Genomic DNA, 70,816 nt, shown 5'->3' with positions numbered 1-70,816 from the left:
CATCAGTGTAATAAACAATACCCTACAATAAGTATTAATTTAGTCAGTCAATATGGGAGCAGGGTCAGTTGTCATTTAAATATTGCATGAATAGATGGGTCTTCAGTCTGCGTTTGAAGACTGCAAGGAACTCTGCTGTCCAGACAGCAAGTGGGAGTTCATTCCACCAGCTTGGAGCCAGGATAGAAAATAGTCTCCATGCTTGTCTTCCATGAGATCTGAAGCATGGTATTTCAAGCCGAGCCGTATTTGAGGTTCGAAGTACTCAAGGTACATATCGAGCTTTGACCATTGACCTAATGTATGATGGTCCTGGTCCATTTTTGGCTTTGTAGGCAAGCATCAAGGTTTTAAATCTGATGCGTGCAGCTACTGGAAGCCAATGAAGGGAGCGCAGCAGTGGAGTAACGTGTGAACTTCAGAAGACTGAAGACCAGTAGTGCTGCTGCATTCTGGACAAGTTGTAGAGTTTTGATGGCTCTTAGAGGAAGACCAGCAAGTAGCGAGTTGCAGTAGTCTAGTTTTGAGATCACAAGAGACTGCACAAGCACCTGGGCAGCTTCCTGTGAGAGAAAGGGCCGAATCCATTGTATGTTACAAAGGAGGACTCTGCAAGACCGCGTTAGATTAGAAACATGAGTTGAGAAGGACAAATGGTTGTCCAAAGTTATGCCCAGGCTACGGGCAGCTTCGGATGGTGATACCAGGGAGTTCTCGAAGGAAACTGTGAGGTCATGGTAAGGGTTGGGAGCACCTGGGATGTACAGAAGCTCGGTTTTACTGGGGTTGAGCTTCAAATCATGTTTATCATGATTGTTACTGACCAACCATGACATGAAAGATTGACATTCACCTCTATTTATTGAGGCAAAACAGAGTTTTCAGTGTTTTCCAAGAAACCCAAGACTATAGCCACATAAGAATAAGCCATATAAGTTTGATTAATGTTTAATGAGGAACAAGCATGGTGAGTTAATATCCAAATCACAGCTCGGCCATACACCCTCTCACGACGTCCCTGATCCTCTCCAGACTCGAAGTAAAGGGTAAGCAGCTAGTCTGTTGCTGTTGGGAGCATGGCTTTACACGCTCTCCTTAGCCCACTGCTCCCCAGCCTGTCTTGCAGCCTTGTGGGCCGTTGTCATTACTGCCGCAGCCCTGCTGCCTTTTGCCCCATTCACTCCTTCCCTGTGCCCTCTTCTGTGCATCCCCCCCACCCAGACACACCTGCTCTGGTGGCCTGGCCATCAACCAGAACAGGCCGCTGGCAGGGTCGTCGTAGCTGCAGTGCCTGCTGTTCGTGGCCGGCCTGGACGCCCTGGGGCTGGCAGCTTTGGGTGCTCACTGGCACAGGCTCACACAGGCACAGTGTGAGTGCTCTAAAAAAGAAAGCTCTTGAAAGCATAGAGAGGAGACATCTTTCCCTTTGAAATTCCTTTCTATAGTCTTGTAATAAGAAAGACAAAATGGGGAATTCAGCCTCTGAATTTCCAGTGTCTCAGTTATGGCAGTGAGTGCCCTGAAAATTCAGGTTTAGTTTTCCAGCGCTGTTAAGAATATATGTTCCACTGAGGCTGACAGAGGCATCCACCTCCTCCAGCTCCCATTCGTGGGTGGAGGGATGGGGGCAGTGGCGGTGTGAATTGTTCATGTATTAATTCACACTATCTGGTTGCATGCCATCTTGTTTTGTGAAAACTCAGCAAACGGCAGCTTGGTTATCAGCAGCAGCTGTCCTGGGCATCCTGGAGCCTCCCTGCAGGAGAGGGGTGGAGCTGCAGATCCAGGGCAGATGGACACAGACCCAGGATCAGCTTTGCAGCGTAGTAGGCAGTGTCTGACTGAGGAGAAAGGGCAAAGGTGCTAGTTCTGGGTATGAGACTGTTATAAGTAGTGCACAAGAACTTATATTTAACTCATATTTTAACTGCGGTACACTGCAGTTACTCCCTGGAATGTTCTTTGGATATATATACATATATCTATATATCAAGCAAAGCGCTTCAGAAGTTCTAGGAGATGAAACCAGTTTATAGATGCAATTTTTACCACCTCCCTCTATATATAATTTCTTGCCCATCATTCATCACAGTCACATATCCAGAAATATCACCTTTGCCCTTTGTTTATATGCAATTTTTACTACCCCACCTATATATAGGGTTTTCTGTTCTGGCAGGGAGTTAAGGAGGGACAAGACTCTGTTGGAGGGCATAATAATGATTTATCAAGAATGACATTCAAGTAGATGCAGTTCCTGGCTGCTTAAACGCTGGTGTTTTAGTTACCTTTTTGTAAAGTGATCACCTGGATTCAAAAAGAGAATAAGGACTGTATGTGTCAAATGAATAATCGTTATGTTTAGACATGATTCTGCTGTTATATTCTGACTCACCAGGAACAGTGAAACACTCATTAAGGTGCACATGTTCTTGAAATTAGAACACTTATCTGTGTATATAAGCTTTTGCTATTACTGTAACATTTCTAAAGCATAGAAAGGGAGCAACAAAAGTTAATAAAAAACAGAGAAAGTAAAAAACACAAGGATACATCATCTTTTCCGCATGCCCCTGCTAACTCAGAACATAGAGTGTGAAATTTGAAAAGCATTTCACATGTTGACTGAGAGTGACTGCCCCCCCCTTTTACTTGGCCATGCTGTGATTGAGTGCTGGAACTGTTGAGTTGGACTGCTTTCCTTCTTAACCACGACACCTCCACAGTCTTCAGGATCCTCAGTGGGGCTCTAATTCAGATCCCAGACAGCAGCAGACAGATGACTTCCTGACCCCCACACCCCCACAGCCACCAGACATGAAATAAAGCAGTTCGGGCTGCAAGGCTAATGAGCTTAAAAGCCCATCCGTCCTGCCGCGTGGAGGTTTGCATGCTCAAAACAAAAAGTACCAGGGTCAGATATGGAGCTCCTGAACCCTGCACAGGCACTCCATCACAGGCCTTGAGCCGGACTTTCCACCTGCCTGCCTTCACATCTGCTTTCTGTTAGCTGCGTGAGCGAAGACTATGCAGGCCCCGCTGTTCCCCGGCTAATCCGCCATCTCAAGGCCTCCGCTGGCCTGAAATGCAGTCTAATGGATGTATTTCCAGGTTTGGCTGCCTCTCCTTCCTGAACAAAAAACCAAGAGGGCATTTTTTTTTTTTTTAAATGAAGGCGACAGACGCAGATATAGACTGCCTGTTGTGAGATACAGCTAATTTCACCAGAAACATGGGAAAAAAAACACATTACATACAGTAGGAAAACGAAGAACGTTTCTTACCTGATTCGGTGCCTGACAAGGTAATACTCTGGCAGAAAGTCACTCTTCCACCATCCCTGTACTTTGACCCAGGAGGTCACAATCCCTGAGGGGCTCCTGTAAGCAGCAGAAGTCATGGGGGGAACTCTGGGTTTCCTGTGCAGGGCGCGCATCCCCTAGTCTCCTCCTGGTCCACGAAATGGAGTGTAAATAGAAGCATTCCCACCTCAGCCGGCCTGCCGTTGTTGTTAAGATAAGCGTCAGCAGGCGATGGCTGTCCTCTGTGACGCTCTGGACAGTGTCTGACTGTTTGGGCATAAATAAGGCTTTGCCAGGGTGGCATGTTGGGAAGATTTCTCCATTCTAAACAGGATCGAAAGTATCTTTTGTAAAATGTAGCTGCCTTCTATCTGGTCCAGCCACCATTGTAAATAAATATTTGTTCTCAATTAGCTAGACAGGACAGGTAGGTCAAGTATAACAGTCAATAAACCAACAAACAGACCCACAAACAAATCTACTGGTTGACATAGGCTTAGGAAACATTAGTGGTTATAGAAAAGGTAGTTTGGTCTTATTGTTAGAGAACAAGTTTCCGTGTCTTTGTAGATATGGTGATTTTGTGTTATTCGTTTGTTTGGTAACAAACATGATAAATTTTTCCCTCAGTAACACCAAAACTGACCCAGACTATCACGATTTGGAAGACATTTAAACACGCACATACAACGCGCTGTCTTTTTTTTTGGGGGGGGGGCACATCCTAAAATCCCAACTCCGACCAGTTTATCCACGGGCTTATGCAGCGACTTTGAATATTTCATGTTCGTGTCAAAGAAGGGCAGAACGAAAATGACCCAAATCTCCGTTTATCCTGTCAGGCCGCCATTGATTTAATCTCGCGAGCTGCAGAACCTTTCCCAGCTCCCGCGGGCGAAAAAACAAAACAAGAAAACAGCGAGGCAGACCGCGAGCCGAGCGCACAATGAGATTCTTCACCCTTCCCACATCTCGAACAGTCGGACTCATCTAATTTGAATGATTTACTCGCACGCATGAAAGCGTGCCTGGTGGAGGAGTATTGATCGGGCAGATTTAGGACCTGCCGCTTGGCTAAATGTTATTCTGTGCCTTTCGGATGCGCGGGTGGGAGGTCTGTCTGTCTCCGATTCCATCGTAAAAATACATTTATCCGCTGAGCTCTAATAGGGTCATGCGGGCGTGAAAACATGTTCTAGTTACTTACTTCAGCGAAGCTGGCAAAACAACTGTATCCGCTATCGTTTGTCTTTAGAAAAAAAAAATGTATGCAGGCAATAAAAGAGGCCCACTGGCACTTTCTGTGCACCTTTTCAGCGCCACGGTGCTTGCGTGTCGGTGCGATGCTCTGTATTGTCCTAGAGATGGAAAACCAAGGGGAAACCGTTTCTTTCGTGACGTAGATGGAGTATGAAAGGCTGGTCTGATCGTGTAAATATCACACGGAGGTCAAAGGATTGCTCGATTTGTCTCTCTCTCTCTCTCTCTCTCTCTCTCTCTCTCTCTCGCCGCCAATCAATACATAATATCTTACAAATTGAATTCGACCTAGATCGACCCAAATGGGCTGGCGCGCCACTCTGATTTGTGGACGACTGCACAGTAAATTCTAAGGATTAGCATTCTCTCTCTCTCTCTCTCTCTCTCTCTCTCTCTCTCTCTCTCTCTCTCTCTCTCTCTCTCTCTCTCTCTCTCTCTCTCTATGCCCAAGAGCCCATAGAGGTTGGTGAACTGGGTGACCCCAGTACCCTCATTCACCAAGCTTTGTCTCAAGTCCCCAACCCAACATAATTTCACTGTGCACTCCATTTCCTCACTGTACTAAAATGTGTTATCTTGGCTGAAACATTTAATGTCTAACTGTAAATGTCTGCTGTAATACTCAATTTAGCATTTGCACCATTACCGGATAAAGCTAGTAATCATTTCAACTAAGCATTTACCCTTGTGTATAGGGTATATGAAAATATTGTTTGAAGAATATATATATATATATATATATATATATATATATATATATATATATATATATATATATATATATATATATATATATATAATGTTTTGTTTTGTTTAATTAAGTCACATTTCCTTTGTGAATCCAGCAATCATCAGCAATCATCAGCAGTCATTCAGTATTCAGTATTGCATTGAGACTAATTTCCTAGCTGGCTATTGAATAAATAGAGTTAGAATAAATAAGAGTGTTCTGTTTACTGTCTTTAATTCATACTAGACTTGTATCACAATCAGTATTCAGAGGAACTCAGTTCAGTCTTTGTTGTGTGAATGAAAAGTGATCATGACATGTTGGAGTACAGTTAAGGGTGTGACTTATCTGCGTGTACACGCAAATATACGTGTACATATATGGCGAATATAAATCTGTGTATATGTGTGTGAATGTGAAACTGGCCTGGCTTCAAGCCCTTCATCAGCCTCTTGGCTGAAATGACAAGGCTGGTGTTTCTGTGAAGCTGTGTGATGAGATGTTTACCAGAAATGACTTCAAAACACACACCTCCGACCATACTGTGAACACGGCTTCAGCCGAAAATCAAAACGCACACTGCTGGCACAGCAGAATCCTGTGGGGAGCTGTTTGCTTTTACAGAAAGCCTGCCGAATGATTCTGCAAATAAAGAACGCTTGCATACAAAAGCTATTTCAAAAATTGACAAAGTTTGAGTTGCTTTGCTGTGGCACACACGGGTTCGGCGCTGTCGCCTGGGACAGTTTCACGTGCAAGGCTCTATAAATGCTCACTGAGGTGAAGGGCAAGTTGATTTGAGGCCGACTAATTGATGTGCCCTGATCATGATGCACATGCTTTCTCTGTGAGGCTGCGACCTAATTGGTCAAACCAACCACCAGTGTCCAGAGACAGTGTCCCTCTCTCTAAGATGCACCTGCCCCTGAAAAAAAATTCCCCTATTGATTGAAGGTCCCACTCTCAGCAGGGCCCTCCAGTTGGAAGTATGAATGGCTCCCCGGGGTTCTGGGGTGATGCTGCTGCCAACAATCAGATAACACAGATAGACATTTGCTTCAGTTAAAGGCTTTTTATGCTAAGTCCTGAAGCTCCAAGGGTCAGTGTCTTGGTCATGGACTCAGCCTAGACTTGATCCACCATCAAAAGTCCTCTTCAAGTCGAGGTTTGATAACTATTACTGTTTGGGAACATCTGCTCTTGGAGAACCATCAGAGTAGGTCAGATAAGGAATAAATGTTGGGAATGATAACGGTCCATTCCTGAAATAATTCGGTCCAGGCCCATGATTAGCAGAAGCTGCCTGTAGTTATGGGCAGCTTGGTGCTTTACATTCTACACTGGAGGAACCAGTGCACACATAACAGTACGTTCTCCTGGGTTCTCCCAGGGGACTGGATGCATGTGCACACCTAGATATTTGGCAGGTGACATTTGGAAGGTGCCAAAGGATTCTGGGAGTGGATTATGGTAAACGTTTGAATCAGTTTAATCTGATTTTGTGTACCATACATCACTATAAAGTATTTATGACAAAAGGGAATATATGATACATTCTTGTTACTCATGTAGCTAAGAACACAGCTCAGATGAACATAGTACACCTGTCACCTGTTCTTGCTATCAGGTTCCTTACATGCTGACTTGGCTCATAACTTCAGGTGCAGATGAGCTGGGACATAGACACTGGGTAAAGTTTGAACCCCATTCCCTCACTTTCTTTTAGACGTAGACACCATGAGGCTGTGTGTGTTTGTTTCAGTGGTATTGGTTGTGATTCTGCTTCCTCTGCCAACCACACACACACACACACACACAAACACAAACGCACACTCACACATACTCGCACACGTACACCTAAACAGAATGAACCTCTATGAATTGTTTGACACTAAACAATTCTTCAGAGGAATTCAAAGTCATAAATGGAGTTTGGAAAGTCATTTTTGTTCAGCCTCAGCACTGCTGAAGAACACGTGTAACTAGCGGTGTCCTTTTGCTCCTAATTGAGTTCACACAAGAACAATTAAAAAGCCCCCACCCCAGTAAGCCTGGCTTCTGTAGCAGTCGTTGCTTGCAGTCTCACTGTTTTGTTGTTGCATTACGAAAATAACGTGACAAGCTTGAAAGCTGACTGATGGGAATCCATGACTTTTTTCATATATAAAACAATCCCAATCGCTGCCCAACCTCTCTCATCTTCTGTTGTAGAAGAAAACAAAATGTAAATGTAACTATTCTTCCCCATAATGGGGAACTTTGCATTGCCAAGAAAGAGATCTTCTAAGAAGACAGTGCCTTCCTAAGCACTTGACCGGCCTCTTGTGCAGCATTTCTGAACGAGCATTTTAAAGTTCACCCTTCTTTGTTTATTTTACATCTACAGCAGCTGCTCTCTCTTGCTCTCTCTGTGCGCGAAATGACGTCAAAAGACAGCGATTCGCAACAGCTCCACCAGGGCTCCTGCTTTCAGTTTGTTACCATAGCAGCAGTCCCCACTTCCTGCCAGTGTGAGGTTTCCTGTGTTCATTCAGATTTTTTTTTTTTTTTGGCCTATGCGTCGCTCAGCTGGGTCTGTGGAAGCTCTGTGTACACTACCATAAAAGGGCTTGGGCGTACTTTGAGCTCAAGAGTCCTGCTTGAATGGATTATAAACCTCTCAGACATACAGTATGTTCTTTTCCTCTCAGGCAAATCAGAATTTGCTGGGGAAAGAAGGTTTTTTTTATTAAAGAAATTACAAAAATGAAGCTTGAAAGTTTGGACACAAAAGGAATTTGATCTGTCAAATGATTTTATTTACCCTTAAATCAAAACAACTCAAATCATCAGAGACAAGCATCTTACATCCGCGCCAGCCTAACACCAGGGTATTATGTTCAGACACAGTCTTTTAAAATTAGATATTCCGTGCATTTGTGGGAGAAAATAATTTGAAATTACATTCCGCAGATCCTTAGATGAGCATTTACCGTTGATGGACATTTGCGTTAAAGGAATTTGCAGCACTAAGAGGAAGCAGATAGTTGGGATTCTTTTCATACCTGCTCTTCATTGGGATCATGCAGAAAGACTAAGGAGAACTCGGTGAGGGTAACATGCACAGATATCAGCATCTTCTATTATAATTGCTGGGTTTTTCTTATGGTGTTTCCTGCCTTACCCTCAGAACTGTCTGCCATTTAAAACTCATTTTAAAGAATCATTATCTTCTGAAGGGACACCTCCATCTCAGCAAAAGAAGCCACCTCTCACACACATTATTCTTCACCTCTGCGGGGGCACATAGGAAAGGAGGGTGTCCACAACTGCACTGGTACCAGTTTAATTTTGTGAAATGACCCTGCTGCGCCGTTAACGCTATAGTGCTTCTCTTTCTCACTCTTTTATCTCTCCTTTCTGATCTCGGCATGAAAGAAGAAGGCACCTCACAGGCTGATGCACTGCAGCGTGTGTGATTTCTCTGGGTTTTCCATTTAACCAAACCTCAGAGACCTGCGTATTCTTGCACGACAGCCACCCGCAGGCTGGTTCTGCAAGCCCACACCCGTTCGCCCTCCCTGCTGTCATCGTAGTGATTACGGATCTGGAGTCATCTGCAGTGACACTCATTTGGCGGGAAGCCCGAGTGTCATCTCCGGCTCGAACCTGGTACCACACCCAGTCACAAATCTTCACACAATAGCAAGTGGTGTCAGTGCAGTGATCTCAGCGCTTTTTGTACATTTCCGAAAAGTGCATTTCATTTACATTTCACGACTCCTACAGTATCCTGTGTCAATAATAGTTGCTTCTAAGTGTTGATCCAGGATCAGTTTTTTTTTTTTTTTTTTTTTTTGTAGTAGCATTCTTGCCATTTAATGGAAAGAGAGTAAGCTTACACCAGAAAGACAATGAACTTCGGCAGCCTCCAACTGGTCCACACACCTGGGCCACAACATGGAGGTTTGCTCGTGGTTTGAGATGCATACAGCAGCAGGTCAGGCTTTGCTGTCATGATCGGTAAAAGAGACACACAGGGGTTGTGAGTGTGTGTAGTGGGGCAGCCATTATTAATATGCTTGTGGCTTTGTGGGCCAGCGGAGCCTGAAGCAAGGGTGGTGTCATCACATGCACTAAAGGTCACCGGCATACGGTTCTGCATCTGCACGACGTTCCTTTTACTAGAGAGACGGAGCACTGGCAGACAGACCACTCATAAGTGTACTCTACAGATGCCTCCGAGATGGCGTTGCCTGCCGATCAGCGAAAAAAAGCTGAGACTTCTTTATTCGTGGTGGGAACTTGCGAGTGGGAGGATGAAACTGCACACTCATACACAGTAAAGCATGCAAGAAAGGCCTTTTGCATATCAGCACCTGTCTCCTGGGGGCCTGTGTGCAGCAGCGCTGCCGTCACGAGACCGGCTGCATACCTCGTCCTTGGCTTGGCAATCTCACGGTCTCCTCCTCCGCTGATGTTGGTAGAAGGGCGTAGAAGTAGGTAGTAATAGGTCTGGACAGCTGGAATAGCAAGAGCATAACCCCAGTGCTGTCATGCAGTCTGGGACCTCACTGACACACAAAATAACTTGAATGAATGAAAGGTTTAGTTGAAACAGCTGTGTAAGTAAGGTCAATGGGATAGATTTACCAGATTAACATGCCTTCAGCTACACATAGGACTGAAAAGCAGGTGAAAAGAGGTGGAAAGCAAAGAGAATGTTCAGGAACGATTCCACTATACTTATGATTTAGCGTGACAGGTCAGGTCTCCTGCACTCTGTGATCCTGTTGCAGTTAGTCATATGATTTTTTTGTAATGAAAGCGCAATATCTTTTGACATAAAAAAGAAAAAGAAAAAAAAAAACAACAACTTTTGAAGTTTCTGTATAACAATACGCAGTGCATTCAATGCCACCACAATGAAGTGGCACTTAAATGCCACGCCGTCCTGTTTCGTTTCCATGGCGCGGCATTCAAAGGGCGCACGTCGCTGAAAGTCACTGTCACATGACCCGCTTCAGTTGTGCCTCGCTCTGCAACCACCGAGGAGGAGGAGGAAGCGGAGGGAGACCCCGCGGACACCATCATCACACGATCGGGTGCCGCTGGCCTCAGGCGCAGTTCTGCGCCTCAGCGCTTAGTTTCGATTTCAGTGCGCGCTTCGCCGCGTCACGCTAGCGTCTTAGCAGCTGAATGTGGAGGCAGTTGCATGCGTCGCAAAACCAGGCCGTCTGTTCTGGGAAACTCTTTTAACCGAAATACTAGCCTTACTGGAAACTTGAAAGATTGTCCCTTTGACCCTGCCTGTTAAGCAGTGGTTACACTCTGTGACAGTGGCGTTAGATACAGTGTGCAATACTTCCGCACGATGTTGTCAGAAGCCACGCCAAAGATGCTAAAACCGGCCTATTAAGAGTCGAGGAGCCAACACTGTTCATCCGAGGCTGTAAAGGAGACCACTAGAAGCTTCAAGAACAGGCACATCTTGAGACAAGGACTGGATGAAGCACCATAGTGATTCAAAATCAGTGCAAAAGCAGGTCTCTTTTTCTTCATAAAACACAAAAACGACGTGCAGTGCATTGCATGACTAGCACAGAAAGCCCCTGTCTGGGCATGACTTTTTTCAATTACCAGGATAGTGAGCTAGTTACATTTGCAAAGGGTTTATGGTAGAGGAATAGTGTCTAGATTTTAACCAGTGCCATTATCAATCCACTGGCCACTGAGCACCTGGGAACAGAAGGAAGCAAACCAAGTGATGAAAGATGATGAGAAGATATGTAGATACATAATGCCAAAGCATTCTGCTAGTGCTTTAGTGCGCACTACTGTTTCAGCTCCCTATTTTCAGACAAAGGACAACTTAAACGTCTGGACGAAATGGCGTGTTGGGATTTCCAGTGAATGCACTGTATGATTGGCGGTGAGCACTTCCACTATGTCCAAATTAAACCTCTAATTATCTCATTTTCTCTGGCGTTGCAGCAACATGAGACCTTGCGCCTTAAATTCCGCATCTCTCCTCTGCATTCGTAGACGTTTGTGCATCCCTGCTCCATGTCATTATTCCCCCAGCATCTTCAATCGGCTGCAAGGCCGGAGGGCGCTCCGCCTGCCAGAGCTGGGCGCTGTCCACACTTCCTTCTCCTGCTGGGCCAGGCTGCGCTCACCCCGATCTGTCAGCACGCCCCCATCCCACACCCCTAACCCCCCTAGTGGACTCCGTCTCGGATCCGGTCCTCCTCGAGCATCCGTATCCTTTCGTCCCATCTGTGCTGCCGTGCGGCCGGACGGGACGGGTCCCGAACGTACGGACGGACACGGTATGGGGACAATGCAGGGATACGTGGTGGATCTGAGCATGCTGGGTATATTTAGCCCAGGATAACAAAATAGCATCGCATTCCACGCACTGTTCAGTGCGACATATAATCTACAGCAGAGCCTCTCTAGCCCACGGGGCCTGGCTTAAGAGCATGGCTCTAGGTGCAACCATCCTCATTAGTAATGACACAGACACAGACCATAAAGATGTTTTCTTTCAATTTATTACCTAAAAAAGAAAATGTCCTATCACAAGTCACACTGAAATGTATTGCTTAAGAAAAAAATATATTTAGATATTTTCTTTTTGTTTTTTACTTGATTATTTCCATTATATTCCACAAAACAAATGGGGCATGGTCATGCCCGTTTCGCCTCTTCCCACTTCAAAAAAAATGCACAAAGAAATACATAATTCACAGTTACCATTTTGGTTTTATAAATTAATACAGTCACACATGTGCTACACCGGTCTATAGCTAGAACATTGTATTTTTGACTCTTGTTATCTTTAATTGTTGGCTACAAGAAAGAACAGGCAACTTAAATGATGTGAACTTCAACAAACTGTATTGTATCCCCCCCCCCCCCGCTTACCACGTTCAAGCTCAGATCAGCTCGCCCATTTCCCCCCGTATTTTTTTCTTCCTCATTTCACATATAGGTGAGGCACGCACAGAGTATATTTAATACATATATGGAAACTAAAAACTGTTTTTGGATGGGGTTGGTTGGGGTGGCTCGGGGCATCTTATGTCCAAATTGGGGCACTTCGTCGCTGTAGCCATTGTCCCCACTACTGCTTTATTCGGTTTGCTGATCATTTTTTGTGTAAATATGTTGCATTTAAGTGTCTTGGTGGTAGGACTGGTTAAGGTTTAATGGTCTTGATTTTACAAATGTATGAAAACACATTAATGAAACCTGAAGCCATTCCTCTTTCTTCCAGGTAGTGCTGAATATATTTGCAAATAAAAAAAAAATTGAATATCAAATATTCTACCAGTGCAGTATGATATCAATGCTAACCAGCCTGCAAGGGTTGGAATTTTTTCCCCCTCACTCACTGAAGGGCTTTTTTTTTTAAGGCACAGAAGCCTTGACATATTAGAGCCTCCACCTTCAAGATCTGCAAAGAGTTGCCCAGATAATCAGAGAAAACTGTGTTCTGACAAAACGAAGAAGGATGAAAAACAACAAAACGGCACCCCGGCCGGCCCCCAGTCCCCGAGTGTGTCAGTGTGAAAGTTAAGGCCACTTGAAAAAAAAGAAGAAAAACAGACAAGGCTCCACTCAGGCAGGTAATCTCATTGCAAACTCAGTGAGTGCAATCATGGTCTTCTTTTCATTTTTTTCTCCTTTTTGAATTCTCAACTCTAGTTTTCAGACAGTAGGGGCAGATGCTGGCCTTCCTCCATCCTGGGATGTGGTGTCAGGGACGAGGCGGTGCTCTGGCGTTCCACTGCACTTCACAGTCCGGGAATGATCCGAGAATACTGCATAACGGCAGCAGGAACTCCCGCCCAAGGTTCTAATTCGCCACTGATATGTAACATCGTTTCTAAATTATCAAATCCCAAGCAGAGCAATTTTTTTTCCTTTGATTTCATGCATTTTTTTTTTCTTTTAAGCACCAGTCTCACCAGTTTTTTTTCCTTACAAAAGAGATGAGTGTAACTCATACATTTGCATGCAAAGGGAAGTCCCACGTAACAGCCCGCCTGGAAGGTCTGATCGGAGCGTTGCCCATCTGCCACGCAGGCACTATGGAGTAGGTGAAGACTGGGTGCAGTCGTCTTTCTTGATCTAACACAGACTGAGGGGCCTAAATAAGGGCAAATCACTCAAAAACAGTTTGCAAAAGGTTCTCTCAAGAGATTACCATTACATAGACAAGACAGGATCTTTAGCACGTGAAAGGATGGGGTCAGAAACCTTCGAGTAGGTATGTAAACTCTAATTGGATGCTTTCCTGATCATCTTGGAGAACTAAATCAATGGCAACCTAACGCGCTGCAAGACTGACTGAGCTCAGTGTACATATTCAAACTGTGTGTACCCATTCTACACAGATACAAGGGAAAATTAAGAAATGGTGTAGAATGTATGTTTACACAGCCAAATGAGTCAAATGACTGATCTCATGGCTTTAAGCAATCCATTCAGCAAATAGTTTTGATTTTTTTTTTTTTTTTTTTTTAAATAAAAAACAGGACAACAAAAGATGATTTTTTTTTTAAATGTATGAAAACTGACTAACTATACAATTCATGCCATGTCTTGTCTTGGTGGGGTTTTTATTAAATCTTTTTCATTTTCAGAATAACACATTTTTAAATTACTACACTGGGCTGTGATGAAGTTTCGAGGTTCCGATTAGGCATTGTATCTTTTTTCTTAGTCATGTTTTGACAATCCACTGAAAATCAAAAAGACGTGCAAATAAAACCTCCACGTCCATAAGATCAAAAACCTGAATGCTATGCGGGTAATGCTACATATTTGTTTCAAAAATAGTAAGTTGATTAATAGCAATAAAAAGCATAAATGAAGAATTTGAGATCTGCTTCATGGCTCTTAACTGTGAATGCCCCACTGTGGGAAGAAAAGACAACCAAAACCCCCCCAAAACCCCAGGGGTGGCAGCGAGACCAGCGCCTGAGTGTGAGTCACACTGTGCTGGCTGCATTTTGCCCTGTGTAGTTTTCCGACCCCCGTGTTCTCCTTGGAAAAAGAGGCGGGAAAGAAACTAACCCCGACACCGTTAAAGTTCGCTGTGTTCCTTTCTTGCGATTACTTCTTGCAAAAGTGAGCACCTGCGCTCTCAATCGTTAATCGGTCCCGTCTGCATCCGGCGTGCCTCAACGCGGTTCAGTCCGTTTTCCATAATCGCAGGCTGACGGGGGGACACGTGGTAAAAGTCAGTTGAACTTCCCTTTGTGAAACGAGTCTGTGGTCAAAGGGAAGCATACGACACTTTGAATTGTCCCCCTACCCCACCCCCACCCTCGGTCGATGCCGGACTCTAGTCTCACACGGTTCCCCTTCCTGTACATGAATCCCGGCTCCCCGGGCCTGTTCTCCACCCTCAATGATGGCACGACTCCGCCCTGCTGCTTCACGCCATAATGAACTCCGACTTCATGTCGGCCTTGACGTCGGGCTTCCACACGGAGTCGTCGAAGTCGAGGTCGAGAGAGCCGTCGCTCGACATGCTGCTGTTACTGTTGCTGCGGGCTGCCTTGCGATTGGGCAGCCAGGGATAGGGAGCTCGCGAGTCCCGCCGCGCCTTCCGCCGCAGACGCTTCTGCTGCATGAGGAGCTGCAGCCGCTCCACCTTGCAGCGCGTGGCGCGGTTCTCCGTCTGCCGCAGCCGGTCTCCTGCGGGAAGAGGAGGAGGAGAGAGAGAGAGAGAGAGAGAGAGAGAGAGAGAGAGAGAGAGAGTCAGTTCCTAACGAACAACTTGGCGGTCTCTGTTGGAGATGGGATGGGAGGGGGGGGGGGGGCGCTACAGAGTGAGATTCATCTCGCGTCTGATCGAGCTCATGGTGACTCAGTGCTTGAGAAAGGGAGTTCAGACACTTCTCCTCCGAGGCTGTGCAGCAAGAACCAAGGCCACGGCCTGGAGGAAAAACACTCAGGCTGGAGTGGCGATGCTGACATTTTTAAAAAGACGAGCTGTGATGCATTTGAGAGAAACTCTGTCTCTCTCTCTCGCCCTCACTCACTCCCTGCAGACACACGCGCTCGCACACACACTCTCCCCCCCCCCCCCACACACACACCGGCTCGCAGTATCTGATATCAACAAGAAGCATCGCGGTGTACAGTTGAGCATCCTTTCCGTTGACCTTATCAGAGAACGGTTTGTTCAACACGTGCAGATGGATATGACCTTGAGTTTTTCAAGGAGAGACCTGAAACCTGTACGTGCATCAGGAGTGCCTGCAAGGCATATACTTGCGCTTGCACACACACACACACACACACACACACACACACACACACACACACACACACACACACACACACACACACACACACACACACACACACACACACACACACACACACACACACACACACACACACACACACACACACACACACACACACACACACACACACACACACGGAACTGGAAAGAATTCCCAGGTAAATATCTATGGCCTATCACTTTCCATCAATGCAGCAATACTAAATGCATTTTAGCTGTTGATGTGCCTACTGAAAGAAAAAAAAAAAAAGTCTCCAGGGTTTTCTCTGCCCTTAGCATCAGACCACACTATTCTGCTCAACCTTAATTTCATTTATAAATATATTCAGGAGGATGGAAGGGAAAAGCAACCGCAATCTATTAGCTCGCTCCATTAGGATCTATCCCAGAATTAAAGAATGAAATAACAGGCTAGAATGTCAATAATCCAAAGCACAGACCATCTTTCATTGGCTGCACTTCTCCAAACACACACACACACACACACACACACACACACACACACACACACACACACACACACACACTAGCTTTTAACATGGATCGATGGCAAATTAAAAAGACCTATCGATTAAACCTTAGCTCTAGCGCGGCAATCCATCTCTTGGCGAGGACATGGCTATTGGCTTTCAATAGAAAATGCAAGCGAATGGAAATTGTAAGCGAAGCAAGCCAGGCTCCAAACAGGGCCCCTCCCCCACCTGGCCTCAGCGCACTGAGCGAGTAATCACACACACACAAACGTAGAGAGACCTCCCCAACGCCCCCCCCCCCCACACCCCACCAAAGCCCCAAAAGCCCCGACCACAAATCCTCCTCCTGCACGCAGTTAGCGGAGTTAGGAATGACCTCTAGGGAGACGCTTGTTGTGGCATCCTACCCGTCCTGCACGCTCTGTGCAGGGTGGGGTCAGATGTGTGTGGCAGCACCCAATCACAATCTCCTTCCCCCTCCCCATATGAGAATGAAAACAGGAGATTGTGTGGGTTCAATTTCCCTTTGCACTTAATTAGCTTTTTTGTTTTGTTTTGTTTTGTTTTCCATTTCATGGGGTGGAGGTACGATTCTGCCGTGGAAAAATGCTTACCCAGAATGACTTGCTAGTGCCTGCGTGACTAACACCCGAGCTCCCGTGCTGGGCTCTCGGGCGAGAGAAGTGACCGTGACCTCTCACTCAGATCCGCTCACTGCTGCCCACGCAGTAGGTTGGTGGGCGGGTGGTGCGGGGTGCCCTGCTCCACCCTGGTCTGCTCTGTAATCTCCCCCCTTCACAATTCCCAGTCAACATTTTATCCATGGTGTGGCACAGAGAGGTGACCCCCTGCCTCGCCCCTGACCCGTCAGGCTTGTCTGACAGTGCTGATTATGGGGCACGACAGCGGGGGCCAATAAAGACTCCCCCCACCCCCCACGCACGAACATTCGCACACACTTTGCATGCAAGCACATGTGCTGCAAGGTGATCCAAAAACAACGAAAAAAAAAAAAAACCCCAGCCAGAAAAGCTCATTAGGAACGCCGAGCACAGCGTGCTACAGCAGAGCTTTGTACCATGCCCACAACAGCATGTACGCTTCCACACCAAGGCAGGCCTTTTCTTTGGGTTTTTAGTTGGGTTTTTTTTTGGTTTTTTGGTTTTTTTTGGAGCACATGCTTGTGTGAATCTGGCGTCCATTCCCGCACGTGGTGGGCGGTGCCTGGCTGGTCCTCCGGAACGTGGAGGTAATCGTCAGCACATGAGAAGGTGGAGCGGGAAAGGGTGGGGCTGCAGTTAAACCCACGCCTCCGCTCGCTCACGCACCCCGGACGAGAAGCACTGCCCTGCCTCTGACGGGAGACGCCCCCCTCTCTGATTATGGCCATGGGGGCAATCATTAGATTGCGACAGGGCTAGCTGAGCACACAGGCTTCCTGCAGCACTGCCTGAGAGAGAGAGAGAGAGAGAGAGAGAGAGAGAGAGAGAGAGAGAGAGAGAGAGAGAGAGAGAGAGAGAGAGAGAGAGAGAGAGAGAGAGAGAGAGAGAGAGAGAGAGAGAGAGAGAGAGAGAGAGAGAGAGAGAGAGAGAGAGAGAGAGAGAGAGAGCCTCGGGGAAAAGGCCGGGCAGGCAGGGTGGGGGCTGGATAGAGAAGCACGGGAGAACAAAGGCGAGCAGTGAATATGTTCTCCTTCCTCGCGGTTCTCTCTCCCTGGCTCTTCTCTTTCGTGCTTTTAAAAGCTCCCCCCACTCCCCTCTCCCCCCCCGCACCCAACCCCAGCGCCTGCTCGGACTCGGGACCCGGATGAGCTCACGAGGGCAGGTCATGAACACGGAGACAGAGCAGGGTCACCGCTTGGGGGAGGGGGGGGTGTCAACTGAAAACAGGACACGCCCCACCCCCACCGCCCTCCGCAACCTTCCCATCCTCCTCCACGGCCTCCGCGCTGCATCGTCTCACGTGAGCTGGGTACTGCAGTGTCCTCAAAAGCACACACTGCACCCAGTGGACAATAAAACCAGCACGGGGGTTGGGGGGGGGGGGGTGGTGGAGTGGAACAGAGGGCAGAACTGCACAGGCTCCCTGCCGTGCAGCTGTTCGGCTGCGCAAGGGCACACGCACACACACACACACACACACACACACACACACACACACACGCACGCACCGCTCCACAGCAGCACCTCAACAGGGGCCTCTGAGGGACATTTAAAAAATAAAAAAGAAGGCAAAATGTGAACAAGCTCAAGGGGCTGGAAAAGATTACACCGAACCCCCCTGGAATGTCGGGGCAGAGGGCGCGTACACACAAAGGCCATGACGAGGCCTGACTAGTGGCAGAATGGCGCCTCGAGAGGGGGCGGGGCAGCCGACTCTGGCTCCCAGCATGCACCTGGGCGAAGAGGCTGATGCATGAGAATGTATCGATCACAGCGCAGAGGCTGGAGGGTTTAGAGAAGAGCCTCCTGCTGACTGCCACATGAGGGAGTACAAACGGACAGGGAGGCGCAGGGCAAGGGGGGGAGGGCGGAGGAGAAGAACACAGAGAGAAGAGAGAGAGAGAAAGAGAGAGAGAGGAGAGAAGGATAGAAAGGGAATGAGCCGGAGATGCACAGAGATTCAGAGAGCGAGCGAGCGAGAGAGAGAGAATGTGACAGAGAGAGACAGAGATTTTCAATCAATCAGTGGAACAGACCCGGCTGCAGACCAGCTGGAGGAGCCTCAGGGTTAGCAGGGAGCTCAGGCCAGCCACTAAACCCCCAGCACACCAGAGGAACAGCTCCAAAGGAACAGCTCCACTCAACCCCCAGCACACTGGAGGAACAGCTCAACTCAACCTCCTCCCACTACTGATCCATTAAAAATCAGCTTTAGTTAAGAGCCGTCTTTGAATTGTTTGTTTTCCTAGAAAAGTTCTTTGATCTTTTTGAGTTTGGATGCAAGCATCCTCATAAAGGGGGTGTGGGGAGTGCTCTGCCTCAGAAAACATGTTTTGCGTACATCTACAGCTATTCATAAAGACCAACTGCTCTGAGAAATATATGGTATAGCTCAGCAGATCAGCAGTCTTCTTGTAAATGTAGACAAGTAGAATATAGGATATAGACACCTTACAAACACAAATTATAAAATACCTTTAGTAAGGAGCAAGACTGATCATGACAAACCTAACTGAGACTACTCTAATGGGAATCCACAGTCTTTCCTGCTACAGACCAATCAAACAATCCTACAGCCCCTGTGTATCGGCGTGCCGGGTACAGGGCACGGCCCAGCTGTGCTCTGGAATCAGAGGCCACTACCGTGATCCAGCTTCTGCGTGTTCTTAGAGAGCTTGGAGGAAGCCGGCCCCGCCCCTGGAGGCCAGCGAGCGGGCTTACCCACAGCCCCGCCGCACAGGACACTCATTGTGCTCGACCATCTGGACCTGTAGCCTGGGGGGCGGCGCGGCCCCTCCGCCCCCGAGCACCTCTCGCGGATGACGCCGTCAGCGACACCACGGGTGCCCCGTGCCTCAAATGGCCGTTATTTTCATGCAGGGAGCACTAAAGGGCCGAACGGAGAGGCGGCCTGGATGCCGAGCTCGGCTACGGCCATGCGGCTGAGAACAGGCAGCTCGCGGGGGAGGATCCTCCCCCACCAGTGACGCGACTGTGCTGGGAAAGATTGACTCAACGGTGCTTAGGTTGGCCAGGCCAGGGCCCTATAGCAACGGGGGTGGGGTGGGGTTGTGACAGTCGAATGGGCTAAAGAGCGACGGGATTGTGACGTTTCTTGGTGCGCCGAAAGTGCTCTGGGCTCTGGGCGCGTTCGCGATCGGGAGGATTAAAGGCACTTCTCCAGGAATTCGAGCGGTCACCACCCCGCTCCCCCTCTCGCTCGCCCGCGTTCTCCCTCTCGTCTGAAATGCAACTCCACCTGAGCCCAGACTAAACTAACCCGACCCGACAGACAGTGACGGGAGGAGAGCGAGGAGAGCTCATCCTCCGCGCTTTCCGTGGCACTGTAACAGAACTGACCATTTACCCGCTCTGGTCAAAGAGCAGAGGGCAGGCCAGCGCTTGGCTGGGAGCACCAGGACCCCACCGTGTGCAGGACTTCAGCTTTCATTAACCAAAGCCCCATGCGCAGACCTCCCCTTTCTTGGGACTCAATCTAATCCCGCCCCTAGACTGCCCCGCTCAGCCCTTGGAGAGGCCAGAGACGTCCAAGGCCAAGGGCCTCGAGTGAAAGAGGGTCAAACGTAGGGGATCAGTTGCATCCCCCCCCCCCCCCCCCACACACACACACGGCAGGGTAAGAAACGCAGACCTCGTGGAGACAGCACAAGTATGTGACATTTCCAGGAACCCATCTTACCCAGAACACACTGAGCTCTGTGCCTCCCAGGATATTCCTGCAGGGAATTCAGGCAGATTTCTGGGATGACTAGAACAGTCATAAAGTGAGCCAGTAACCAGGCGCTAAAGATGAAGACCCCTCAGAGCGTGACTCTGCCATTTGGTCACCTGCTCCCCGCGTCCCCCAAAGCCCCAGCGCCACTCACCCCCACATACAGGCCCCGCCCTCACGTCGCCCCGCCCCACCCCAACACAGACACAAACACCAACTACTTAGTAGGCAGTCGGTGACCGGATGTAACCGACCATTTTTATGAATGGACTGTTGGTAGGGACACCCCCGTCCTGTACAGTTCCAAACACAAAGAGCATTCTCTGTGAGCTCATGCGTCTTGTATAAATCACTCTATTTAGAGGCAGAAAGAAGAAAAAGAAAAAACAAAACAAAACAAAACAAAAAAAAACGACCAAAAACAAAACAAAAAAACCCACACACAAGGCGTCATTGAGGAGGCCTGGATCACAGAGCCTGGATGACTTTTACAGATGGGGCGTCAAGTCCTGGCTAGCCCGAGTGGAAAGAGTAGGATGGCCCATTGACTGGAAACGCGGGAGTGGAACAAAGGAAAACTGATGACAGAAGCAGTGTGTGCAAAGGAATGATGGAGTCCTCCCCCAAAAAACTGAAAAACAAGTCAAGAATCCCTGGATTCCTCTAGCAACCAATGGCGCTCTTTCACATTTGTAGTGTTACTGGCCCTAACCGCAGACATGAGGGTTATTCCCTTGTCCGAGCTTTTTGTTGCTTGACAGCTGAAGTAAGTTGCCTCAACTTTTGGAGACACAGCAAGGAATCTACCACACGCCCCTGAAAGCTATCCCCCCTATTCATCCTCTCCCGGAGGAAACCCGACACCGTCCGCATGGGCAGACAAAGCCGGATCTGCTGAGAGCTGAGTGGATGAGTCTTCTGCACGAGAACATTGGAACCTCACGATAGTACCACCGCTGCTCTAGCACCCTCCTTACGAGCCCTCCTCTGTTTCACATCAGCCTCATCCACTACGTGGGACGCAGGGGTGTTCTCATGCTAGGCACGTTTTGGGTTTTCGGCTGCGTCTCAGCTTCAGTCACCCTTTAAATTTTTTAAAAATAGCTCCACCCCACAAACCAAATCAAACCAAAAAAAAAAAGAAAAAAAAAAAGATGTCATCGTAAAGCGAATCCCGCGCTACTCACCAGGAGGCTTGCACATCCGGACCTGGCTCTGGCACTGGACGAGCGGGTGGAGCGAAGGGTGGAGGGTGGGCTGGCTCACTGGCGGAGCGGAGGTAGCTTTGGGGGAGAGGCCGGCGGCGAACTCGGGCATGGCCGGGGGTGTGGCCGGCGGTGAGGGCGGGGGCGAGGGCGCCGGAGACGCCGCCCCCCCGCCGCACTGCGTCTGGCAGCGGAGCTGCGCCAGCGACGCCGGCATGCCCTGGTAATGGCGCGTGGCGCTCAGGAGGTCGTTCAGGATCTGCAGGATGGTGCTTATGTCCCGCCGTGGCCGACCGCTACTGTCCTGACAGTTCGGATGCAAAGTGCCTGCACGGAGCGAGAGAAGGAGGCAGAGACAAACGGTCAGAGGCCAGTCGTCCTCGCAAGGCCTTTGCGCTTGTGGGACACCCAACGACAAACGTCCCGATTGAAACGGTGGTACCGAATACCTGAAAATGTCCCGGAGAAGACCCCTGGAGCATGGTTGACGAAGCTCTCGATGATAGCACCTGGTTTGCGAGAGCGCGGGGGAACGGTGCAGCTACTCGCGGCCCGAGCGGTACAGTTCGCCTGCGAAAGACGAGGGCAGATGCTCAAGCCAGTACCACTCATCCCATGTCATCGTATGATCAACAACAACAACAACAACAACAACAACAACAACAACAACAGAGCCTTACCTCGGGGCAGGGGCCCGCAGCGCTCGGGCTGCTGGGTGATGGGGGCTGCTGGTGCCGGAGGAGGCCGTCTGGGATGGGTGGGGAGTGACCAAGAGTGCTGCAGTGTGTGGAGGCCGAGGCGGGGTAGGCGGGCGGAGCAGAGGCAGGGAAGGGCGCGGGGCTGAGCGGGCTGGGGGGGAGGTGCGGGTGCGGATGGGGGCCGTGCGAGACCCGGGCCAGGCCGTCCGGGGCGCCGCGCGAGACGATGTGCCGGTGCTGCAGCTGCTGTCCGCCCGAGTGCTGCGCCGCCAGCTGCAGCTGGACAAACATCATGTGATCGCCCACTCTCAGGGCCAGGGTCAGAGGAGAACGGCCAGACAGGAAGTCACTGACCTATGAGCAGGAAGTGGGGTGAAGAAAGGAGGATTTAGGAATCTCCCCATGCACAGCTAGTAGCTCGGATGAGCTTTGGCAAAACGGCCGAATGAATGCAAAATTGTGAATGGCGGTTTAGGGCCGAGTGCGATTATGTAAAAGCATGCGTGCGCGTGTGCGCGCGCATACAAAACACACTGACACACACAAACACTCCCCCGGCCCTGAACTCTGCCATTCAGCACACCCACAAAGGGCCAACTTCTGTCTGGCCCTGGGCCTGAAACATCCACCACAGAAACAGGATACAGAGCCACTCGCCTCCTAGCAACATAATAGGGGATTGTTCGAGGGGTCGGGGCGGATCTGGAAGGCTTGCCCATTTTAGGAGTGCCCAGAATGGGGAGCAGAGCCAAGCCTGGGGGCTCGGACCCCTACAGACCAGGAAGAGAAGCACACAGGGCTTGTATGGACTTGGCTGGCCCACCACACTCATAACAACTTCTCTCTTGTCCCCAGGCTTCCTTTGTAACCGTTGCCACTTACTGGTCTGGTAGGAGGACACAGACCTTAAAACAACAGTCTTTTTATTGAAAGAATCCCTCCTTTTCTAATTATTCAGATTCAGACACCTTCATTAACGTCCGTCTTGGTCTCCCCGTGGATGTAGGTTAGGAGTCGTCTAGCTGGGTTCGAACCTCATGCTGATGTTTCAGAACGCTGAGTGTGCAGCTTTATAAAAGATTAAATAAGACACTTGAGTTCCTTGGCTTTTGAGAGCAGGGACCAAGTCTGGAAAGCTTTTCTTATTCCTGCTCAACGAAGTACCTTCAACATGTTCACGTGCACAGAGTTTTTAAAAATATTTGAGACATGTTCATATCAATAGAGCAATGCGGTTTATGCAAAGGAGTCCTGAAGTGAACATGAGATGGTTCAGATCTGTTGGGCTTTTAGCAGCCTTGTGTCAGCTGGCCTGCCATAAACCTCTTGCCTCTCTGGGGTCCGGCCGCCATCTTATTTTCAGTATCATCTGAAGACATGCCCGTGCATGAAGAGCTTGTTTTCAACAATCTCAGACTGACCTTTTACCTGTGTAGTAAGGGAGTGGAAGGTTCCTCACTGCATTTCAATCAGACCAGAGTGTCTCCTTATGCCTTTATCACTACATTTGAACGTGAGACCAACAACCTCAGCCTGAGGTTGACGGGAAACTCCGTGCAAAGGTCAGCGATAAGTCACCCAGGAGGTGGGCAGAGAGAATCCGTGAACTGACTGACAGCTATCAGGCAAACAGCCATGGTGGCTTGCATCAGCCCACAGGTTCAGGTGCAGAGCAAGAGCCCCTGTGACAGCAGCGCGTGAAGCAGCCGCTCACACTGGTGCGCTACGTTCTCTAGTGCTGAGTAGGTGAGTAGGCACGCCAGACCCCACGCTAGCCTTGGTGCTCGGGCTGAGTCAAAGAGCCTCGCTGACTCCGTCGCTCTACCCACATAATAAGAGAGAGTGTGCAAACCCCGAGCAGGGAGTAACCGCGGCCCCAGTGAGGGTGAGACATTCCCCCACGGCAGAACAGCTCGGCCAGTCTGCCAATACTTCAACCACACACAGCTCTGGTATATATAAAAAAAAAAAAAAACAAAAAAAACAACAACACAGCTGACCACTACGGGGGAAATGGGTTTAATGTCAAACTGTCTTCTCGTCTCTCCTGATATTATGGCCAAAAAAAACCCCAGTTCTTTTTCACATGTGGGGTACACACCAAGGAACGGAAAAAGGTGCCAAAATATATTAGAAAGCCATTATGGAGAACATGCAGTAGCTGTCTAGGAATGGTCCCAGTCAGCTCCTAGACCTCAGCATTCTTCCTTTCACTGAAGAGCAGATGAGGGAAGCACATGTGACCTGTGTCTACAAATACCCAAGAGGCTTAAGTCAGAAAAGGCAGCGCAGACTTTGTGGGTGGAACAAAGGCCGTCGTGGCCGTCCGGGCCGGCATATCGAGTCCCGGCTGGTGGCCCGATCTCTGTGCCACCTGGAACGGGTCGGGCACTGGAAAGCTCCACCGCGGCTCAAAGTTCAAATGGCCCTTTGTGTTAAAGGCCATGGGCTTCGGCAGAGCCGGCGGGCAGCGCTCCAACGACGAGGGCTGAAAGGGCTTTGAACTCGACCGACCTTCGAGAAGAGCCCCAGCCGTTGGAAAGGCCCGGAACCAGACACGAGGTGAGAGGCTATATCCCGACAAGGAGGCTGATCGCGACGGCAGAGCGCGGTACCGGGATCCCCAGCTAACATTTCTCTGCCGTTCGTGCCCTGACTGCTTTGTTTTTTGTTACCGTGGCATTTTGCTCTGCAGTGGGCTGTGGTTGCTATGCGGAGAAGGGTACGCGAGGGGGGTTGTGGGGACGACAGAGTGGATATGCACCTCAATGTTGATGAAATATTCAGTGAGAGTAGGCCTCTGTCCCCTCCCAGCCCCCGCACCGTGAGATCAGAAGCCAAAGCACTGCGTATCGTGGTCTCTGCGGTTCAAGCAACTCGTCCAGGGCTACTACTGCTGCTATTTGCATCAAATCGGGCCCCAGCAGTCAGCGCGTAGCGGCGCCGTCCGGCCTGAGACCAGCGACCTGCCGCCCACGGCAGAGTGGCGAAGGGCAACAGCCACTTACAAGGAAAAGTACAGTCGAGGAAGCACAGGACGCTCTGTCACAGGGCCAAGTACGTGCAGAAGGTTCAGAACTGGCTACTTAACCCCCATCACTGATGTGTGGGTTTTGATCGCTCTGGGGTGGGGTGGTGCCGTCAATAGTCTCCACAAAGAGACTTGGTGGATCTGAGTGCAGGAACAAGCCCTTAGCGAAATAATCAGTGGACTGCATCCCTTTCCAAATCCTAAAAAGGCAGCAATGCTCCGAAGTGGCAGAGAAGGGGACCGTGGCCAGAGATCTGGGCAGGCCCGGATCCCGTCACCTGAATGACGACCGGTGGCTCCGCTGACACGCAGCCTGCTAAATCCACCATCCCTGTCCGTCTTTTCCATACCCAACCCGAATCCAACAATCAATCGTCTCGGGTTTCACCAACGACTACAAAGAAGCAATCCACTTAGACTGCTCTCAAGTCCTGCTGAGCTTCTCTCCCTCGTGGGCAGCCTTCTGTGTGATCAGAAATATGCACTGTGAAGACTGCTCCGCTCATGACTCATCCTCAGTTGGCTGGGACGGGTGCGAGACAGTGCTATAAGAGACTTTTGTTTCTCATGTCCACAATAGTGAGGCGCAGCTGTATCCCACAGCACGGCTCTGTGTGCTTCACCATGACGTCGTACCATCGGTTCCAACCCTAATGGCCTGTTGTGGGGTGAAGCCTCAGGCACACAAACAATGGCATCGTTTGCAGCTAATACTTTGTCGCTCCTTTAAGCTTTGCCAAACATGAGGCTAGTCCCAAAGCTACGTCCTTCACTTATAATGGCTGGGAGGGAGCAGGACATGTGGGAAGTCACTGGACACACTCAAAATCACACCGGGCAGCAAAATTTGGACTTTTTTCCTCCCACAAACTAAAAGACAGACGGAGGAATTTGAATCTGTCTTTAGAATATTTCTATCAAGTGATGGGGCAAATAAGATTTACATAAAGTGTATATTACTTATTCATAAACAAAGCTGTTATTGCACTTAAATATGTACTTCTAAATTGCACAACACAAGATGTTTGCCTGTGTTTGGCGTCGGGGACCTCCTTCTTTAATGTTGAGCAGCAGTCTGCCAACACAGAGGTTCCTTGGTGCTAATTTTCCATACTATACAAAATGGGAATGTACTGAAACAAAATCACTATGGGTGTTGGAGAAATTCTGAAAACACATTTCCAGCACGCAAACATACATAATGTATTTCGTGCAGGAAGCAAAATCATTGTTGACCGGTGTAACGTTCATCTTATTTCTGATTGAATATTGCCAAGCAAACTTCTCTTCCTGTCAGCCAAGCCATCCTACAAGCTTAACAGGAACGTTCACATTTCTGATTCAATTTGTTGTATCCGAGTTCCCGTACGTCATGGTTGTCCAGCAGAGCCACGTCACGCGAGCCCTTCGAGTCCGTCGCTCTATTTTTATACGCTGCCAATACACAGCTTTCTGAGTCACCGCTGCCGCTCCTGCTACTCTTACACACACACACACACACGAGAACCTGAGCGGGGAGAGCAGAAACATCTCAGCCTGCGCTTCACTTTTGACAATACGCGTCTGCCGCGACCCCTCCCCCGCTCCTCCTCTCGGCCGGGGGGGGGGGGGGGGGGGGGGTATGACGAGAAGCTTGACGGGAGAGGGCGACTCGCCCTATATTGTTTCGTCCCACCATTCGCATCTGGCCGTTTTCAGACACAACGACGAGCGCTGCTGCTCATTTCCGAGGAAGACGGCCCGTGGGTGTCGGTAGTGCAGGTGGGGACGTAGCAGGAAGCCATGACATGGCCGTAGGGAAGCTCTGGCTTTGAGAGGCAAACTGCGGTGCTACACCCAGAGGGCACAAAGAACGAGGTACCTGCCAGCAGCTGCAGGTCAGCGTACAGAACTCCAATTAGGGAACGCTCAGGGGAATATGACACGGGTCCTTATTTGGGCAGGTGAGTCAGTGGAGCCTGCCGTTAACCACATTAAAGCCTTTTGGTGTTTGATTTCATGCCTCTGTTTAAATTGAATGAATAGTACCTGTTTGCATCCTTCTGGAAGGGAAAGAGAAATTAGAAAGAAGGACCGCCCGCCCTGGTCAGGATTCTCCTTCCTTGTGTTTGACGATGAAGAGAAAGAAAAAAAAAGAAAAAAAAAAGACAAAACTCGAGACGTCACCAAGCCACGAAAAACCGCAGAAGCCTCAAATTACAGAGCTGGAGTAACAAGGGAAAAATACTATTCCAATCATTGCCAGTCTTCCTTTTCCATAAAGCGCTCTCCATCTGATTACATGGAAGTCCAAGATAGATTTTTCTCTGGAAGCAGAGGGCTCTGTGCCTGAGGCCTGTGGAATCACGCTGCTGGAAGGTGGTATTATCAGCTGTAATTCTATGAGCACACTTCCAGGCACATAACCTGATCTACTTGCTCCCCCCACATCACACACACACACACACACACACACACACACACACACACACACACACACACACACACACACACACACACACACACACACACACACACACACACACACACACACACACACACACACACACACACCCCTAGGCAGTTTGACCTGGCTCTGAATCGTATCTTGAAACTCAATGCCGTTTGAGACTCTGAAACAAGTTGACAAAAATGATCAGTCATCTTTTCCTCCCCAAACAATATTCATACCTCCTATTTATAGTCATCCAGTACTATAAAGGTTCGCATCCACTGTATTTTCAGAACTTCACTGATACAGTCTACCGCAAAAACCTTCCCAGACAAACAGATTTACCGCTGAAATATATAACAAGGCCCTTAGCCAAAAGATGATAAATGTCTTTCATCAAAAGAAAAGAAAAATACAGGAGCAGAAGTAACATATCATTATGGCAGCTCAATAACTCTTTACTACCAGCAGGCTGTCAGAGGAGGCCCTGGGCCAGAGTCATGTGAAGAACCTTTCTTTAGGAACCAGCCGACACTGCAGCTGCTGTGAGAAGGCGTGCAGCATTAGAAGAATGGTGCACTCCCCAACCTAACCCCTCCTCTCACTCATACACATACATTCATACTGCTCTTTTATCATAATGAGTCTCTCTCTCTCTCTCCCTCCCTCTCCCTCTCTCTCCCTCTCTCCACAAGGACCTCCAGAGTAAATATACCTTCTGGAGAGTGACTGGGGAAAGTGAGAGCCTGTGTTTCACCAGCAATGTTTAATTCATCTTCTAAAGCACTTATCTTCTAAACCGGGGGGTTGGCGGAAGGATAAGCCCTTAGCGCAGACAGCAAAAAGGGAACCAACCCCGGACAGGGTTCCTGGCCGCATGCACGGCCACACACTCCCCATACGCCCGCTCATTCACAACAGGCCAATGCAGGGACACAGCTGACCTAGCCTACACTCCTTTGGAATGTGGAAGGACGCTACAGTATCAAGAGGAAGCCCACGCAAGTAGAGCGCGCAAATTCCACACGGGCAGCAACCAGGCCAGGAGTCGAACCCGGGTCACTGCAACCACTGCAGGTCCATGCGCTCCATTACTGAGAGTTCCTCAGTAACCTCTACAGGACACCATGAGGCAGTCACTGTGCTAAACAAGAATATCTACTGAAATGATTTCAGAGCAACTTGACTCTGGAAGCATATGGTTTGCTTTCAAAGAGGCTTGGGGTCTTACTGAAGTGGGAGCTTAGGTGGAGTTTGCCTGGGCTTGCCTCAGCTCAGACATGTTGCCAGGAAACTGGAAGGTGGTTCTTAAAGTATACATACCAAGTGTGGGGCACTATACACAATTTTAGTTGAGATATATACATATATTTTAAAGCGACGCAGCCCATTGCAGGGACACGCCTTATCTGAAGAATACACGTGACCTCTCACCTGTGTCTCGGTCAGACTCTCCAAGGCCTGCATCACTGACTGCTCAGGCCTCGACGCTTGTGACTTAAAGGAAAGAGAATCAACAGTCATTTTCTCTGGAGGGGCATTCAGATTATGCAAGAGATAAAAAGATATGGTACTGAGTGAATAGAATTCTTACCATTAGCCCTGCTTCAACTGTTGGAACGAGAGTTAACTTGCTCCCATCTGTAATGCCCAAGTCCTGAAGTTTCCCTGAACACAGGCGCCTACAGGGAACATTAAAACTCATGAGCATTCAGAGCTTACTGGTCTTATAAAATAAAAATCAAGTGACTTTCTTCAATTTACTGGCATTAAGTCAAACTAAAAATGGATACAGGGTGTTTATTTTATCATGACATATGTTTATGATGAACTGTAAGCACTGTACTTGGTGACAGATACCACTATCAGACTAGCACTGCTGTTTTATCAGCAACTTATTCATGCAAATATATTCCGTCTGCTACCAGATAGTTTCCATCGCTTTGCTTTATGGGTAAGAAACTTAAATGCAAGAGCACATTTTTGCTGTACTTGCACCTTTATTCAAGGTATAAACTAAACCATGGAACAATCTGGAAAATACAGCATCTGCAAACTATAATTCAGCAATGGATGATAGTTCTGTAACAAAGCCTAAGGCTTTAAATACCCTGTCAGAAAAGACAATACCGCCGGGCCAAACCCCTTCTGCTGATCTAGTCCTGTCGGCAAGTGCTAGAGCTAAATGTCACCTTCTAGTGAACAAAGGGACCCGGTACTTTGCCTGAAGGCACCTAAACCAAGAAGAAGAGGCTTAGCAGGGCCCTTGATTTTAAAGGATGATGTAATTTGGTGCTGATTACTCATGGGGGCTGTTAAAGTGGTCTGACTCAAGGCAAAAACAATGCAACTGTTAGGGGTCATTTGTAAGTGAGAGAGAGAGGGAGAGAGCTTCTTTTTCTCATCCCAGTTCTACCACCGTTGTGTTGTTGTTAGGCAGTCTGAAGAGCTCACTGAAACGAACATTGCCTCCCTTTTCAACGTTATGGAGGAATATTCTACTACATCACTGAGTCTTCATCGGACACACTGGGTGTTCGTGTAAAATCATTCTAATCGTGGGATTCATCCAGCTATATCTGGTGAAGCTTTGATATGCATGACCAGTGTTTGCTTCGGCTGTATTGTATAATAGATGAAAGTAGATGATAGCGGATGATAACTGCAATTTCAAACCAGCGAGTGGAATTCCGGTGCAAGACCTCTCTCATTCAGTACTAAACTTAGACTGCAAACCCACAGAGCTCTACCTAACCTCTCAAATCGGACAACCAGTGTAAAATTCCAAGCTTATTTATTTATTTATTTAGCTACATGCATCAAAGCGAATGCACCTACAGTTGAATGAGGCACCTATGAGGCAAACGCCACCACTGCGCGTAGGCTCACTGAGCCATTTACATTTTTCTCATGCACAGCACAATTTTTAAGCCCACCCAACTTGTCGAACTGATACTCACGTCTCTTTGTGCAGCAACGCGAGTCTTTCTTTGGGCACCTTAAGTCTCTGAGAAATCCTCCTCTTTAACCCTTCCACTGTCTCCTCCGCGGGAAGGGAGAGCTCGAAACGAGTGCCGGTTGTGGAATGGATGTGCAAATTCATCGGGGGCTCGCTTGGGACGGCCTCGCAGGACGGTGCTCCGCGGCTGGTGCAGCTCCGGGCGCTCGGATGTTGGTCCATTCGATAGCCTGTATACAGCACGGAGACAAGCCGACGTGGGGCGTTCAAATACACACGGTTAGTCCTCTGTGTTGGTCCCGGTGGTTTCAGCGAAAGAAACCGTTATTGCTTCCTTGCCGCTCCAGAGTAGATAAAGGCGAAAATATTCCCAGAAAGTATGCGGATGAAACAAGAGTTATTCCTGTTTTGTAGATATGTTGAGGTCCACCGGAGGCTATCCAGATTTTTAAATTTTTTTTAAGGCGGTTGAGGGTTCTTAAAATATTGGATTTTAGGTTGCCCAAGCACAACGGACGGATCCTCACAAACTCAAATACCGCTTGCACTTTCTACAAAATAAAACGTGCATCGCGCACTCTGTAGTCCTTAACCGCTGTCAGTTTCGGTAAACCGTACAGGTAATTCTAGAGACAAAGTAAGAGCCTAACGCTGCGACGCCTCGCGTCCCGTTCGCGAAGAGAAGTCCGCCGAAACGCGTCCGCCGAGCGTCGTTACAATGTATCTGGCTGCCACGGCGCTGTGATTACACCCACAGTGCGCCGCTGCTCTGCCCTATCAAACGAAGCGCAAACGAATACGTCATTATTTAAGCCAATTGCGGGGCGACAAGAACACCCACGTGGAGAACAGGCTCCGCCCCCTTCCTCTGGCCCACATCTTTTTCCTCGTTGAGGACGAATCCCATCTGAGTAGGCGAGGCCTAAATCTTCTTAGGAACCCTGGTGTCCCCGCCCACTCCACCAATTCTAAACCATTCATAATGTAAACTGCCACAATAACAAAAGGGAACCGAGCATAACAAGGATTGTTTCGGTACTATTCATATGCCTTTAGACAGAGCCACCTTCTGGCATTGCGCCAGAATAAACCCACGTAGAATACTATTCAAATTAATTGAGGTTAGATTTGGTCTACTAAAGAGTTGGACCTTCATGTTTCACCATAAAATGTACACATAGAATTATACTGTCACTCTTCCGACATTATACAAGACAACGAGACGAGTCCAGTTTAACTAGGCTACATAGATTACGATTATAATTATCGCCATTCAGACAGGGCAGTAAAAAGATATTCGTCGTCAAAGAACACTTTGTACTGTAGATTATTCAAGGCTGGGCAGACTACAGAACTGGACACTTACGTCACTGATCAATGTCGTATAACATTTATAGTTAGTCCGGAAATAGAACAATGTCAATGATATTCAGACCTAGACACACTGGAGTAAAACCAACTTAGGCTATTATCGCTTCTCGAAACGGAACTAGACTAATTTTAGATATTTGTCGTAGCAGAAAGCCCCTAATCGAGAAAACAATAAGAATCATACATAATTATATATTCAGGACAAAAAGAAACCAAATTGCCTACTGCAATGACATTAACTGAATATTGCAGTGACGCTGGCCTTCTGCAGTCCTGTTAAGACAAAAACACAACGCCAGCGCAACGCGCGCCACAGTCAGTATCGCGCCGGTCTGTTCTAAACAGTTTCCTGAAACCAGAACGGAAACTCGATCGCCTACCAGTGGTAAACGAGGGCATATGTCTCTAATTCCATAATCGACACAATTAATAGTTCCTCTATGCGGTTGTCAATGGTTACATGTAACAGCGTCCATCGGTTCGGATCGGAGCCTAAAAGAATAATCTTTGATGCCTAGTTCAAGAGAAAACTGCAGACATGTATATTCCCCCTCGTCATATGTAAATCAAATCTATCACAAGTCGTAAAACAGATCTTATTTTAGATGAACACGTCTATCACAACGCAACGATGATCGATTATTATATGGCAGTGGACCTTTAAAAACTCCGAGACGATTATTGTTAATGGTCGCCGGTTTTGATAAGCCTTGCCCGAATAATCACGATTCTCAAAGTCAGTGAACACTACTAGTCCGAAAACACTTCTTTAATTCGAATTTCTTTCGACTGAAATTCAGCTCAGATATCTTGATAACAGCCTGTACAGCCGATCAAGTATTATATCTGGCTTTTACATCAACGTCTCGATTTAAACACTAAATGTAGCACGAGGATCCATAGTCTAATCATTTGAGACACTGACAATTAAACTTACCAATTAAAGTGACGAAAACATCAAAGTTCCGCAACAAAGTTTCCGAATCCTCAGCGTTCCCCAGTTTTGGCATGTATCGAGCGGAATCTGTTATAGCTCAAATTGATCCGCGACAGTTCCCTATTTCCACAAAGTGACTAATTTTACAGTTTAGTTTCACAACACTTATGTGCCTGTCAGGTGAAGAGCGGCGATCTCTTTCCTTCTCGTAGATACCGGCATTCCAGGTCAGTTCCAGCCTGACTGCTCTGCTCCCTGGAACATGCAGGTACGTCTACTCATAAAGTCGGAGTGGAGGGCTCCTCACAGAGTGGGCGGAGAGTATTACTGCGATGTCAGCGTGTGATTTAAAGTGGATGTGTCAACAAACCTTTCGTTTCCATTTTAAAGACGCGTAATAAAACTAGAGTTAAACAAGATCTCGCTGTGATGTTGCAATTCTAATTCAGCATCACCGCAGACTGGAAGACGGGCGTATACACGGTTTTTCATTCCCAAGCGAAAAACAGTAAACAGAACCACCTTAAGAAGTCGCTTAGTAAGCGAAGAGCACGCCTATGGGATGTAAGAGGAGTAACCAGTCATGACGACACATCTGGGAAAAAAATATAATAAAACAAGCCAGCAAAACATATTGCCTGGATACACGAGACCACGGAGATAAACAACAGTTTGATTGTTACTGTGACATTCCAGTGTAGAATGTATACAGACTGGCAACAAATTAAACGAGAAATGACGAAAGTAAGTTTTAATATGGCGTCACGAATCTTGCGACTGCGCTCGAATTTCCTAATTTTAATTGGAAATGACGACAATAACTTATCGCAACGTTACATAAATCGAAATTAATATGTAAAGCAATGTAAACCTTTGCAAAAAAAAAGATATAGATAAATTGTAAAGACAAATCAAGTAGAATATTAATCAAAATTTATTTTATCACAGGATCTTACAACCACCTTTGCTTATTCAAACAATTTAGGCTATTTCCAGGTAGAAGCCAATGCTGTGCTTCCAGCATTGCTACAGATTACCATAGAGCAATGACCAAAAGCATTTTATAAACACTATATAAGTAGGCTATAATGTAAAAAGTGTGTTTGAAGGTTTGTAGTCTTACAAAGCATGTCAGGGTTTTCCTCTATTCGGATGCACTCACCTGTCTCAGCACGAGCAAAATGTTGTCCGGGGTACCACACAGGATGCACTGGTACTGGCTACAGTCTAACCACAGAGTCTCTCCCGCATGACAATGTACACATACATATCAGAGTTACACCCACCCATACACACACACACACACACACACACACACACACACACACACACACACACACACACACACACACACACATATATATATATATATATATATATATATATATATATATATATATATATATATATATGAACTCAGTGCCTATATGTGAACTTGCATGTCTTTGAATTGTGGGGACACATAGGGGTGTATGTTTGTATGTGGAAGAACAGCATTCCTGCCTAACAGAGTAATACTCACAGCCCACATATCTGTCAAACCACCACAATTGTTTGGATTGGTGGTGAAAGGTAATATACTAGCACAGGTGAATACTGTGGGAATGTAATGTTCATACATAACTTATGTCTGGGCTCAAACATTTACCATATTAGGTCATAACAGTGCACAAACAGATAATGATAAGCACAGTCTGATATTTTAGAGTTAAGTAAATAAAACGAGAGAAAAGTGGGGGAAAAAAGTGAAATTATGACAAAATAAAGTCAAAATGTGAAGTGAAAATTGAATCTTTGGGTGTAATGTGGATAGCCATTTGCATGTTGCTGTTTTTGGTGTTATAGCTGAAATAGCGTCATTCACAAATTAACTTAATGTGAAACCATGACAAAGTGATAGTCATGAAAAAAACAAAACAAAACTTGACAATCGAGACTTGCAAATTACCGGCAGCCTTACTGGACAGACAAATGCGAACAATGGACAATGTGATGCAGTACCCTCTATCTGAATGATAATTCTTTTTAAGATTCCCCTGGGAGTAAAAGAAGCGCAGGAAATACGTTAAGACACGATCTTTTTTTAGCATCAAATGTCGGTTGGTCTACAGTATTTGTTCTCCAGAGACGCTGATCTACCAGCCACTTACCTACCCACACACATTTGCCCACATGCTCCCGAGTTCTTTCTCGCTAATCCTGAGTTGGCCTGGATCAGCAACGTCCCACGTTCAGCTAATTCAATCAGACGCCTGACTCTCGAGAGCGGTGCCGCGCGGCGTCTGAAAGGCACGCGGACGTCTCACCTGTGCCCCCGTCTCGGGGGGCAGTAATCTAATCATTGACAGAAAAGGCCATTATCAGTCACGGTGCCTTCCTCTCCGCGGCCAGCGAGGCGACTCATTCTGCCTGCACCTCTGGACGCTCACTCAAGCTCTTCCGTTCGGATACTAAAGATAGCTCACTGCAGCCAACGACAGCGTCAATTATTCCCTTAGTCCAGACCGCTTCGCCCTCTCGGGACTCTCCTCCGCCCCGTGTGCCAGCAAACCTGCTCTCATTTCCTCCTTTCAGAGTCATATTCTGTATTAGGGCTTCGGGTGCAGCTTCATGCGTCCAGAAAATATTTACATAAGGTTTAATAAGCCGAATGCATGCAGTATCAACGGGAATGAACAACAATCCTGTCAAGAACAGTGATTCTTAGAAAAGGGTACTTTAAGCGTCCGCATTTGACACGGCTCCTCATTGTAAACTAAGCCTGTGTGCTTTGAGGGGGGACGCGCAGCAAATACATGACACAGGAGGTGCCAGAGTAGGATCCCGTTCTGGGAAGAGGAGGGTGGGGTAACACTGCGCGAGGGTTGAGGGGGTGTGTGTGGGCTGGGAGAGGGTCATAGTAACGGTCTTTGGAGTTTCCAATAACCAGATTTGGAGAACAGAACTGTTTGGCAAATTGCATAACATCCTTTTGCCCACAGGAGCGGTTGCATTCTACAGGCAAATTAGCTTCCCCCTGCTTCTCAGTGTCTTTCTGTTCTTATATAGTTTGGGGAAATCGACAAACCTGTAAATCCAACAGACTAGAACAGAGAAAGAAAGAAATTCACTGCCCTTTTTTAAAAATTATTATTAAAATTTGATTCGATTCGATACTGCTTCATGTAGCTGGCACTAGTTTTGAGCAAACAAGACGATTATAAGTACCAGCCTTGTTTTAATTTAGCAAAACACATTTCACTTAATGGGAAAATGTCAGCTAGACATTAAAACATATAGTACAATATTGCTGCTGTCACGGTCTTTACACTTCAGCCGGTTAGAAGCATTGTGACTCCCTCAACGTGAAAGTGAGAGTTGTTACCAAATGCCGTGCATCAAAGGCAGTTTCATCATAAAACAAGCCCGCAGCTGAGAGCCCTCACTCTACAATTACAGCCACAGCAGCAAATCGCATTGGTTTACAGTCAATTCCATTATCACCGATATTTAAAAATTATATATTGGGGTAGGGATTCTTAGAACATCTTCAGTAATACCTTGTCTATGTTTAGTCCTGTCTGGTATATAATTACCGCTCATGTTATTTGACACTGGCAGCAACAGGTCAACTACCGCTTCACAGATAATTAGCATGACATGTCTATTTTTATAATCTTGTTGACCTATCTGGTGCTAACTTTGTAAAAAAAAAAAATGTTTATAATGCAAAGCTAATATTACCCACCTCTGTCATTCCAATGTATTCCCTTCTCACCATGACACGTTCAAACACCAACGAGCTGAATGACATGCATCAAGTGTCCAGTGCAAAGGTCAGAGATTACAGCATTTGCTGTATTCCAATATCCGTAATTCCCCACCAAACTTCCTCCTTTACTGACGCAAAGCTGCGCGGTCAACGCTGGCCCATGGCACGCTGCACATATGTGCCCATGCTCAAGTGGCTCCAAGAATCCTGGCTGGGATATATTTGGGGTTCGTTCTAGTCTTCTCCGAACGGTCTGTTTTCCAAATTGCCTTTAAGCGCTGGATCAGCATTCTGGAGCTGGTGGGAGAGAGCGGGCATGTGCTCCAGGCAGCCTTATCGTCCTTCCTGCCCGAACCACGTGCGCAGCCGCAGGCTTGGGGTTTTGCCACGACAGGCTGTTCTCTTCAACCTACACGTCGTGCTCAACAGGAAGGCCATGCATCCTGATAGCCAGGCGGGCGGGTGGCACGCGCATCCGTCCATCCGCGATGCCCTTTAGGTTTCGGCACGGGCACTGGCGTTGATGCAGACAGGCTAGGCTGAGACTCCTTGGGGACACTGTCCAGCATGACAGTCATGGCGCACACGGGCGGCGGACAGGCAGTCCTGTTGGGCTGCACGTAAATCAGCTCACTGGCCTTTGGGTGACCTGTGGTTTGAGGGGGGACTCTTCCCCAGCTCTTAGCTCAGATGTTGAACAGCTCACGTCAACATGCTTTGCCATCAACAGGTGCTCCATAAACGTCAGCGTTGCTTGCCATTGCTGTTCTCTTTTGCCAGCTGCCATTGCATACATGGACCTAATACCAGCTAGTCAGCAGGGTTTGATCAATAGGCCTGCCTGGGACTGACCCTGTTGCCTTGGCCTGCAAGGAAAGCCTCATTTGCATACAAGAGGGATTGCAGTGCAATCCCAGTCTTGCTTGAACCAGTACAAGCATGTAAAAGGAACATGTCTGCCTAGCCGGTTCAGAGTGGAAACTAGCCTGATAGCATTTTCCATGAGCTTCTGCATGGAGACATGTGATCAGGAAAGCAGGGGAACTCTCTGCCTTTAGCCCAGGTTATGACACAGAGAAAACGAGTGACTCACACAAAAACAATTAGTTCCCACCTAAACATTTTTATTGAATTGGTGTTAAGATCATAATACTGGTAAATTATCATCTGGAGTTCAATATTCCATGCATTTCCAGTACACTGAGTCATTAGAAAAAGAAAAGTAATTTTCCAGGGTGAAACACAGTGGACCGCAGGGAATGCCACAGCAGCCGTGCCACTGGGTCTAGAGGGCTGAGAGGTTGGTTTAAGGTCAGAGAAAAATGCAACTCGGAGTAAATCCGAGTTGTCCTCCAGATGGACATCTTACGAGAGGCTCCGTGATGGTGGGAGGGAGAGAGAGCGTGCAAGACTGATTGGAAAATTTTGCCTTTTGCCATAAAAACAGTCATGTTGCAATTGGAGGCAGATTGTGGGCGTCAACAGTCAAGTAAAGTACAAAGAGTTTACCAAGTCAAGCTTTGTTTTGCATATAGTATGTCTTGCTTCATAAGAAGTAACAACAAAGCTAACATTAGCTGGGAGGAATTTTGTTCAAACCTTTTTTGGCGCTTTAGAACTTTCAGGTGGCATTTGGCAAATCTGACTCATTACCTCTTTTCACTGTTTACCATCTACCACTTGGCGACGTTGCCAGCATTGAGTCTTGCTGAGTCTAAGCATGGCAAAACTCAGAGTATGGTTTCTGGTCTATGATGAGTGTGAATGGTGGGTGGGCTTCGCTCGACCACAGAGCCCTGTACCCATGGCCTCACCCTCTGTACCACTCCCCCAATCTGCCTGCCTCGCTCAACTGGAATGTGACACTTTGTGCTCGGGAATTCAAGGCTGCCACAGATTTTGCTGTAAAGCTGCCTAAGGGTGAACGTGGGGCCCAGCAGCGAAGCCGCTCCCCGCACAGGCAGGGCTGGCCCTGGGAGGCACCAGCCCGGCCCTGCCTCTCATCATGCACTGCTTACTCTGCCACAGCTGCACACAGACAGTTTAATTTGTGGTAATAATAGACTCAGCGTTAGTCATATATCTGTGGCCTCTCATAGCATGTCACAAGCAGAACATAAGCCAAGATAAAGATGGAACCGAACATACCAACAAAGGTTGCTTTATTATAGAATTATAATTCTGTGGCAATCTTGTGGCATGCAGGAACTAGTTCTCTGAGCAGTTATATGACTAAAGGTTAATTTTACTCCAATATGAATAATCCTCCAACTAGGGCCTGGAGTATGTGATGCAAAAGCATCCCATCTAAGAAAGAACTACCAAACTTTATATGAGACCACCTCCTTTTTAGGAAACATACACACAAATACAAGAGCATTTAGTCTGAGGATAAAGCTGATCATAATTAGTTTAGATATGGCAGGCAGATTTGCAGGTTCAGCAGAAAAACTGCCCTGTATTGTTTTTAACACTGTGCATTTTGCCTCCATTGATGAACACACAGGACGGTTGGGGTTCAACAAGTGGGGTTCACGTTCCTCTAACCAGACAATAAGACAACAGTGAGTACCACCAGTGGCGCTTGACCTTGGGGCATTCTGGCCTCTGGTACCAGGGAGAGGACGGGACGGCACGACCCTCTGAAGGGCGCCCAGCACCTTTACAGGCTCCAGCAATCAGCATGAAGAGGAAGCCTCTAAACACCAGCAGGGGCTGCACTGAGCTTGTTCTTTCTTTCTGATTATTCGGATTTAGCCACCACTGAAAAATCCTCGTTAATTCCCAGAAATATGTTCGAAGCAAATTACAGTGAATTACTTACAGGCACAATGTAGCTGCGCAAGACAAGATGGCAAGAAATGAGAAGTGCCCCTCCCATCTTTTTCCTTGGTACTGCTCACTTCCTGAGCCCACATTTATGGCAACCAGCTAAACTCCAGCACACTTTGCCCCGCAGCAACGTTGCTCAGCAATGACGGCTTAGATACTCCAAACCGGCATCCCAGAAAAGACTCATACAGTGAATTAGTCTACGTATTATGCCCACAAGGCTGCTTTAAGACAGAAAAGAGGTTGTAAAGTAGATGCCTGAATGAAAACGTGCCATTTCGCAGAATGTTTTTCATTACAGCTTCAGGAAACAGATCATCATCTACTACACAATCCTCTTACATAAGACAGCTCATATCACTGCATTCATATTATTTTACCATGTTTAAACACACTCATCTTTAATCAAACCAAATGGCCTTGAACCTACCTGTTAGTGGTAGACGTTCATTACAATGCTTATAGTTGTATTGTTTTCACTATGTTTTAGGGTTATAGTACAATAGGATCTCATGAAAAGACCTTGTATAATACTCCAGTGCACGAGGCAGAAGCAAGCTATGGCATGCTACACTGACAGATCTCAACACTTGCAAAAGATGTTGCGGTTTTGTCTTCTAAAGCTCCAGTCGGCACTTGATCACGGCTCCACAGATGTTAACCTGCATCTAAGGAAGTTCCCAAAGCTTTATTTCACACAGAGTCCTGTTTCAATGGGCAGTACCCTTGGCACTACCACAAGAGTCTGAGATCAGTGTAAGGTGAAGCAAAGAGAAGACAGGAAGGCAATAGGAAGAAGTGCTCCTTGTTTAAAACTGGAAATGTAACATAGTACATCAACATCTGTAGCTCAGCAAAACCTAACGACTTGAAAGCACTTGCCCAGACTTTTTTTTTTTTTTGAGTAAATCTAGTGAATGCCTAACAAATTTGATAGGAACTACCTTGGACAGGGTTTCCACAGGACCCTACTGCCCCCTTTTGGCACTAAATGGAACTATCAGTGATCGCCTGTATCATTATATCAAATGAAAGGCACAAGACATTAAGGAAATTACAGATAAACCTTAGTGTCTCAGCACTAGGGATTCACTCCAAACACAGCAGTTAATTCCAAACACATTTATTGGTAAATTCATCCACTGTACAAAGTAATCAGCTTGACTTGCAGTTACTGATGTCACTTGTGATGGGGAAATCGATAAAGATGGGCTTTTTTTCCCCCACATCAACTTCCAACCTAAAGACAAATAAACGTGCAAGCCATCGTCTGTTGTAGTTAATTGTCCTTTCTTTTAGAAAAATGTGCATCTTTAACAAGCATCCCACTCCGCCCCTTACTATTAGCATGTACATGAAGTTGGGCACCATGACTATAGTCCAGCAGGAACAGAAGTGCCCTGGGAGCACAGTGCTGGGTCCCGTACCTGCAAGCCCACAGCAGCGTTATTCCAGAGCTTTGACGATGGCCTCGTTGGCCTCTATGCTGATCTGGACCTCTGCCTTGGATGCCTCGTCTGAAGTGCTGAGCAGCTCTGCCTGGGCTTTCTCCAGGTTAGCTTTCGCTGCCTGTGGAAGAAATCGTTTCGGACCCTCTCATGAGTCTCGAGAAAGACTTTCGCTTTTGTCTTTACAACGCACTAAATTAATGGCGACATGAGGGATCGCTTAAACCTCGACACGACAAACTGTTCAGCAGCTACGCCTGACCTCCCCTCACTGATTACTTTATTCCACCGGCATGTGACGAGTGAATCACAGCCTGCGCATTACTTTTAAAAATAGGCTGAAAAGGCTCTTTTTGTGAGGTCAAACTAAATGTTAAAGAACTATAACGTATTTGGGATGGGTGAGCGAGGCAACAACCCTCCGATACTGCAGCACATCAACATGACCTCTTTCCTGAGAGGGACATTTGTTATGGTGGCGATTACACCGCTGCAAAGGCCAAACATTGCTGGAAGTTAAAGGTCTCCCAGTGGGGATGTGACACATCTGCTCCACTTCGATGGGGACTGACCTTTCCTTCCTTATTAACCACACAGACGCCCGAGCATCACTGGGAAGAATCAAAAGTCATTCTTTTCGATGGAGTAAACTTGACAGTGCACTTCAGAAAAAGCTTGCTCTCTCTCTCATACAAGTCTCTCTGTGTGTGTGTGTGTGTGTGTGTGTGTGAGAGCGAGAGAGAGAAAGAAAAATGTTTATTTAGAATGAAAAGTTTCTCAACCATATTAAATAAATATCTATATTTATTATAGTGGAGACAATTAATAAAGGAATCAGGTGATTTGATGTTTATGGAGATTAAACAGGGACAGTTACAACTCGGATATTTAAATAGCAAAAACAACTAATTGTAGGGCTGCACTTTAAAACCAGGTCAAGAAAAACACACACACACACACACACACACACACACACCCTGGAGTTTAAAGGTGGGAGGCAGTGGTGAGAGGTTCACCACACTTGCTTGTGCTAAAAACCATCTGGGTCTGCCATAACTGCTTAACTGAGGAACGCGGGGGAGGTCCAGTTGTTCCAAGCATCGCCGTCATTAAGCAAAACCCAAAAATGTGACAGATGATGGAAAAACACCACAACAGGTTTTCAGTTTTCACTAAATATGTTCACTGTTCTTGGGATACAAGATTTTCATAATATAAATGTACCAGTATTGCTTACATAATAAGCAAAATGATGGTGCAAGTATAGGAAAATATATTCATGACTAGATAATAACTAGTTATTTGGTAAGACAATGTACTGGTTTGACATATATTCACTATAGATATGCACATATAGTAGTTCCCCAGTGCACAACAGGAAGCATTCCTGCACTGTACAGTTTCCAGTTTTCCTATCTTCAGAACACCCATTGATAACTCTTTGTTGGTTTGTTGGAAATCAGTAAACTGTAGTTTGGGGAACACCGGGGCTGGAACAGGGAAACACTGATGTCTAGAATGGAAATAAAACCATATGATTTGTTGGTGTCTCTTACAGCAAGGTCCAGGCTTTCCAAAGGAACGGCCTCTTCAGCAAGCAGCTGCACTGATGAGTCTGCATTGACAGTGATTGAGCCACTACTCACTGCAACACAAACACACCAAAGATTCCTGCAAGGACCATGCAACCAAACATACACACAGCACCAAGACTGAAGGAGGAAGACTCAGGTCCTCACTACAAAGGGCCCAGAGGTCACTGATTTATAAATAAATAATGATGGACATTTTATATATATATATATATATATATATATATATATATATATATATATATATATATATATATAAAAAGAAAAAAAGGGGGGTTACTAGCCATACTGTTGATGTATTCCTTTAGCACAAAAGGTTACATTATGTGGATCAGAGAAATCTGAGACTCAGGGTCATGTCATTTCAAATCAAGGTATGGACCTGCATTTATCATTTAACCTAAGAATGCAACAAGAAGCTTTCTACTCTAAAGAGATCAACACACAACACTTGAGGGCAAAATCGTACCAAAATACTTAGATGAAGACCCGTCCTCACTGAAGACGGTAACCACCCCAGGCCGCAGCACTTGCAGCGTGGGGACGTGGGCTGGAAGGATCCCGAAAGCGCCGGTCATCGTGGGGACATCGACCTGCTTTACGCTGGCTGCCTTGAAGAACACCTGCACAGACACAAACGTCAGGGACACGCACAGACGGAGAGACGTTTGTGAGGAAAAGTCAGTTAGATCGCTACCAAGAATACAGAAATCACCGTGTTACGTTTTATTAAATAACTTACTCATCCTTGATTTGCACCATAGCCAAGATGAACGTTGCCATGACGACTAGATGACCAGACAACGGAATGTTAAGAGAGTAAGTTAGCTAGCTAGCTAACTACGGTTTCTAAGTTAACTAGCTAGCTAACTAACGTAACCGTTTACATTTACCCGTGCCGTCGACAGGTTTTCGAGAAAATACATAATACTTTCAATTAGAATTTAAATTCAAATTAGAACGGAAGCTAGCTAGCTAGCTATGCAGCTAATGCACATGAACCTTAACGTCGGTAGCGTTAGCTCGCCACCCAACCTCGCTAACGGAGCTGTGTCCGTGCTAGGTGACGCTAGCGATAAAACCAATGACCGCAACATCACTCAGGATGCAGGACTTGATCTCAAACCGGGGTGTACTTGGAACACGATATGTGTTTTATGTCACTGATAACATCTTAGACTTTCAAAGATCCGTGCACTACCTGGAACAGGCCGAGGCCCTTCCGCGAGTGTCCCTACCTCAGTCGGCGAGGCGAAAGTGAAGGACATCTGGGTTGCAGAAGTGACTGCTTCGGCGTAACCCCGCACTTGTCTCAGTGCAGGGGCTGCACGGCGAAGGAGAAGCCTTGCTGCCATCATTTTTCCCCTAAACGTGAATAAACGGACCTTTACAATGTATATATACGTGCAAGCCTGAGATCCCCAACCCGAGCAAGAAGCCCGTCATTCACTGCGCCGCTGATAGCACAAGGGCACAGGCAAGCTACCCATGAGCCTCCGCAGGCTTCATGCGAGTTGTGGGAGATGTAGTTCTCTATAGGTAAACGCCTGTATGCAGAGACCGGTTGTTTACTCTTGGTGCAACTTTGTACTTTTATCATAATAACTTGTCAAAAATAACTTGTTCAGTTGACCTGACATGCACCTTATATCAATACATAAACCGAACAATAATTTTCGACAAATTGTAGTAGGCAACAATTTATTGTAATTGGTCGAATGTGTGCTTGTTTGCCAGAGGGTGGCGCCTAGTCACCAGGAAAGATGGTCACTGGCAATTGGGGTTAACAAGGCTCGACAATACGTTGCTCATAAACACACGGCTAGTTTTCTGTCGTTTTCTTCTTCCACATCTCCTCAATTAAACACGGGCTGTGCTGAGCTACCTAATTCCGACCATTGATCAGAGCAGTCACAACAGGTTAACGGAATTAGGTATACTTAATTCATATATTTATCAGATGCAGCCTGCATTTATTGGCCGATTAAATTAAACCATGACTAAGCAGAGGTTTAGGTAACACGGTTCATTGAACGTAATGGGCACGTTCTGGACGTTTACCTATCCTAACTAATACGCTACTGGCATGATTTGTGCCCTGACAGATTTGTGTGCACCTCCTTATACATTCTTGTAGGAACCCTGTCTTATTTGTCACTCCTTCGCCTCAGCTCCCCCTCTACGTCACACGGTGCTTTCCTGGATCAGTGGTGGGTGGGTGGGTGTGTCTAACGCTGGGGTTTCATTCATAAATACATATCGCTTTCAACTAGAAATAAACGTGGTGTGAGAAGCTCGTTTGCATTCGACGAAGGATTCTTACATGGGACACACACATTATAAATAGGTAAGATAATGTCCTATGTGATTATTTATTTGCGCTGTGTATGTTATTTGTTTCTTTTGAACTGCTGTCATTTCGATTATTATTTTTTTTGCTATGTAGCCTATTTTTGCACTGCTCATTGTCCTCTGCATGTAACCGGCTCGTAATCCAAGAATCTCGTCGCTTCTAAAGTCTTAAGAAAGCGTGACGGTCGTGTTTGCCTGTTCTATCAGCTAAGGGATCGGATGATCAACACCGCGTGGTGAACTAAAGCATCAGGCAAAAAGATCAAAACGGGCATAGTGATCACGCTAGTGATGCTTCTTGTCTCTCAACCGGGACAGTTCGCTTCGCTGCCAGGTTTATGTGCTGATGAAGTATCGGCTGTTGAAGTTGAAATGATGTCAGCATTATGTCATCAGTTCGTATCCCATCGAAATAAAAGACATGTCTGTGGATGTTGAGTTATTTCATTGGATAGTATACATCATTAATAAATATAGTGTGCAACAGCCAGGGCGATTGTGCTGCTCACAGCAGAAGCAGTTTCAATCATGCTTTGCAGTTCACCTTCTCGGCAAGGGTGTTTTTGTGCGAACGTTGCAAAAATAATTTATAGTTGAGTTCCAACAACTGCACCCTGGGTACTGTCTCGATCATCAGTCATTTATGATGTTACACAGTAGTTGATTTGCCTCACCATTACAATTCTACAATATGTGAAAGTATTGTAATATTTAATATTTAATTGTATCCCTTATGTTTCTTAACCAGAGTCAAGCAGTGCACTTCTTTATAATGTAAATGGACGGAAGAGTTAAAAGTTAACTCCCTTACTGACGTAAAGCTGTCTACATCACTGATCAGTGCCTATATTAAAATATTTGTATTGGAAAAAAGTCAACATGCTTCATTAAATGCCCCCCCCCCCCCCGGAGAGCCTGAGTTCTGAATTCTAATAGCTATGTACTATACTGTGTGATTTTGATATTCAGAACGTGAAATATTTTAGTCATTTAATGTGGGCTAGCAAGGCTTTGGAAAGGGGTGGGAGAGAGAGGGGGAGAGAGAGAGAGAGAGAGAGAGAGAGATGAGGATAATGTGGAGCTGTTATGAGGCTGTACCACCAGGTGGGTGGGCAGAAGCTGGCCCACTATGCAGCAGGAACCAGAAGCTTTACAACGGCACACACGGAACGCTCTCACTCGCACATGCTTACACACACACGCGCGCGCGTGCACACAGATGCGCGCACACTGACTTCAAGCAGCACCTTGGCGCTGAGGAAACAGACAGGGCACTCATCTCTCTGCATGTTCTCGTTTGCCTGCTATGTAAGTGGACCTGCTTGGAAGGTGAGTGTGAATGTGGCTTTATGCTTGTGTTTGTGTGCATGTGTGTGGTAGACGGACAAATACATGATGTGAGAGTGAGAAATAGGGAGATACAGAATGAGAGAGAGAGGTATAACGACAGACAGGGAGAGAGAGAGAGAGAGACACTGAAATGTGGTTTAGGTATAAGCTGCAGCAATAATGACATCAGAGAGGAAGCTGCCAGGCCTGAGCTGCCAGAAAGCTGAACCCTGATCTTACAGGAAAGACTGTCAGGAGAGCAGGACTTCAGATGTATGATCTGTTGTGGAAGTTAATGTTGTGTTTACATGTTTTCTATGGCCATTGCATCATGCTGAAGGCAGACGGCGTCCTGTGTTCTTCATAAACCTGTACTACAGCCTGGGCTGAAATCATTCAGTAAGATAAAGGCAGAACAGCAGGACTCTGTGTGCACCTCAGGACAGCAGAATATGCCATTCAAAGTGACGTTAATCCATGTCAGAGATTTGGAAATCAAACCACTCCGTGTTCCTGCAGAGCCGTAATAAAAACAGCTGCATGTCATTCTCAGGGGGACGCACTTGCCGGCCTGGACCATGAGCAATGAGTCGGCCGTCTGGAACAACCTAACAGAAAGCGCCACAGTAAGTCCCCCTCGCGGTCTGCCCCTCACACTTCCTGCTCTTCTTCATTACCTCCAGTCTCTCTCCAGAAGTATCTCCAGAGATGCAAAAAGAAAATATCCTGTTCTGTGCACGCAGTAATTGAATTCACGGCCAGGTTTAAACAGATTAGCGACGCAGGAGAACTTTTAGTCGAGCAGAGCTGTAGAAAGCTTAGACAAAGAATGCAATGCACATCAGAATTGCTTATGGTATCGTCAGTTATCAGCATCAGTTGTGTTAATTTATTAATGAGAAATGCAGTGTTGACGATTGGCCAAGGTTTGCGTTCTTATATTTGGTGCTTTACATCCAATGGCAGCAGGAGTGCAGAAGACATTTATAACTGATGACCACTCTGTTGCTGTTTTCTGCACTTTGATCTTTTCCTAAATTCTAACGGTTCTGGATTCATGTTATACCTAGTCTATAAGAGTGCATCTAAGTTAAAGTCTATACTGTGTCAAACTCTTATACTGAAACATCCCTTTTCTGCTTTGGTCTATAGAAAGCATCTTCCTCTCTCCCTCTCTCTTTCTTTCTCTTACCAAAGCACTAGTAAGTTAATGACTGAATTATTGGCCTTTACATTAATTCTGGATCCACCAGTGCTATATCAGTTTCTGTCACTGGTAATGTAATAGACCTGCACTTTAACACGATGCCTTTCACGGCTTTGCCTGCCTGCTATCCAAATAGTATCATCCATTAATTTGGCTCTAGTCGTTCAGACAATTAATACTCAGATGTTGAGGTATATAGTCTGTTCTAGAAGAGAGAAAGGGAGGATAATTGCATGGTGAACATGTACAGTCCACAGACTTATTCATTTCTTATTCTTGTGCATTAATTTAGCTTATAGGGTGTCTCTTTGGATATATGGGCATAGATGATAATTAAACAGTTGGCATTGTGCAATATATATGGGCTTTGATCTCCTGGAGAAAGAAACCTGGTGTCTATTGTGCTTGTATTGGTGGACCAGGTCGGCACTGCTGGGTCTTTGAAAACCCTCCTCTCCGCGAAGCAGTGAACACTGTACTTAACAGCTCAGTTCAGGAACAAAAGCACACACACCTGTGTCCTCCTCACCCTCCCCGCCCACTACACAGAGAGGCGAGCGCTCGCCTGCCACACAGAACATAAGAGCTTTCATGCAAACTCTCGAGTACTGTGTGTGCGCATGTGCCTATGTGTTTTGAGATCAAGGAAAAGCTGTTTTTTAAGCTCCGCATTGACCAGAAAATAATTCCATCTCAGTTTCCCCAGTTTTAAGCATCAGAACCAGTTTGCTGTACCATATATTTTAAATATCTGTTATTGTCATGTGATAGCTTGGATTAAGGAAGAGAATTTAATCCTGAGTAAAAGCATGCTCCAGTGTGGAAACTCCTGCCTGGGTGACGTCTCCGTGGTGTTTCCTCAGGAGCTCCCCCTGGAGCCTGGGGTGCAGGATGGCGCCATCCTGCTGCTGGTCCTCCTGTCCATCTTCCTGGGGGGGACGTTGGTCCTTGTCTCTGTCCTGCTGATCACCTGCCGTCGCTGCTGCGATGGGGATCGTCTCTATGCACAGTGAGGCAAAAACACACACACACACACACACACACACACACACTCAAGAACACACACAAACCCCATCAGCGAGCAAAGATATGACACCCAATAAGATTTATAGCTTGGAATAATGTAATGCATTTGTACACATCTACTTATGTGTAACATAAACTTTACAACCAATGACTAAATTCTATTTTAATTCAGAATTAATTTATAAAAGTTAATAATATGCTAGTTTCAAAGTTTCTTTGACACATTTTAGTACAGAAGCAAAGTTTGTACTGGCTAGAGGCCCCCCAATCAACCAACAGCAGGCAATATACGAACACAGAATAGTGCTTTACATTGGCAGTATACATGGCCGGTTCAGACAGTTTAAGAACTGGGCGGTAACAAACGTGTAATCCTTGGAGCACAACGCCGGAGAAGCCGCAAGCATGTGAGATGCTGTCGGTGATAGCGGCCTTCATTTTGAGAGAGAGACCTCTGCAGAGTTAGAGCGGGCGGGGTGGTACTGCCATTGTATATAAAACCTGGTTGAGGATCTGGTATTCAAACTCCAATCGAGACATGCAGATGATCGGTCCTTATACAGCTGCTCTTTCACTTATTTTGTGCTCACTGATCTTTGTCCGGTTCACAGTTCACACACAGTTCACATGAGCTGAAGGTCCTAGTTCTGTAAGTCAGGCCTTTCTTTGGGAATAGACATGTTCCCATAAATAGATCTCTCACTGTATTCCTGTCTGCTGATGAGGCTATAGAAGCCAGATGCAGGGTGAGCTGACTGACAGACAGTGGCTGTGGGACCGGCTTACGGTGTATAGTGGCTGACAGGCAGTGACTGTGGGAGCTGAATGTAGTGTGTGATGACTGACAGGCAGTGGGTGTGGGAACTGAATGTAGTGTGTGATGACTGACAGGCAGTGGGTGTGGGAGCTGGCTACAGTTCGTGGTGGCTGAGAGGCACTGACTGTGGGAGCTGGCTACAGTTCGTGGTGGCTGAGAGGCACTGACTGTGGGAGCTGGCTACAGTTCGTGGTGGCTGAGAGGCACTGACTGTGGGAGCTGGCTACAGTTCGTGGTGGCTGAGAGGCACTGACTGTGGCAGCTGGCTACAGTTCGTGGTGGCTGAGAGGCACTGACTGTGGGAGCTGGCTACAGTTCGTGGTGGCTGAGAGGCACTGACTGTGGCAGCTGGCTACAGTTCGTGGTGGCTGAGAGGCACTGACTGTGGGAGCTGGCTACAGTTCGTAGTGGCTGAGAGGCACTGACTGTGGGAGCTGGCTACAGTTTGTAGTGGCTGGCCTGCCGCGCTGCAAACTCCCACAAACGACGAGGCAAATGAGATCTCATAGCAGCCATCAGGCGTGATTAATCTTTCCCTGGTGTGCGGAGTACGTGCCGACACACGCAGTCTCACACACACACATGCACACACACACACACACACACACACACACACAAATGCACACAGTGGTGCAGAGTCACAGAGTACAGATCCCCCCCCAGTTTATTCTCACTGATACAGAAACCCATATGGGCAGAGAACTTGTCGCTTGCAACCAGAAAACATCTATTACAGCGTGTCATTTATGCAAATAGCGCAGTAGGCTGAGTTCACGAGACTCAGCACATTCGACTGCCATTTCATTGTGGATGTGGGATGAAGGACCATCTGCGTCCTTACCTAAATGTGACTGCTTGTTTTCCTTCTGTACTGGAAGGTTCATTCTATGCTTCAGAGCCAGAGATGATCCAGAGAAAATAACCACCCCCTATCTCGAGGAGACCCAGCCAGTGCATGGTATGATGGTCCTAGCTTTGTTCATAACATATCTTCTCACAGATGATCATGTCTAATATAAGCAAGGTTCAGTTAAGTGGACTATCATCTAGCCTTGGTATGTGTTGCACCAACGCAGCCGGTGGCGTATTTTGTTTGTCTGCTGCAGAAATCACAATCCGCGTGGACGAGGTGGAGTGTGTGTCCGCAGGCAGTTCCCACGATGAGGAGACCGAGCGCTTCCTCTCCACAGGAACCACGGGCCGCCGGGTGTCTTTCAACGAGGCAGCACTCTTTGACCATGGCAAGAAAGCGCAGGAGAAAGGTCGAAGGTTGGCTACCCACTCTCGCTCACCTCCCACGATCTCTGATGAGCCGAACTGTGCTGGACTCTGCTGTCAATACACAGCAGACCAGAAGACTGTTCACTTAATATCATTCTTTTCGTATGGTAGACACTATGTTTGCCAAAGACAGGCACAGTCTGACTTTTAACCAAGTCTGACTGGGACATGTTGTTATTGTGGCAGTTTCGTAGAGTATTGTAAACAGGAAGTGGTCATCTTTACACTTGGTAATGTTTTATCTTTTCTATTTTTAAACTAATTTGACAGGATAAAAATATAGTTGCATGCAGGATTAGGTGATGTGAATTACAGAGTTGATCATCTGTTTTCATTTAGCTACATTGCCTAGCCTGCTTTTCCTCTGAGAGGAGTTATCTGCATGTAACGCACGCCCACGCTACGCTATGTGTAGCGTACAAATGTGCATTTCTCTCAGGCATGTTTACTTCTTCAGCTTCTTCTTTTTTTTTTTCCTGTGTGTCCGAAGCGGCCGTCCTGAGTGCCCTCTCATTTTGTCTTGCGCTCTCTCTCTCTCTCTCTCTCTCACAATGGCTTCAGGTACACACTCACCGAGGGCGACTTCCACCACCTGAAGAACGCCAGACTCACCCACCTCCACCTCCCTCCGTCCACGCTCAAGATCGTCACCATCCACGAGTGTGAGACAGCGGAGAACAGCATCGCCATGGCAACCCGCCCCGTCACTAAATCTAGCCTCTCCATATTCCAGGTGATGCCCGCTGGGGAGCTAGCAGGGAAGTGTGGTTGTGCTACTGGTGCTGTAGTGGGTTGGGACTGCTGGCTGCTGGTCTGTGGGACACACTGTTTATTAAGCAGAGGATCACTCTTAGTCCCTGCCATTGCTCTGCAGATTATTTGATTGCTCTGGGTACTAATTCTGTGCTAAGGCTCCTGTCTCCTGAGTGGGTTCTTTAAGATTGGCACGTGCTTGTAAACGAGCAGACAGGATACCTGCTGCCATTATAGTTGCATAAATTTGAGAGACTCCAGGAACATTTGGTGAGCTAAGCCTGGCCTACTGTGAAACCCCGGGCAGTAAAGCTGCACTGTGTATCTGTCTGTGCCCAGCCTCTGCTGTGCCCGGTGCCACAAACTGCCCTCATCAGCCTGAGCGGTAGTCCCAGTTCTGCCTTGCCAGGTGACACCCTCAATTCCACTGTGGATACCACGTTCTGTGAGAGCCCACCAGCTCTTGGACCTGAGCCTCCGAGCCCTAGCCTGGTGAGTCTCACACACACACACTCCAGTGAAACCAGAACTGCAACCAAGACCACCTGCAGCCAAACAAGTTGGTCACCAGAATTATAAATGACTGAGGAGCTATAGGCTGCTTTGCATACTGCGCTGTGTGTGTAGATGGATAAACAAGGAGAGGGAATGTGTTTCTAAACACCATACACACTGATCACTCTGTCCTTTATGCCTGTCTGTGCCTACGTATTGGCAGCTACATAATTGTCTCTCATTTTTCAAAAGTGTATCATTTTCCTTTTTCCTTTTTATGATTAAAGAGTGAATAAGGGGAACGTTATTTTAGACGCAAATACTCTGGTGAGGAACTGACAGATTTGCTCTTAACTGGTTGCATTAAAGGAAATGCTTGGTACCCCCACTCAGATGGAAATGAGAGGGGCCAGGAATGGAGGCAGCCCAGGGAGTGGCCGGGAGAGGCTGTCTGTCTCAGCAGCTCGGCCCTGCTCATTGGTCAGTGGCCCTCAGGGCCCAGTGGTGCAGTTCTTCACCAAGCTTCGACGCCATGCCAGTCTGGAGGGCGCCAGCCCCTACTTCAAGATCAAGAGATGGAGGTTTGGCAGCAGCCAGAGGGCGTCCAGCCTGGATACCAGAGGTATGGCCCACTCCCCCCTGCTGTTGGAGATCTGTCTGACAAAAAGATCCAACTGAAATCAGTCAAACAACCAACCAAACACAAACATACATAAATATATGTGAAAGGGTTAACTTTTGTTAACCTTTTCAATGCCTTATATCTTTATTTAACTGCTTCCACATATGTTTTTTACCCTCATCCAGGTGATTTTTATATCATTTATATTTAATTTATAAGACTTCATTATGACTGTATTATAAATGTCATTGGTTTTTATGTTCAGTCTTTAACAGTCTGTCTGTTTATTACCAAAAAAAGGTTAACTTGACAACCCATCCAATAAAAACAACAAATAAATATACCAGGGCTTATTGTCATGACAGAATGACGGTGATCAGTAATAATAACCGTTTGAATTACCCTGTTATTTCAGTAAAAGCACATGTGTCATCATTAAATATTTTTCGATACTGAAATGTTTTGTGGAATAAAAGAAAAAGACAAATATCTAAGCGGCCCTGCGGAGATGAGGCTGGATGACGCAGCCCTTTTCAGTTACAAGCCAGCAGCAGAGCAGACGTGCTGTGTCGCGTTCTATCTTCTGCGTAGTACAGTCCTAAGCAGACGTGCTGTGTCGCGTTCTGTCTTCTGCGTAATACAGTCCTAAGCAGACGTGCTGTGTCGCTTTCTGTCTTCTGCGTAATACAGTCCTAAGCAGACGTGCTGTGTCGCTTTCTGTCTTCTGCGTAATACAGTCCTAAGCAGACGTGCTGTGTCGCTTTCTGTCTTCTGCGTAATACAGTCCTAAGCAGACGTGCTGTGTCGCATTCTGTCTTCTGCGTAATACAGTCCTAAGCAGACGTGCTGTGTCGCTTTCTGTCTTCTGCGTAATACAGTCCTAAGCAGATGTGCGTGTTATGATTGGTGACAGACAGCGTGTGCAATAATGAGTTCTGTCCTTTCCTAAGGAAGCAGCATGAATGGTAATACGGTAAACAGAAACGGTGATTTGAATACACACAACAGCCATTTTCCTGCCCCGAGGGCGAGAAAACAAAGTGCTTATCATTAGAAGAAGGCTACGGACTTTTTCATCTACTGCATCTGTGGACTATGGCTGATTAGAGTGGACGGTGATTTCATGCATTAGAAAGGAACAGACCAACCTGTTGACTCAACGCGCCCTCGTGATGAAGGCATATGGCAGATCAACAAATGTTCTTTGCGTTTTATTGTAAGGGAGTTTTAAATGATTTTCGTGTTCCCTTCTAGGCTTCTATAGTAAATGGTAGAATAGCCCTGTAAGCTCTTAAATTATACATTACCTCAGAAAATGGTTGATTATGACCTTCATTTGAAGAGAAGTGGATAATGATCGCTAGACAGGGTGCGTGTATGTGTGTGGGGGTGTGCATGAGCATCAAAACATTGATTTCACACATTGCAATGAAAAAGATTCATTACAAGACACATCTGCTCACCCATAAAGAGGTGAGCAGATGTGGTTCTTTTATTGGTTAATTTCCCCAGAAGCATTGCACTAGACTGGACAGGTTATGAACAAACAGGGTCATTAAAACGTGGAAGCATGGGCTGCATCTAACTGTGGGTCCGTAGGAAAGGCGTTCTCGGTGCGGGGCTGCCAGCATGCTCTCTGTCTCGTAGGTTCCCCCAAGAGAAGGCCGTTCCAGAGGCAGCGTGCAGCTAGCGAGAGCACGGACCAGGACGAGCCGGGCACCCGCCACATCGACCTCATCCAGTACATCGCCCGCACTAAGGACGTGGCCTACTGCCCGAGCAGGTCGCCGGCTCCGCCTCCGCCCCGCCTCCTCTCCCCCACGACCACGCCTCCACCGTCCCTCGGCAGGTATCTTTAATTCCCTTCCCCCATCCATCCATCCGTCTGCCACTGCAGCCATCCGCCTCTGCCACGCAACCCCCCCCGATCCAGCCTTCCCAAGCTGGAGTGCTGGCACAGAGCTCCAGCAGGGGCTGGAGACTGGGTGGTTCTCAGGAGACGGGCCGAGTAGCAGCCGGCGGATTATTTCAGGAGTCTCGTATGCTGGCCTGCGCGTCGTCCATGATGATCTTATAAGTTGTTTCACCGCTTTTACATTCACATGTACGGAGATGCACAGTTATGCTGTAGTTCTCTCACCTCGACCGCTGCGTGCGGCGTAGAATGCCGCGTGCCATCTGTGCTTTACCACTAACATCTGCTTCAATCTCTTCGTGTCTGTCTGAAAGCTGTTGAAAATAAAATATATATATGTGTGTGTGTAATTATATATATATATATATATATATATATATATATATTAGACCAATCGAAGCGTCACTGTACTCCTACTCCCGTTGCTGGGTCTGTATGAAGTGTTTGATTTGTTTCTGATGGCCCTTTCACGCTCCATTTTTCAGGTTAGAGGTGGAGGTGATGGTGGAGCCTAGCTACATCAGGGCTACAGGGCCCGGGGCTATCGGCACTAGTGCCGAGCCCCAAGACGAGGCTCTCGGGGTGTGCTGTCGTCAGGACAGCATGGACCCCCAGAGCCTGTACCGTGACATCTGGACCCTGCGTGCTTCTCTGGAGAAGCACGTCTCCTCTGACCAGAGCAGCAACAATGACAAGGATTCAGTGCACAGCGATGCAGACAGCGTGTGCTCTCTTAGGATGAGGACAGTAAAGATGGAGCTGCGCAGACACCCTTCCCAGGACATCGGGGACGGGACGGAGCGCGACGGCGAGCTGTCCCGGGACGAGGCTCTGGAGAAACCACGCAAGCAGGACAGCTGGGATTCGGAGAGGGGCAGCGATGGAGAATCGGGGACCCGGAAGCTCTTGCAGATGGACAGCGGGTACGCTTCCATCGAAGCCCCGTGCCGTACTTCGGAAGAAGCGCAGCTGCTGTACGGCATCGGCGAGGACGGCTCGGCCGGGGAACGCCGACGCTGCTTCACCAGCTCCGGTCATCGGGGGACTGTGTGTGAGAGCTTCGATACAGACATCTTTGACGAGGAGCTGGAAGAGGAGCCCGTGGGTGCCAGTGGGGGCAGCGACGGAGTGGCCGAGCTGGATGAGGGCAGCATGGTGTGGTCGCCGTACGGACAGATGTTCACTCAGCCTGACAGACGGGCCCATGTGCCTCCCCTCTCGCGCCGGGACTACAGCATAGATGAGAAAACGGATGCGCTCTTCCATGAGTTCCTGCGCCACGACCCCCAGTTTGACCAGCAGGGGTCGCCGCTGCGGCCCAAGCACCGCTCCCGCGTGCACCTGCGCAAGCAGTGGCAGCGCTCCAAGCAGCACAGCGACCCCGGCCAGCGCTTCCATACGTCCTTCGACCGGTACCGGGTGCCGCTCCGCCGTGGGGAGACCGTCAACTACCCCCTTGAGAGCAGTTACCACAGCACGCTCCCGCGGATCGTTAGCGCCCCGGACGAAGAGAACAGCGAAGGCTCGGCCGGCCTACCCGACACGCCAAAGACCGACCAGAGGTCAGCGGCTTCTCACAAGGCTGCCGTGAGGGATGGGTCTCCCAGCACTGACAGCAGTGGACATTCTATAACTGACAGCACTACGGACCAACCAGAAGTCCCGGCTGAGGAGTCCGGACAGACTGGCCCGCCCTCTGAGTCGGCAGGCGAGTTTTCGCCCCCGCAGCTGTCTGGGATAGGGTGCGGCCCCCAGACTGTCTCAGCCGAGCTGAGCGGTAAGCTTGCTGCCAGCCTCGAGGAGCGCCTCTACTCGGGCCTGCACAGGAGCAGGGAACAGACAGAGCGCACGCTGACTGCCACGCACGCCTCACCAGACCACAGCCCAGTGTAGCACATGGCTCCACTCATCCCCACCAACAACACACTCCCATCTGCAGGGGTTTCAGTGTCCAAAGGCTTGGTGGAAATCTCCCTCAGAAACTCATCTGGAACCAGGTTGCATTGTCACTTTAGGGCTAGGCTTATGAGAGAGGGATGGGGAAAGCAGGTCCTCGGTCAGCTTTTAAGAGGAATTCCTACCTATTTTATCTCCAGTATTGAGTAAGTGGAGATCAAGACCCTTACCTCACCATATGACATGACATTATGTTAATTTTGTACAGTATTACAATGTGTCGGTTACTGCTTTTTTTCAGGCTCCATTTAGTTGTGTGTTGAGCTCAAAAGCCAATATATTATCTGCACTAGGTAATCCACTGTGAAATTGGGTGCTATTTGACTTTCGATTAATTGTGTCTTCTTGCATTGATTTGCCATATTTCTGTTCTGCACCTCCATTCACCATCTCCCCATTTGGACAAAACGTTCTTAATTCGCTATGATCCAATGACCAAATGTGCTTCTCTTTTCATCTGTTTGCAAATGCAAAATCATTTAGCAATATTTTTGCAAATATGTTTTCCCTCTTTTGTGGCAATGCTTGACTATTGTTAGTAGGGTTTCAACCTTATAGTTGGACCTGCCATTGGATCTGTTCCGTCTAAGTTTGTAAAAGGCAATCCTAGCATATGGACCAGTGAGCACAAATGATGCCTATCAATAATATCAATAATATCTATCAAACCCCTTGATTAATGTCCTGAGCCAGTGTGCTACAGATCCAGTCCTTCAACCAATGCTCCGGTTCAATCCCCTGGTTTATCAGTCTGGCTGTAAAATAATGCAAAATCTCATTAATTTAACAGGATGAATTGAGGTGTGTATGCTGCACTGCTGTGATGTGAGTGTGACCTCGAAGTATGCATGTTCATCTGAGGTCCTGGAAGCACGGTGTTCCTCGTGAAGTGTCCTTCTCATTTACAGTGTTGTGGGTTATCCCAGAACTGCTGAGATGAGGCAGTGGTAGCTCAGTGGTTAAAGTACTTGACTAGTAATAGGAAGGTTCCTGGTCCCACCACTGCCAGGTTTGGGCCCCTGAGCAAGACCCTTAACCCTCAATTGCTCAAGTTGTACTCAGTCATAACTGTAAGTCACTTTGGATACAAGCGTCAGCTAAATGCAAATGGGGAGAAACCACCTTTGATGGGATAACTGTAACGTTCTGAGCTTTTCTTTCAATCCATGCCATTTCTGCGTTATTTATTATGATTTTATTATTTAATGTTAATCTATGTGTGTTTTTTGGTTTAACATTTGAAGAATGAAAATTCTAGAGTTTACGGTCTTAAAGAATTTAGTGCCAAATAGGTCAGATAACCTAATCAACACACTGCAATCAGAATGATGTTTGTGGGAAACATTCATAAACCTCCCACTCTGGGGCACCCAGAGATGAGCCTCTGTGAGTCTGAGTGTGACCTGCTCTGCCTCCAGGGTCATCCGTGCTGTATTAGATTTGATTAGGGTCATGTGGACGCAATGCTTCTTCCTGCACGCTGGTCACAGGCCCACCACTATGCGTTCATTAACGTTTTATTTTCATGTGAAGACAACAAAAGAGAAATGTCCCCAAAGGCCAGTGACTGCGCCATCTCTCCCTCCTGCCTCTGGGAAAAATGACAAAGGGGTTGTTTGTGGTGAATTCCACATCCACACACAACTCCATGCGAGTGGAGCCCATCTCGAATGCCACCATTCAAGTCAATTCCAATTATCCAATAAACAGGATTAAACATGGAGTTCCGATTCACGGATTCCTGTGGAGAATAGATGTGATTAGCGAATGCTTTGGGTAAAAGCTATTTGTGGATCTGTGTTGAGTATTCGCAATCTTCTCTGATGAGGTTCACGGGCTTGTGAACGTTCTCAATGTCTTTTTGGTCATTTAGAACAGAATTCAGTTTTCTGCTTTTGTTTTGTGCTTTCCAGATGTACTTGCCTTTGAAAGCAAGAGACAATGGAGATAAAGACCCTTGGCCTGTGTGGTGAACGCAGTTTATAATGAGTCCCAAAGACCTAGATGGAACAATGTGTCAAATTTTCCTGACACAGGGAGAGGGAGAGAGAGATAGAAAGTGAGTAGTATTGTTACTGACAGATATAACATTTATAAAATGTCTTTAAAACTACCATTAACATGGACCTGTGTGTCTGACAGCACTTCTTAAGTCTCTCCACACTATGTATGACTGAATTCACCAGGTTCTCTTACGTTGCTGCTAGCACAAACCTGCTGTTTGCTGTGTTCCATAACCCATCCAGGACAGCCAACAGAGAGAAACACGGTATAATTCCAGTCATAGGTCATTTGTACAAAGGGCAATTTGTGTACAAGCACAACAGTGTCCCATTGCAGATTCTAGAATAGTCTTGCTTTAATTAGGTTTAGACTCCAATGGGGATACGTGGGTGATATGTTTTGTCTGCTATCAAGTAGCCTGTCAAATTGATGCATTAGTGTGCATTGTTTTGCATGAGATGAAGCTGCTTTAGTAAAGATATGCATTTTCTCTGAAATCAGAAATTCAGTACCAAATTCTAGATTACATATTGGATGCTTATTTGTTTGAAGTATAAAAATAGAAATCAAATGATATTAGTACTGATATATTTTTTAAAATATTTTAATGAAGTCTATTTATTTTAGGGGTGTGTCTTGCTGACTAATGAGACTTTGCTAGGAATATGTCTATGGCCAAAAAATCTATAGATTTTGCTAGTATATTTCCAACAGAGAAAGTATACACTTCTTTTGCAAGCTATATTTCCACAGAGTTAAAGCATTTCTGTATAATTGCTTGACATTTAATAGCTCAATTCACAGAAGGAAAAATGCCAGAAAATTTGAATAACTAACAAATTTTGTTTACCTCGATCTGTTTACTCTGGATCTTCTAAGCCTTGAGGGACCAACCAATGTAAATGTTTATTTTGGGTTTATTTTCCAACTAGTCAATAAAGAACGACGCGTTATATCTGTGCATGACTTGTCCTTTTGTTCCCAGTTGAAAAAACAAAGTATCTCCTGCAAATCTACACTAAACATCATAATAAAGCAATAAAGCTGAGAGCGATCCAGACTTCCTTCTACTGGCTAATTTCCTTACGCCTTGTGGCCGTGGAAGTACAGCGCGTCGCCAGAATGCTATGGGCTCCCCTCCACCCCCGCCAGGTGCCGAAACTCTGCTGGGAACATCAAATATTCATATCAGCCGGGCTAATAAATTAAGGATGGCTGTGCAGTAATTATGATTCTAGATCAATAGCGACGTGGAGTAACCAGGAAGAGAGGGCCCTTTGCCTGCAGTGCGATGACAATCACTCGGCCGTCTAAGAACACAAACAACTGATATTGTCTCCTGTTTCTGTAACGTGCGTTCCTTCCATTCAAAGATTCTGGTGAATCACTGTAGGCTCATAACAATGTATCATTACAAGTCTACTGCACAGATATAGGTATAAGAGCACTGCTACATTGAAAATGCATTTATAACAAAGCCATTAAAGCTGGGAGAGGTTTTTTCATGGATTTGGGGAGGGGAGTGCTTCACTAATTTTGGCCTTCAAGTTAACTATTTTTATTTAGTTTTTGCCCTAAGAGGCATCACAGTGTGATGGTTATTATTGACCACAGGCCAAAACGGCAATTGGATTATAGATCTGTGCAGTGGCATTGTGCAGGGAGAAGAGTCTAGAATTGATGTGTGAAGGCACAACCCAGCGAGCAGATCAAAGCTGGATAGATTTGCTGCAGAAGTTCGCTCACCCCTGGATCTCCCCGCAGACACACAGACAGTCCTATGAATATGCATGCACATTGTTCATTTGTAGTCTCTCATCCTAAGCCCCTGGTGCACCGTTCACTTTGAGACTGCGATAGTGCGCACGCTGCTATTTATTCTAAGCTGTCAGTCGGAATTCCAAACGCAAACTTACTGATGAGCTAAAACTTTGCATAAGATCAAAGAAAAAAAAAAGCCACAGATTGGGCCATGAGCCTTCTGTGCTGTGTGTGCATCCCGTGCTCATTAAGATGACCGTGTGTGACGCACGCTGGATGAGTCAGGCGCTACACGCTTCTCCGCAGTTTAAGAGCAGGACATATGCCCCATGTGGAGACTTCACCCCACTTTCGGTCTCCACGTGGGCCTTAGCTCAGAGATACACTGGCTCTGAGGCACGAAGCTGTGAGAGTCAGAGAAGAGGAAGCCCGATGACTGTGAAGCTCCATCTCCTGTATGATCCAAAGAGCAAAGGTGGATCCTTACTCATTGCAAACACAAAAGGATTTCAGATATATAACCCACACACCATCACAAGAGGCGTCCTTGCCATTTGGCTAACGCGTAGAGCAATCTCTCTCTCTCTCTCTCTCTCTCTCTCTCTCTCTCTCTCTCTCTCTCTCTCTCTCTCTCTCTCTCTCTCTCTGTCCTAGCCCACCCCTTTACTGTTAGCCATTTGAACAAATCAGGGAGAGGCAGGGAGTGCGTGGGAGAACCCCAGTGACTCAGAGCAGACTGTGCATGCACACATTCATTGGAAGGTCATTCAGTTTCTCCTCTCTAATTAAACTGCACAGAGAAATGTGAAAACATTTACCTAGCAAGACAGCTGGCTAAAAACCTAATTTGACAAGCCCCCTCACACATGTTGTTTATGTCTTAACAAACCATTCAAAAACACGGTTGTAATGAGCATAACTACTAAAAAGACAAATTTTAATAGACACAAGAGAACTAAAGTAAATGAAAGAACAAGCTATAGCACAAAGGCATTAACATTCAGGATGAAACCAGTTACCTGCTCTCAGGAGACAGTGGACAGGATGAAGCTAATGTGAAGTGTGTTTTATTGAGGGCTGGATTTTAAGGCTGGGTGGGTAGTGGTGGGGTAGTGAGGTGCAAGGTTGCTTCTCTACTGAGGGGGCGGAAGGCATAAGGTGGTGGGAGATTGTTAAGAAGCCAAGCCAGCTATCCTGAATGAGTCATAGAGAGTATAGCCCACATGAATGGACACTGCTTCTTCACAAAATTGCTTCTGTGTTTCATAGTTGTGCGCTTGTATGAGGCAGAGTGGGAGAACAAGAGAGAGACCGAGAAAGAAAAATAAAGAACGAGAAAAGGAAGAAACCGGAGACAGTGTTTAGCGCCGAGCACCACGCCCACACGTCCCCCGCCCCTAACCCCTAACCCTAACCCTAACCCCTAACCCTAACCCTAATGCCCACACGTCCCCTAACCCTAACCCCTAACCCTAATCCCTAATGCCCACACGTCCCCTAACCCTAACCCCTAACCCCTAACCCCAATCCCTAACCCCTAACCCCAACCCTAACATCTGAGCTGCATCATCCAGCCCTCCTTCTGCTTCTCCACAATGTCCAACCCTAACCCCTAACCCCAATCCCTAACCCCTAACCCCAACCCCTAACCCTAACATCTGAGCTGCATCATCCAGCCCTCCTTCTGCTTCTCCACGATGTCTAACCCTAACCCCTAACCCCAACCCCTAACCCCAACCCCTAACCCCAACCCCTAACCCCTAACCCTAACAGCTGAGCTGCATCATCCAGCCCTCCTTCTGCTTCTCCACAATGTCTGCCTTTAAAAATGTCTGCTGTGGTTATTACAAAAGCACTGCCCTTGAGCTCTCCCAGTGCAGAGAGAAAAATTGGCTGTCATTTATATTTATCTTTATGTAACTTTATGTGCGGAATGTTCGTGACCATCAGTCAATGGGCAGTTTGTGATTAGTATGAAAGCCCTCTGCAAGCAAGCTCTGTTAAAGCCCTGTCCACGCTACCATAAGGAATTAGCCATACAAAACATGGCCTTACGATAATCAACATACACGTCATGTCGTTATGTCAGAATCACACTTCCATATTGATTGTAGCCGACAGACTCTGTGTTAAAAAAAATAAATCTCGCTTCGCATCATGTGAGATTTTATCATCAGTAGCTTACAACTCCAGCAGAGTATCACCGCAACCATAGCAACATGACTGCAACGTGTAGCTACGGAGCAATATCACATCACAGTGATACTGGCTAAAATTCAAGCGGCTCCTTGTTAAGAAGGAGGCCCTCCAAGCAAGCTGGCAGAAGTGGGACAGATAAATGACAAGGGAGTTGGGGTTTGGATGCTGTTAGAGGGAGACTGGTGGTTAGAGCGTGCCGTGAGGAACAGCGTTTGACGCGCTGCGTGTTCTACCCAGCCTGTGGAGCTACATCACTCCTCCACTGGATGCCATCAAACAGACAGAAATGTATAGAATGGAGAGAGACAGACAGAGAGAGAAAGACAGAGAGAAAGAGAGAGAGACAGAGAGAGAGAGAGAAGGAGGGAGGGAGGTGTAGAGAATTCTACAGTGGAAGTGTGACTAAACCGACTGCTGCAGAATGACTCACGGTTACCAAGGCAACTTCGCCCCTCTCCTCTCTGTAATCAGCTATCTGAACAGGCTGGCAGGGAGAGCGTGAGTGCAGGAAAAGCATCACATGCCGAAACGGGTGTGGCTCAGCGTTGCCCCAAAGACCGGCCTAGAGCGGTGTGGGAGTGCTGCCCTAGAGCGGTGTGGGAGTGCTGGCCTAGGGCGGTGTGGGAGTGCTGCCCTAGAGCGGTGTGGGAGTGCTGGCCCAGAGCAGCTCAGGAGTGGTGGTGCAGAGCGGTGTGGGAGTGCTGGCCCAGAGCGGTGTGGGAGTGCTGGCCTAGAGCGGTGTGGGAGTGCTGGCCTAGAGCGGTGTGGGAGTGCTGGCCCAGAGCAGCTCAGGAGTGGTGGTGCAGAGCGGTGTGGGAGTGCTGGCCTAGAGCGGTGTGGGAGTGCTGCCCTAGAGCGGTGTGGGAGTGCTGGCCCAGAGCGGTGTGGGAGTGCTGGCCCAGAGCAGCTCAGGAGTGGTGGTGCAGAGCGGTGTGGGAGTGCTGGCCTAGAGCGGTGTGAGAGTGCTGCCCTAGAGCGGTGTGGGAGTGCTGCCCTAGAGCGGTGTGGGAGTGCTGGCCCAGAGCGGTGTGGGAGTGCTGGCCCAGAGCAGCTCAGGAGTGGTGGTGCAGAGCGGTGTGGGAGTGCTGGCCTAGAGCGGTGTGAGAGTGCTGCCCTAGAGCGGTGTGGGAGTGCTGGCCCAGAGCGGTGTGGGAGTGCTGCCCTAGAGCGGTGTGGGAGTGCTGGCCCAGAGCGGTGTGGGAGTGCTGGCCTAGAGCGGTGTGGCAGTGCTGGCCTAGAGCGGTGTGGGAGTGCTGGCCTAGAGCGGTGTGGGAGTGCTGGCCCAGAGCGGTGTGGGAGTGCTGGCCCAGAGCAGCTCAGGAGTGGTGGTGCAGAGCGGTGTGGGAGTGCTGGCCTAGAGCGGTGTGGGAGTGCTGGCCTAGAGCGGTGTGGGAGTGCCGGCCTAGAGCGGTGTGGGAGTGCTGCCCTAGAGCGGTGTGGGAGTGCTGCACTAGAGCAGTGTGGGAGTGCTGGCCCAGAGTGGTGTGGGAGTGCTGCCCTAGAGCGGTGTGGGAGTGCTGGCCTAGAGCGGTGTGGGAGTGCTGGCCCAGAGCAGCTCAGGAGTGGTGGTGCAGAGCGGTGTGGGAGTGCTGGCCTAGAGCGGTGTGGGAGTGCTGGCCTAGAGCGGTGTGGGAGTGCTGCCCAGAGCGGTGTGGGAGTGCTGGCCCAGAGCGGTGTGGGAGTGCTGGCCTAGAGCGGTGTGGGAGTGCTGGCCTAGAGCGGTGTGGGAGTGCTGGCCCAGAGCAGCTCAGGAGTGGTGGTGCAGAGCGGTGTGGGAGTGCTGGCCCAGAGCGGTGTGGGAGTGCTGGCCTAGAGCGGTGTGGGAGTGCCGGCCTAGAGCGGTGTGGGAGTGCTGCCCTAGAGCGGTGTGGGAGTGCTGCACTAGAGCAGTGTGGGAGTGCTGGCCCAGAGTGGTGTGGGAGTGCTGCCCTAGAGCGGTGTGGGAGTGCTGTCCTAGAGCGGTGTGGGAGTGCTGGCCCAGAGCAGCTCAGGAGTGGTGGTGCAGAGCGGTGTGGGAGTGCTGGCCTAGAGCGGTGTGGGAGTGCTGGCCTAGAGCGGTGTGGGAGTGCTGGCCTAGAGCGGTGTGGGAGTGCTGGCCTAGAGCGGTGTGGGAGTGCTGGCCCAGAGCAGCTCAGGAGTGGTGGTGCAGAGCGGTGTGGGAGTGCTGGCCCAGAGCGGTGTGGGAGTGCTGGCCTAGAGCGGTGTGGGAGTGCTGGCCCAGAGCGGTGTGGGAGTGCTGGCCCAGAGCAGCTCAGGAGTGGTGGTGCAGAGTGGTGTGGGAGTACTGGTCCAGAGTGGTGTGGGAGTACTGGTCCAGAGTGGTTTGGGAGTACTGGTCCAGAGAGGTTTGGGAGTACTGGTCCAGAGAGGTTTGGGAGTACTGGTCCAGAATGGTGTGGTAGTACTGGTCCAGAGTGGTATGGGAGTACTGGTCCAGAGTGGTTTGGGAGTATTGGTCCAGAACGGTGTGGGAGTACTGATCCAGAGCGGTGTAGGAGTACTGGTCCAGAGCGGTGTAGGAGTACTGGTCCAGAGCAGTGTGGGAGTACTGGTCCAGAATGTTGTGGGAGCACTGGTCCAGAACGGTGTGGGAGCACTGGTCCAAAGCAGTGTGGGAGTACTGGTCCAGATTGGTTTGGGAGTACTGGTCCAGATTTGTTTGGGAGTACTGGTCCAGAGTGGTGTGGGAGTACTGGTCCAGAGTGGTTTGGGAGTACTGGTCCAGATTGGTTTGGAAGTACTGTTCCAGAGTGGTGTGGGAGTACTGGTCCAGAGTGGTGTGGGAGTACTGGTCCAGATTGGTTTGGGAGTACTGGTCCAGAATGGTGTGGGAGTACTGGTCCAGATTGGTTTGGGAGTACTGGTCCAGAGCGGTGTGGGAGTACTGGTCCAGAGTGGTGTGGGAGTACTGGTCCAGAGAGGTTTGGAAAGCGTCGTCACAAACACACTGCTGCTTTTCACAGGTCCATCAGCATCAGAGTGAAGGGCATGTGTGAAGTGCACTGTGTGAGGAATCACAACAGATCATTGGGCCTGTCACTGAAATGACAGGACGTTTGTTGCCTAGCGTTCTATGAAAGGTCAGACCGAAGGTCAGGCCTGGTGGTGGGTGCTATATAAGTAATTTTGGCCCATGCAGTGCAGTGGTGGCTCAGTGGTTAAGGTACCTGAGTAGTACTCAGAAGGTTATCAGTTCAAACCCTGAGCAAGACCCATAACCCTTAATTATGGGTCATAATTGTCAATCACTTTGGATAAATGCCTCAGCTAAATAATATCAATAATTTTGATACTAATTAAAGGTAATAACACACACACACACACACACACACACACACACACATATAAATATTTCTCCTAGTATAAACATTTGACTTAGTTTATAAATGAATACAAAAATGTTTTGCGAATAGCATCCATGATTCCATGATTGATTGCAAACAATCTGGTAAACAAGTTACTAGGCAAACAGACACGCTATCCTGCTGATTAAAACCGAGGTAACGCAGAGGTGTGAAAAACCAAAAACTAATAGACTTGCCTCTCCTGATTTTTCTTACTGCTAAGTAGAGATGTGATGGCGAATTACCGTGAATGAATCTACTTCAGTCTCTTTGGAAATACGAGGCCTGGTCCAGTCAAGTCACTCCCAGGCTTGGTTTTTACGCATGTTCATTGGCAGATCTGGATGCCCTTTTGTGGCCCTAGGTTAAGAAAACATGAGGCACCCATAACATTTAAATCTCATATATGCAGTAAATAAAAACAATGCCAGCTTAAAGAATAGCCCAGTATGATGCAATTAAAAATACCCCTACATTAATTCTGATGCAACCGGTAAACAAATACACAAAAAGATAATAAAAAAAGGACTATAGCCTAACAAATGAGCGCTAAAGATAACAACTGCTTAACCACTTCCGAAATGTTCGGCTAATTCAGGAGATTTTTATATCTCACAAGTTCGTGTTTGTTTCTCTTGCTGTAGCTCTCTTTTGCTTTCCCAGGAGGTGGCATCATTTAATACATTTTACTAGGCTATCAGATACAGCTAAATAAAAAATAGGACATATCTGTCTACCATGTAAGGTTCTGCGACTAATGATGAAATAAACACCAAAAGAGTTCCCACTGGTCGCTAAGCGCAGCTAAAGCGTTAATCTCCGTTACACCCAGTAACGCTGCTTGCCCACGCGCTGATGTCATTCCAGCCACTGCCTCTCCGTGACCAAGCCGAAACCAGTCCAAGACTTTGATATAACTCTCAGTCTTGCACCGGACTTGCTGAGAGACTGAGAGATTCCTTTTATGCAAATCCTTTTACAGCCTTGAATTCACCTGCAATGGAGTCTAACAGCTTAACAAATGCTACCACTCTCTCTCGCTCTCTCTCTCTCTCTCTCTCTCTCTCTCTCTCTCTCTCTCTCTCTCTCTCTCTCTCTCTCTCTCTCTCTCTCTCTCTCTCGAGTGTGTCCGATGAGTGGGCATGTAGGGTGGGTGCAGTCAACCAATTTCATCCCTTCTGAATAAAAATAAAATTGACAAAGCAAGTCTAGACTGCGCGACCGTTATGTAACACCGGTGTCTTGCGAGCGTTATTGCCTTTACACCGGTAGGCTAATGGCTGGCGGATAGATGCGTAATTCAGGCTGCACCTGTCTCTGCGTCCGCGGATTTAAATATAACATCCAACATCAACATCCACACTGCGTTTGAACCAGCTTGAAAACAACACTGCATTTGTCAGCTTCAGATGCCTTCTGACTGCGCCTAGGATATGACGCACAGATATAAGATGAGCAATTACCGTTATCTCACGTCGTTTAACTTTGCACCTTACACGAGAGCAGGTGGAGAGAGAGACAGGGAGCACTGAATCGCCGCGAAAGGATGTCTTTCCTGTCAGTACAAAAGCGATGAGTCACAAGCTGGAGGCATGGCCGCCTTGGTGAATAACTCTTCTTTCCCATGCGCAAAGATGAAAGCCGGATGAGAAGAAGTGAATGACGGGAAGTAATTTGCTAACCAAATATGTTGTGGCCCTTTTTTTTTCCGGAGCCGGCTCCATTTATTTTCCATCCATACTGTTGTCTTATTAAATAAAGTGATTTGCCAGTGAAACACAATAAGACCTAGATCCACTGAAGCCAACAGGGACGGACCAAGGGCGTCGGAAACGGCCTGTGTGTCCTGCGACATTTTCTTTACAAAGGAGATTTTTCAAGCGTCGCTCTGAAACACTGAGTCTTTTTATTACTTACTTGCAGAGCTACTCACACATCTTAACCTATGCAATGAGTTCTTCCTTAACTGAAAAATGTTATATGTTAGTGTGTTAACATATAAACACGCGTTTTTAAAATATGTGATCCATTTAGCGGAATTTAGCCAGTATTTATGATTCACTAAGATAGGTTACTTGAACACCAACTCTAACCCTATAAGAATTCTCCGCATCTTCATTTCTTGGCTTACCACCAAAAAATAGGCCTAATAAATTAATACAACTGTTTTGTGAGTAGTCCAAAAAGTGTATACATTTATCTGCACCACAACAAAAATCTAACCTATTTCCAGAATATTAGGTAATTAAACCAATGTAACGTTTATGTTCCATATGTACAATTACATTATAGACTAATGTGTGACTTTGGCACTGCTCAAGATGATGGAACCTTCTAGACTAAATCATTAAAATTGCATGTTACTGCATGGTGTCACTCTCCTGTCAGCTACCTTAATGTTAATATCTGCATGAAGCTGTGCTGTTAATTTTAATCAACCATCTGCCCTTTACCTTAATTAAAAATGCATCAAGTGTTGTTTTTTTTCCTTTGAACCTTTAGCTTATGATCTATTTCCTATTGAGAAACCTGCTTCCAGTGGATGATGCACCACTGCATTTGAACATTTGATGGGTATATATATATATATATATATATATATATATAATATATATATATATATATATATATATATATATATATATATATATATATATATATATACCCATCAAATGTTCAAATGCAGTGGTGCATTTATATATATATATATATATATATATATATATATATATATATATATATATATATATATATATATATATATATATATATATAAACTGGGCCTGATGTGAAGAAAATTGAGAATATCAGAAAATATAGAAATTTTGCATATATATTTGTATGGTGTATAATGTATAATAAAAAAGGTTATTTGTAATTTAAATCAAAGTTGTTGTTTTTTTTAAAGCAGTAGTGTTGTGATGGCAGGGTTTTCAAAACATCCATCATCATCATCATCTTCTTCCACTTTTCCTGCTGAGGGTCACCGTGGAAACAGGCTGAGAAGACCAGCCCATAATATTTTCTTCCCTGCGATGGATTCCAGCACCACCTGGGTGACACACAGACGCTCCCAGGCCCGCTGTGAGAAATAATCCCTCCTGTGTGTTCTGGGTCTGTCTCTGTGCATCCTTCCAGTAGGACGTGCCTGGGGGCCAACCATGGGGCATCTTTATGCCTAAACCACCTCCGTTGTCTCCTGTCCATCTTGAGGATGAGTGGCTCCACTCTGAGGTTCTCCTGTCACACAGTGAGAGTCCAGAAGCCCCGCAGAGAAACTTTATTTCAAATGCTTGTATTTGTACTCTTATTATTTTGGCCGCTACCCATATCTCGTGGCCAAAGGTAGGAATGGGAACTTCACCACCACAGAGTGGTTTAGAAACCGCAGTGCTGCTACTGCTCACCTGATCCTTAGGGCAGTCTCACACTTCCCTTATCACGCTTGAATAAAAGCCCATGATACGTCAGCTCCTTCCCAAAGGGAACGTTCACAGGGCATGTCCACTGGTTTGAGGAGTTTCTCAACATGTTCACAGGGCATGTCCACTGGTTTGAGGAGTTTCTCAACATGTCCACTGGGCATGTCCACTGGTTTGAGGAGTTTCTCAACATGTCCACTGGGCATGTCCACTGGTTTGAGGAGTTTCTCAACATGTCCACTGGGCATGTCCACTGGTTTGAGGAGTTTCTCAACATGTCCACTGGGCATGTCCACTGGTTTGAGGAGTCTCTCAACATGTCCACTGGGCAAGTCCACTGGTTTGAGGAGATTCTCAACATGTCCATGGGACATGTCCACTGGTTTGAGGAGTTTTTCAACATGTCCACTGGGCATGTCCACTGGTTTGAGGAGTTTCTCAACATGTCCACTGGGCATGTCCACTGGTTTGAGGAGTTTCTTAACATGTCCACGGGGCATGTCCACTGGTTTGAGGAGTTTCTCAGCATGTTCTTTCCACCATTTAATAACAGCCCCAGTAGATGTCAGAACATCTCCACCACTGTTCAGAACAGCTTGGGTGATGTTGCATCCTCCTCCTGAGAAATTGATAATCTTCCAGAATACCTTTGGGGTCACCCACTCAAAACCCTTTCTCCATCTCCTCTCAAGATTATACCTCAGCAAATTCTATTTTTCGAATATATATGAACATGCAACATGGATGACTGGATTCCCCCTCAATGTCATCAATCAGTTAATCTAATTAATCAAGTAACACTAAAAATGCATTAATCTCTGCGCCAAAACAGTACAAAATGGCAATAATTAGACTGTGCAAAAGTGACTGCACAATTCTGGGTTATGAGGATGGCACTTTATGGGCAAAAATACCACATTTATCTTATGTGGGTACCTACTGTGATTGGAGCATCCTTGCAATAAAAATACTTTGGTCAACCCTTAATGTGAACCCATTGATTAAAAAACCCACATCTAGAATGTCTAAGACAGGATGGTCAAAACACCATAATAAAAAAAATTCTAGAGGTCTTTGCCTTATTGTTGCCTTCTGCACACTGCAATAATGATTGAATGATATAATTAAATTATACTGTGTTGCATCAGATGATCAATAAGGAAATCACATGGACAGAGGACGAGACTTCTGAAATGTTGTGCACTGGACATTTGAGTGTCCGAGCCCGTCAAGCATACCAAAGCTTTATGAAGGCAAAGCGGTCAGAGCATTATTCACTGCTGCCCAATGTTTCAAGACAATCAGGCAGACAGTCATCAACAATTTATCAGAGAATACTGGGCAAAATAGGAGGCCTCCTACCTAGAGACAGAAAGAGAAAGACAAAGCCTGTATTTATAGTCTATACAGAGGAATCCTGTATGTACAGTCTAAACAGAGAAATCCTGTATGTACAGTCTATACAGAGGAATCCTGTATGTACAGTCTATACAGAGGAATCCTGTATGTACAGTCTATACAGAGAAAGCCTGTATGTACAGTCTATACAGAGGAATCCTGTATGTACAGTCTATACAGAGGAATCCTGTATGTACAGTCTATACAGAGA

General features: G+C 47.1%; 3 protein-coding genes and 1 long non-coding RNA gene across 9 annotated transcripts; 1 reads left to right on the top strand and 3 right to left on the bottom strand.

Moving 5' to 3' along the window:
* Window positions 1-729: 729 nt before the first annotated feature.
* LOC113576215 lies at window positions 730-4,742 on the bottom strand. 3 transcript variants are annotated; one of them, XR_003410485.2, is made up of 3 exons: window positions 4,510-4,742; window positions 3,285-3,626; window positions 730-3,130 (listed from the first exon to the last, which is right to left on the bottom strand). It is a non-coding gene; the product is annotated as an uncharacterized LOC113576215 (long non-coding RNA). The 3 variants fall into 3 exon arrangements; XR_003410486.2 differs by having other exon boundaries at window positions 3,285-3,569; XR_004775678.1 differs by having other exon boundaries at window positions 3,285-3,450.
* Window positions 4,743-11,810: 7,068 nt separating this feature from the next.
* On the bottom strand, window positions 11,811-34,390 carry midn (midnolin). Of its 2 annotated transcripts, none has more exons than XM_035523377.1 (8): window positions 34,264-34,390; window positions 30,795-31,023; window positions 29,429-29,516; window positions 29,269-29,331; window positions 22,355-22,726; window positions 22,124-22,244; window positions 21,657-22,001; window positions 11,811-14,985 (listed from the first exon to the last, which is right to left on the bottom strand). In XM_035523377.1, the coding sequence occupies exons 2-8, from the start codon at window positions 31,013-31,015 to the stop codon at window positions 14,723-14,725; spliced, it is 1,473 nt and encodes a 490-aa protein (XP_035379270.1). In that variant the 5' UTR covers window positions 31,016-31,023; window positions 34,264-34,390; the 3' UTR covers window positions 11,811-14,722. The 2 variants fall into 2 exon arrangements, with proteins under 2 accessions (XP_035379270.1, XP_035379269.1); XM_035523376.1 differs by lacking the exon at window positions 34,264-34,390 and adding an exon at window positions 33,102-33,567.
* A 6,401-nt stretch (window positions 34,391-40,791) lies between these two features.
* On the bottom strand, window positions 40,792-44,200 carry atp5f1d (ATP synthase F1 subunit delta). The gene is made up of 5 exons (XM_027008126.2): window positions 43,963-44,200; window positions 43,194-43,347; window positions 42,689-42,777; window positions 41,112-41,253; window positions 40,792-40,924 (listed from the first exon to the last, which is right to left on the bottom strand). The coding sequence occupies exons 1-4, from the start codon at window positions 44,080-44,082 to the stop codon at window positions 41,131-41,133; spliced, it is 486 nt and encodes a 161-aa protein (XP_026863927.2). The 5' UTR covers window positions 44,083-44,200; the 3' UTR covers window positions 40,792-40,924; window positions 41,112-41,130.
* Window positions 44,201-44,992: 792 nt separating this feature from the next.
* cbarpb (CACN subunit beta associated regulatory protein b) lies at window positions 44,993-57,488 on the top strand. Of its 3 annotated transcripts, none has more exons than XM_027008129.2 (10): window positions 44,993-45,071; window positions 46,959-47,031; window positions 48,476-48,621; window positions 50,334-50,413; window positions 50,562-50,724; window positions 51,298-51,469; window positions 51,829-51,981; window positions 52,378-52,606; window positions 54,254-54,455; window positions 55,007-57,488. In XM_027008129.2, exons 2-10 carry the CDS (start codon window positions 46,984-46,986, stop codon window positions 56,412-56,414), a joined length of 2,601 nt encoding a protein of 866 aa, XP_026863930.2. In that variant the 5' UTR covers window positions 44,993-45,071; window positions 46,959-46,983; the 3' UTR covers window positions 56,415-57,488. The 3 variants fall into 3 exon arrangements, with proteins under 3 accessions (XP_026863930.2, XP_035379255.1, XP_035379256.1); XM_035523362.1 differs by having other exon boundaries at window positions 52,354-52,606; XM_035523363.1 differs by lacking the exon at window positions 44,993-45,071 and adding an exon at window positions 46,281-46,405 and having other exon boundaries at window positions 52,354-52,606.
* The last annotated feature ends 13,328 nt before the right edge of the window (window positions 57,489-70,816 follow it).

Source organism: Electrophorus electricus, chromosome 26, assembly GCF_013358815.1.
Source record: "Electrophorus electricus isolate fEleEle1 chromosome 26, fEleEle1.pri, whole genome shotgun sequence".
NCBI lineage: Eukaryota > Metazoa > Chordata > Actinopteri > Gymnotiformes > Gymnotidae > Electrophorus > Electrophorus electricus.
This window is presented reverse-complemented; position numbering and strand designations above follow the sequence as displayed.

Coding starts and splice junctions, on each gene's coding strand:
- atp5f1d (XM_027008126.2), bottom strand. CDS start 44,082: ATGATGGCAGCAAGGCTTCTCCTTCGCCGTGCAGCCCCTGCACTGAGA. Junction 43,348..43,962: donor CTTTCGCCTCGCCGACTGAG/GTAGGGACACTC, acceptor GTGTCTGTGCAG/GTGTTCTTCAAGGCAGCCAG. Junction 42,778..43,193: donor GTCTTCATCTAAGTATTTTG/GTACGATTTTGC, acceptor TTTGTGTTGCAG/TGAGTAGTGGCTCAATCACT.
- midn (XM_035523376.1), bottom strand. CDS start 33,174: ATGCCAAAACTGGGGAACGCTGAGGATTCGGAAACTTTGTTGCGGAAC. Junction 22,245..22,354: donor CTGCGGGCCCCTGCCCCGAG/GTAAGGCTCTGT, acceptor CGTCTTTCGCAG/GCGAACTGTACCGCTCGGGC. Junction 22,002..22,123: donor CTTCTCCGGGACATTTTCAG/GTATTCGGTACC, acceptor CGCTCCGTGCAG/GCACTTTGCATCCGAACTGT.
- cbarpb (XM_035523362.1), top strand. CDS start 46,984: ATGAGCAATGAGTCGGCCGTCTGGAACAACCTAACAGAAAGCGCCACA. Junction 50,414..50,561: donor GGAGACCCAGCCAGTGCATG/GTATGATGGTCC, acceptor TGTCTGCTGCAG/AAATCACAATCCGCGTGGAC. Junction 50,725..51,297: donor GCGCAGGAGAAAGGTCGAAG/GTTGGCTACCCA, acceptor CAATGGCTTCAG/GTACACACTCACCGAGGGCG.